This window comes from Notolepis coatsorum (genome assembly GCF_963971535.1).
Source record: "Notolepis coatsorum genome assembly, chromosome: 8".
Lineage (NCBI taxonomy): Eukaryota > Metazoa > Chordata > Actinopteri > Aulopiformes > Paralepididae > Notolepis > Notolepis coatsorum.
In genome coordinates, this window is record NC_140172.1 from 131,220,916 (window position 1) to 131,293,004 (window position 72,089).

At 43.0% G+C, this 72,089-nt stretch overlaps 2 protein-coding genes across 2 annotated transcripts; both read left to right on the plus strand.

The window, feature by feature from the left end:
• Nucleotides 1-22,857: 22,857 nt before the first annotated feature.
• Nucleotides 22,858-40,889, plus strand: LOC311233570 (olfactory receptor 52K1-like; the record flags this gene model as incomplete). The annotated part of the gene is made up of 3 exons (XM_084320536.1): nucleotides 22,858-23,448; nucleotides 32,027-32,376; nucleotides 40,793-40,889. 3 exons carry the CDS (start codon nucleotides 22,858-22,860, stop codon nucleotides 40,887-40,889), a joined length of 1,038 nt encoding a protein of 345 aa, XP_084176662.1.
• A 3,174-nt stretch (nucleotides 40,890-44,063) lies between these two features.
• LOC311233571 (olfactory receptor 2K2-like) lies at nucleotides 44,064-46,701 on the plus strand (the record flags this gene model as incomplete). Its single annotated transcript, XM_084320537.1, has 3 exons — nucleotides 44,064-44,440; nucleotides 45,594-45,820; nucleotides 46,352-46,701. 3 exons carry the CDS (start codon nucleotides 44,064-44,066, stop codon nucleotides 46,699-46,701), a joined length of 954 nt encoding a protein of 317 aa, XP_084176663.1.
• Nucleotides 46,702-72,089: the final 25,388 nt, after the last annotated feature.

Below are 72,089 nucleotides of genomic sequence, written 5' to 3' on the forward strand. Positions count from 1 at the left end.
ATGGGGAAAAGGGCTTCCAAGCAGGCCCAAAACTATGAAAAATATAGAAGTAGGAACCTCTTTTGAATGCAACAAAATATGTATTAGTTGTGCACGTGGCTTATGCTTAACTCATTGAGCCCCAAAACGTTTTTAAAAGCCAGCGCTTGAGTGCTTTTTGCTTATTGATTGATTATTATTATTCTAAACACTCAGCTTAGTGTGTGTTCTAGGGACCTCTGTGTTAGTTAGAATTAAAATGACGATCGAATCCCGACAGGTGGCAGTATCGCCTACCTTTTGAACTGGGCTAGTTTAGTGTGGGGGGCGTTTGATCCTTCACTGCTGGGCACACTAGTCACGAGGGACTTGTATAGTGAAGTGACTGTGGACGTTAAGCGGTACTGCAAGTAAACTCACTCCCCAGAGGCATCCAGACCCAGTACTTAGAAGTAAATTCACCTCTTGGTACAGTGGTCTGTGATGCCGCCCGCAGCGCGGGAGACCGGGGTTCAACTCCCACTCAGGGCGTAACAGGGGTCGAATCGAAACACAATGCAGAGCGAGATCACACCGGCTACACTGGCAAATGAAATTATAACAGCAGATACAGAGGAAAATGTGCCAGGCGATGAGTGGGGTTTCTGTAACCCAAACTCTATGTTCTTGAGAGCTGTGGAGGAACAGGAAGTTATGGAAACTGTTAGCAAATGCAAAAACAAGACATCTACTGACTGTAATGACCTACTGTAAGCATGTCACTTGATACAAAAACAATGGATACCATAGTAAAACCGTTTACCTTAACACTTTGAGCGCCACTCACGGCTAATCTCGTGTTTACGATAGTTACGTTGAAAGTCACGTCACGGCTTTTCTAGGATTTTTTTTTTTTTTTTTTAGCGATCTGAAATCATATTGCATCACGCGAGCCTACGCTAGCCTACCCAGGGGCCGCCGGCGATCAGATGTGAAAAAAGCGCCCCCTATCGTCTCCCAGATGGTAAATCACCCTTTTGGAATGGACTCAATGAAAATGGATGGGGGAAAAAAAATATTCCAGTCCACATTTTCCAGTCCACTGATGCAGCCGGAGTTACCAGAGTTCATTCTGGATCCTCTGAGCCCCGCGGATCATGAGTTCTACTGTATACACGTTAGATCAGGGGTGTCAAACTCATTTTCACAGAGGGCCACTTCAGCATTATGGTTGCCCTCAAAGGGCCAAAGACTGTATAAATGTTAATGTAATGTAAAATAAATGTAGCTACTCATTTACATATTGTTAAACATGTTGTTTCTGTATTTATTACTTATTCAAGTTATACATATTGCATATGCATTTGCATAGATGTAAAAATATATGTTAGCTTATGTTATTTTAACAAATAATTTTAGTTTATCAGAACCCCATATTACTCCATCAATCAATAATCAAACCATTCAAGTAAATAACAAAGAAGAATATCATCAAATACAAGCTATGACATTAAGTTTGTTCAAAACCTTTTTGTCACAGTCAAGAGGGGCAGAACTAACAACTGTGAGCTGCAAAGAACACGTGGGACAGATGTAGCAGATGTTACAAAAACAAATGGCTGCACACAACCTTGCAGAGGCCATACATCCAACTAATAGAAGATAGTTTAATTAACTTTAATTAACAGATTGCAGAATGGGTACAGTACAGTACAGCTCAATACACACAATTGTTAAGGGGATGCAGACCAGAGAAAGACTTTCGACTTGTTTACATCAGGGTCGCCCATTTTCAATTCGTAATGAAATTGCTATTATGTGTCTGCATGAACACACAACTGTAACTGTACACAAAATAAGGGTTGTCTCAGTTCACAACTATATTGGTAAAGTTTTGGGTGGGACTTGTTTGCGTCCCTACAGCTTCTTATTCAATTGAGCGAGATGCTCGGTTATGTCACACAGCCAGTTTGCATCTGACAGTTCAGACAATATTTCTTCAACCCTTTGTTACCTATTCCGCCTGAATCTTGTTTGTATTTTGGGCTGTAAAATTGTCAAAGAATGTCTGAGGAGTAAGTGCTTTTGGCTTTTTTCCTTTGTTACTTCATCAATACCTCAGATGTTCAACATACATGTATGTGTAAGAATGTGTAATAACTAAGGCTGTCAAAGATTAATGAAAGCAGCTATTATCAGCACGCGGCTCGAACGTGCGTGCGTGCACGTATACTATTGATCATCTAGCGTTTATTTGAAAACGATTCATAAATAGGCCGACAAATATCAACGTTCTGGAATATTCCAGTAAAAGGCGATTATCACAGAATGGGCTGTTTTTCACCTGAAAACGGGTGCTTTTAAAAATGCTCTCAAACGGAAATGAAGCGATAAAAAACCAATCTGCCTTGACAACACTGACTGGAAAATTGTTCTTTGATAAGCGACGGCCAGATTAGACACATAGCCATAATTTAAAACATAGATTAGGCGATATTAACGTTAACATTGGGAGTGGACCGTGGCATTCAAGGGGGTAAAAAGGAAAACACGGCGTGGCGCTCAAAGTGTTAATATGCAATTTGTCATTCAGGAATGGTCAGTGGTGCAGTCGTAATATGGGAAATGCCCAAAGCAGTGGCGGCCGGCCGATAGTGGGCGCTAGAGCGCCGCCCTCCCTGGTTAAAAGAAGAAGAAGAAAGAATTATTTGCGAGGAGGAAGCAGCCTATTCATCCCCCAGCCGGGCCGGCGCCTAGCCCCCTCCACTCCGTTTTCATGGGCGCTCATTTCTGCTCCGCCGTAATTGCGCATCTCACAGGGCAAAATGCAAATACGTATAAATAAATACGTACGTACAACATAGCGCTGTCAAATACGATACCAGAGGGCACTCGCTCGAGTGCCCGATGTAGTCACTATTGGCTGAGAGTGGCATGTGACATCCCCAGACGTTGGGCTCTGGCTCTGCAGATATTATGCTAGTCGAGGGGCTACTAGGAAATAGTAGCTGTCGGAAATTGATAATAATCACAAGATACTGTACATTCAGACAGTGTTGGATCTAACTAAATAGATTTATATGGACACTTTTATGGAAAGTTCAAGCCGAAGGGTAGGCTATACTCTGTCTTAGCTGGTTCGACAACAAACAACAACACGCTATAATGGCTAGCTGGATGCAGTCTGGACAGTGGACATATACATCAACAGTCTGGGACAGTGGATATATACATCAACAGTCTGGGACAGTGGATATACACTTTATCAAGCCCTCCTGGACCGCGTTTTTCAACTAAACAAAGTGAGTTGCGGTCTCTCTCTCTCTCTCTCTCTCTCTCTCGCTCTCTCTCTCTCTCGCTCTCTCTCTCTGTCTCTCTCTCTCTCGCTCTCTCTCTCTCGCTCTCTCTCTCTCTCAACAAAGCGATGCTGTGTTGTTGTTGAACTATAACTAATTAATTTTGCCGCGGGTGATGCATAATGGATGATTGAATGAATGGTAACTTGTTTAAAATGACAAGATATACATATGTGTTCATTATTGGATTGATCAGAGAGAGAGTGGAGTTTCTTTTGGATTTAAAAGAAGTGGATTATGGCTTGTTCAATATCTCGCCCAGTCTATGTTTGAATGAATGAATGAATGAATGAATGAATGAAAACTTTATTTAACAGATTGCAGAATGGGTACAATACAGTACAGCTCTATACATACAATTGTTAAGGGGATGCAGACCAGAGAAAGTCGTTTGTCTTGTTTACATCAGGGTCCCCCATTTTCAATTCATATCGATAGTTTAATAGCTAGCCTTGGCTCGTTTAACAATATGCAAAATATGTGTACAGCCCTGTACTCATACTGAAGTTATTCTTGGTATATACTACACATACTACTAGGTCTGATTGTGTAATGAATCGATTCCACGTCGCGCTGTGTGTGAGTGAGAGAGAGAGAGAGAAAGAGAGAGAAGGAGAGATAGAGGGGGATACTAATTAATTCCGCCCCCCCCGAGGAGGAATTCACCAGCCGCCACTGCCCAAACGCCACGTGCACGCGCACGCACATACATGTTCCCTCGGTTGCGCACAGAACAGATGATTATTATGCATAAATGTTTTAAATGTAATTGTAGTTACAATTTCTTTAATTGAATTAACGTTTTTTTTTTTATATTTTCTTTCTTTTTTTTAAACATACACATAAACATAACATAAAATTAGATATACAAGCATTAATTAACAGTACACATCCAATGAAATCACCATTTAAATAAATGTATTATACGAGATATACACCTAATACTTGCTATCTAATTTCTCATTTCTCATTCGCTCCTAACCAGGCACTACAATTCATATGCTAGCTTTTATTCTCTCCACCACTTCTAACCACATTGCAATTTTGGATTCACTGACACCTAAAATTCTTGCTGTAGATATTTCTAGATAAATCACATCGAGATATGTAAGAATCCAAACCTTCCGGCAAATTTTTTCCGGTTGAAACCATCGTGATGCTATCAGCTTTTTAGCCGCTGTGATACCAGATAAAACTAATCTCTTTAGCTGTATAGGGACTGCAAACTCAAAAACATCATTCAACAGCAATACAGAGGGGTGTACAGGTATATTCAGAATTAAGAAATTTGATAATTGCTGGGACACTTCTTTCCAGAATATTTTAACTGGTGGGCAATCCCAGTACATGTGCATAAATGTACCCTCATCCCCATTTGTACATAAGGAGCATCTGGAGTCTTGTTTAAGTCCCATTCTGTTCAATCTTATAGGAGTCAGGTATGTCCTATGAATATAGTTAAGATTGATTTGTTGATGGTCCGGGTTACGTGACACAAGTCGAACGTTTGCCCAGGCGTCTTGCCAATCAAAATTTATTTCCAGGTCTGGTATATCCCTCCTCCCGACTGAGTCTAGGTGGAGGATTCCATACGAGGACGTTAGTAATTGATGATAAAAATCTGATACAAAACCTCTCGATGTCTCTCTTTCATAGAAGAATTTGTGGTATCTGTGGTGTTCAATTGGTATCCTTAATGGGACTCCATGAGCCTTCAAACATAACAATAACTGTGCGTAAAAATAGTATGTGGAACTGGTGAGATTCAATTTTTTATGTATTTCTTCATATCTACAAAAACCCTGTTTGTTGAAAACATCTCTAATGTGTGTATGCCCTGCTTTTCCTATTTAGGGTATCTTATAGGTCGTTTTCCAATCAGGAGTGCATTGTTATTGAATAGGGGAGTATGATTATGCCATTTATGTGAGTTAGAATATTTTCTTTTGTGTTTCACGCCATATCCGGATCGCATGAGTAATAATGGGGCCAAATTTCAATTCGCATTTTGCTTAAAAATTGCTTAATTGATAATTTGGTGTATACTATGTCCTGCAGTGTTACGAACGGGTAAGTGACTTCCAAGTTGTCGAGGTAGAAGAACGAGACAGAGAATGTTTTACTATTCCAAAACAGTTGTACTGTTTATTAACAGGGAAAAGCATATACTATAACAGGGAGAAGACAATATGTCTGTGCTTGTCCAGCGGTAGGTACGTCCGTAGAATTAGGTGAAGCTCTAGCAAAGAACAAGGAATAGAGCAAATGTTAAATAGGTCACATTCTCAACATTCCACGCTGTCAATGAGGAGCAGCAGTCTGACAGCCAATGACAGCACCCAGGTGTGACAGACAATTAGTGATGACAGCAATCAGTGGTGACATACAAGGTGAACCATAACAACAGGAGTGACCCAGGTAGACAGTGGGAGACAATCCTAAGGATGATAGTCTCCCGAACGTTACAGTATCCCCCCCCGACGAACGGCACCTGACGTTCACCTAGGGGCCTCGGGATGCAGCCGCCGGAAATCATCGATCAGGCTGGGATCTAATATGTCCCGTTGAGGCACCCAAGAACGCTCTTCTACCCCGTACCCCTCCCAATCCACCAAGAACTGAAACCCCCTACCCCTCCGCCTACAACTCAGGATTCTCCGCACCGTATAGACAGGCTGACCGTCAATAATGCGGGGCGGAGGAACCGCAGGGAGTGGCGGGGACAAGGGCGATGAGAGGAATGGCTTCAACAGGGACACATGAAACGTCGGATGGACCCTCATAGAGGCCGGAAGGCGTAGCCTGTAAGCCATAGGATTCACCCGACGCACCACTTTAAAGGGCCCTATAAAGCGAGGAGCCAGCTTCCTGGACTCCACCCGGAGAGGGAGATCACGAGTGGAAAGCCAAACCCGCTGTCCCGGACGGAAAACCGGAGCCGGACGACGCTTGCGGTTAGCTTGCCGCTGAGCCTTAACCGAGGCTTTCTGCAGCGCCGTCCGCACTCTGCTCCACGTCCTGCGACAGCGAGCCACATGTGCCTGGGCCGACGGCACCTCCACCTCCTGCTCCTGTTCGGGAAACAGAGGAGGTTGAAAACCATATTGACACTGAAAGGGAGACATACCAGTAGAGGAGGAGAGGAGGGTATTATGCGCATACTCAGCCCAGGCCAACCTCCTACTCCACGTCGCCGGACACCCAGCAACGTAGCACCTCAGAACGCCCTCCAGGTCCTGGTTGACACGCTCCGTCTGCCCGTTCGTCTGCGGATGGAACCCAGACGACAGGCTGACGGAGGCGCCCAGACCGGCGGCGAACGCCTTCCAGAACCTGGAGGCGAACTGAGGACCCCGGTCGGACACAATATCCACTGGAAGCCCATGAACCCGAAAGACGTGCTGCACCACAAGGTCAGCCGTCTCCCGGGCCGAGGGGAGCTTGGGGAGGGGAATGAAGTGGGCCGCCTTGGAGAACCGGTCCACCACCACCAGGATGGCAGTGAACCCATCCGATAAGGGAAGACCGGAAAAAAAATCCAGGGATATGTGCGACCAGGGACGCTTGGGAATAGGAAGCGGTCGGAGGAGACCCGCCGGCGCACGGCGAGAGGTCTTACTGCGCGCGCACACCGGACAGGCCGCCACAAAGGAGCGTGTATCCCCCCCCTCTGTCGGCCACCAAAACCTCCTACGGATAAACTCCAGGGTTCTGGTGGCCCCAGGGTGGCCGGTGAGAGAGGATGTATGCAGCACAAGCCAGGGGTGGCCTAAAACAATGTCGGAATGAGGAGACATAACAACAAAAAAATTAAAATATTCCCCCTCGCTACCCGCCACCCGAACCCACAGTTTCCCGGTGCGCTGGGTAATAAATCCACAACCAAGCGGTCGGCCGTCCAGCGAACGGACAGGGATGGGCACCTCTAGTGTCTCTAAAGGAACCCCCCATTCTAGAGCCACCCCCACATGAATCAAGTTGCCCGCAGCCCCCGAATCCACTAAAGCCTTGGCCGTTTTAGAAGAATCCCCCCACCTGACAGTGACATCAAAAAAAGTATGTGAGTCGTGAACGTTTATGACCGGAGAGACATGCCCACCTGCTAGCACCTTCCCCAGGCCTAGCGGGCTCCTGCGTTTCCCGAGCCCCGACAGGCGGCGAAGCGATGCCCCGTGCGGCCACAATGAAAACAGCGCTTCTCGTTGACCCGCCTCTGCTTCTCCGCTTCAGAGAGGTTCAACGCTCCCAGCTGCATGGGCTCGTCATCGCCCCGGTGCTCTCTCATTGGCTGGTATGCTGGCCGATCGACACTAGGAGAGGGACGGAAGAGTACCTGTGACGAAGCCTCCCTCTCGCGTCCCCTCTCCCGGTGACGATTATCTAACCGAATGGCCATGTTAATCAATAGATCCAGGCGTTCGGGTAGCTCCCGCGTAGCCAGCTCATCCTGCATGCGAGTGGAGAGACCATGCAAAAAATGGACACAGCAGGGAGCCTCATGCCAGTCCGCCTCTCGAGCCACAATACGGAAATCAATGGCGTAGTCTGCTACGGCGCGAATGCCCTGCCGGCAGGACATAAGTCGACTGCCGGCCTCGTAAATGGAAATCACCCTGGAGGTATCGAATACACGACGTAACTCCAGGGCGAAGGCATCCGCGTCGCCGCAGACCACAGACCCACTCTCCCACTCCGCTGTGGCCCAAGAGAGAGCACGACCCGTGAGGAGAGTTATAATATAGGCTACCCGAGCCACATCACTGGGGAAAGTACGCGGCTGTAGTTGAAAAATGAGAGAGCACTGGGCGATAAACTCACGGCAGCCGGTAGGAGCCCCTCCATAGCGCTCCGGCGCCGGCAGACGTGGCTCTCGGTAGTCCTCCCGATCCACCGGATACCCCCGCTCGCCTTCCCCGCCGATCGATGATGCTCCGGCTGTGGATATCCTCGTTGATGTCGTCCCAGCGGCCGTAGAGCGGGCCTGGTTCACCGCCGCCAACGCTGTCTCCGCCGTCTCCTGAGAAGCCAGGGAAACATCTCCCAGTCGACCCAGCTCGACACCGACTGCCATCTGCCGCTCCATCATGATCCTGAGCTGGTCCCGTAGGCTCACCATCTCGTCCCGTATCTCCTCGTTGGAAGTCATGTTGGCTAGAGCTTCTGTTACGAACGGGTAAGTGACTTCCAAGTTGTCAAGGTAGAAGAACGAGACGGAGAATGTTTTACTATTCCAAAACAGTTGTACTGTTTATTAACAGGGAAAAGCATATACTATAACAGGGAGAAGACAATATGTCTGTGCTTGTCCAGCGGTAGGTACGTCCGTAGAATTAGGTGAAGCTCTAGCAAAGAACAAGGAATAGAGCAAATGTTAAATAGGTCACATTCTCAACATTCCACGCTGTCAATGAGGAGCAGCAGTCTGACAGCCAATGACAGCACCCAGGTGTGACAGACAATTAGTGATGACAGCAATCAGTGGTGACATACAAGGTGAACCATAACAACAGGAGTGACCCAGGTAGACAGTGGGAGACAATCCTAAGGATGATAGTCTCCCGAACGTTACACTGCAGTCTATGTGGTGCTACTATATTTACTTCAAAATTACTCCAGGATACTGATGCTTGGGGATCAAACCAGGTTGTCAGTGGTCTTAAAGTGTACGCCTTAAAATAGTGGTAAAAATCTGGAAATGCCATACCTCCGTCGGCTTTGTTTCTCTGTGCGGTGGATCTTTTTATACGTGGTGGTTTGTTATTCCAAATAAATTTGTATGCAGTAGAGTGTAATTTCTGGAGGGGGTAACGGTAGCATTGAGCTAATGAAGTTGATTCTAGGTAGGACATCCATCTTAACTATTGATACCCATGCCTGTACTGAGTTTTTAAGTTTTGACCACCTGTCAAAGTCGTATTTGATCTTATTTAGGATTCTTATGTAATTGTACTTCACCGTTTGGCTTATAGTAGGGAATACTTCAACTCCCAAACATCTAAAGTGTTTAACCATTGGTATTTCTTCTGGAAGGAGTATATTTTTTAGCAGGGGCATTAAGTGGAAGGAAAGCCGACTTTGGCCAATTTATCCTAAATCCCGATAGATCGCCAAAGTCATCAATCAACTTGAGAAGATGAGGCATTGCGGTGTTAGGGTTTTGCATGAACAGTATTATGTCGTCCGCATATAAACTAATTTTATGTTGTGTGCCCTTGATTGCGATTGGTTCTATGGATTGGGATTGTCTTATATATTGTGCTAAAGGCTCTAATGAACAATCGAATAGTCCGGGACTAAGAGGGCAACCCTGTCTAGAAGAGCGTGATACCGGAAAGATTTCGGAGGTGATTATACCTGTTGTAATCATGGCCGATGGGTCTTTGTATAATACTTTAATCATATTTTGTCATAATTGAATTAACTTAAACTAGAAAAGTAAATACAAACTAAATTAACAATGTAACTTAGAGTTAGTTTACAGAAGGACAGTTTCCTTCAGCGACTCCCCGCCGGAGCTGGGCGGCTGCTCCGAGGACTCATTGACACTGGTGGAGAGGCGGAGAGGAGTCCGTTGTTATGCTATCGCCTATCGGTATCCTATTATTATGCAAAGTTTAGGTGATAAGTGCCGGCCGGCGCGACGAGTCCACTGACAATTGTGAACGCATTTTTGTGTGCGCGCGCACTTCTGCCTCAGTGACCTATACCTAAACGGCGTTTAACCGTGTTTGTGCACGACTGCATGCCTGGGAATGGTGTATTCCCAAATAAAATGAAAAAGGCAAAGGTCATCCCAGTCTACAAAGCAGGCAATAAACAACACTTCACAAACTACAGACCAATTTCTTTGCTCTCACAGTTCTCAAAAGTACTGGAGAAATTATTTGTGGACAGGTTGGATCACTTTATAGAAGATAATAACTTACTAACTGAGAACCAATACGGGTTTAGAGCCAACAGATCGCCCTCAATGGCATTGATTGAATTAACTGAAGAAATAATAACAAACATAGATACAAAGTTGTACACAGTTGGAGTCTTTGTAGACTTAAAGAAGGCCTTTGACACAATAGATCACAAAATCCTTATAAGGAAAATGGTTAAATATGGCTTCAGAGGGGTTGTGTCAGATTGGCTTGAAAGCTACATAAAAAACAGATACATTTGGCGCGACCCGAGTCAGTCGCCATGGGTTTTGCTCAGCAACGAATGTGCAAATTTTTAATTATTATGTTTGTTTTTACTACTTTTTTTATCGAAGCATCACTGGCAGGGACGTCATACGACCGCCAGTCACTTATTGACCTAAACTCCGGACTCAAAGAGGAGTTTAGAGACACTTTATCATGCCAAGAATGGCCAACGGAGATCAGACGAGACAAAGACAACGCGGGAGACAAAGACGGCCGCAAGACAAAGAAGAAACACAGGGGGAAGAGGAGCGGGATCAGATTAAGATTAAGAAAATCTGCTTACCGTCCGGCTATTCCATCTATCTTCCTGGCGAATGCTCGTTCGCTAGAGAGTAAGATGGATGATTTACGAGCGCGGGTCCGATTCCAGCGAGAGATGAAGGAATGCAATATCCTGTGCTTCACGGAGACCTGGCTGAAAACAGTGACTCCCGATCACAGCATCTCTCCCTCCAACTCCTTCACCATCTTCAGAGCGGACCGTACAGAAGCCTCCGGGAAGAGCATCGGCGGGGGGCTATGCCTTATGACCAACAACGGCTGGACTAGCCCCGGGGAGGTGAAGATACTCTCCCGTCCATGCTCTCCCGATATGGAACACCTCACGATCCAATGTCGCCCGTTCCATCTTCCGCGCGAATTCACTGCAGTGATCATGACTGCAGTGTACATCCACCCCCAGGCGAACGTCGGCAGGGCGCTAGGGGAACTACACGAACATCTGAACACACAACAGTCTACACTCTGCGCAAGGCTGTCAAACTTGCTAAGAGGACGTATGCCGACAAGATGGAGGCACAAATGGCACAAAATGACACAAGAGGCTTATGGCAGGGACTGAGGGCTATAACTGACTACAAAGTCAGCGCCCCCTCAATGGGGAGCGACGACGCCTCCCTTGCGGACCAGCTCAACACCTTCTACGCGCGGTTTGGTGCAAACAGTGGCACTGCTAGTGACGTCACTGGTGCGCCGGCTGTTGTGGAGGGGGGGGGGGCATCCGCGGGGGGGCGGGGACGCTCTCTCATTGACGGTACACAGTGTGAGAAGAGCATTTATGCAGGTGAACACCAGGAAGGCTGCTGGCCCAGATGGTATAACAGGACGCAGACTTAAGTCCTGTGCCAACCAGCTTGCCCCGGTGTTCACCGCCATATTTAATCAATCCCTGGCGGAGTCAGTGGTCCCTGCCTGCTTCAAGATGTCTACCATCATCCCTGTACCAAAGAAACCCTCCACAACATGTCCAAATGACTACAGACCGGTGGCACTCACCTCTGTGGTCATGAAATGTTTTGAGAGGCTGGTCAAGGACCACATTTGTGCCTCCCTCCCCAGTGATATGGACCCTATGCAATTTGCATACAGGACAAACAGGTCCACTGATGACGCGGTCTCCCAGGTACTGCACAGCACCCTCTCCCACCTTGACCGTCAGAAGGGGGGCTATGTGAGACTGTTGTTCATTGACTACAGCTCAGCGTTCAACACCATAGTCCCCACCAGACTGGTGGACAAGCTGATCGAGCTGGGTCTGAGCTCCGCCCTGAGCGCCTGGGTACTGGACTTTCTGAGTGAAAGACCCCAGGCAGTCAGGGTGGGGGGTCAGACCTCCAACACCATCACCCTGAGCATCGGGTCCCCCCAGGGCTGTATTCTAAGCCCCCTGCTCCCCCTGCTCTCACTCTACACACACGACTGTGTGGCCAAGTTCAGCTCCAACTCCATAGTGAAGTTCGCAGACGATGGTGGGGCTGATCTCGGACAACGACGAGAAGGCCTACCGGGAGGAGGTTGAGGTACTGGAACGCTGGTGCCAGGACAACAGCCTGCTCCTGAACATTGGTAAAACCAAGGAGCTGATCGTGGATTATAGGAGAGGACAGCAGGAGACACACACACCACTGATGATTAACGGGGCTACCGTGGACAGGGTGAGCAGCTTTAAGTACCAGGGGGTCCACATCTCAGAGGATCTGACATGGTCAACACACATAGACACAGTAGTAAAGAAGGTGAAACAGCGCCTCTACCACCTGAGACAGTTAAGGAAGTTCAGAGTATCGGGGAAGATACTCTAGTCCTTCTACTCAGGAGCTGTAGAGAGCATCTTGACCGGAAACATCACTGCCTGGTATGGAAACAGCACGGCACAAGACAAGAAGGCCCTACAGAGAGTGGTGCGCTCAGCCGAGCGTACCACGGGTATTGCACTACCACCCCTGCAGGTTCTATACAACAAGAGGTGCAAATCCAGAGCCTGCAGGATAATGAAAGACCCTAACCACCCCAATAACAGCCTGTTCCAGCTGCTGAGGTCAGGCAGACGCCTGCGAACCCCAGCTACTAGGACAGAGCGGCTTAGGCTCAGCTTCTTCCCCCAGGCCATCAGAGCCCTGAACAATGAACATTGAGTGCCACAGAACACTGAACTATCCACACACAAGCACACATGAACACACACACGACACGCACGCTGTGCACGCTCACACACTAGCAGCCACTTAACACTTTAACATGAGCGGGCACACACTCATGCCGCACACTTGTGGCCAAAAGGAAAGGCCACTTTAAATTAGAATAACAGGAACAGTGTATTGCACTACCAAAGCTACCTAGCATGTCCTATATGCCCTGTAAATAACTATGTACAGATACCGAGATGTCACACCATGTTACCTGTTACCTGTTTATTGCACAATGTTGTTTTTTTATTGGATTCTATTATATGTTGTACCACTGTATTGCACATCGTTGCGGGCAAGACCACCCGCATTTCATTGTATACTTATATGCCGTGACAATTAAAACTCTTGACTTGACTTGACTTGAGACATTTTTTTACAACTTGGAGATTGCAAATCTAGATGTATGAAAATAATGTGTGGAGTCCCTCAAGGCTTGGTTCTGGGACCCAAACTGTTTAATTTATATATTAATGATTTGTGCTCGGTGTCAAATGTATGTGTGTACTATTTGCTGATGACACTAACACACTGTAAACCCGAATACGTTTCCAGAACTTAAAAAAATTTACGTAATCCCATGCCTCAAATTTTTTAAGTTGATCAACTCAAATGTTTTCAGTTGGCTTAGACTTACAATTCTCAGTTAAGGAAACTCAAATATGTTCAGTTACTGTGACTTACAGTTCTCAGCTAAGGCAATTCAAATATGTTCAGTTACTGTGACTTAAGGTTCTCTAGTGGAGTCACGTCAAATATGTTCAGTTACTGTGACTTACAGTTCTCAGTTAAGGCAATTCAAATATGTTCAGTTACTGTACTGTGACTTAAGGTTCTCAAGTGGTGTCAACTCAAATATGTTCAGTTACTGTGACTTACAGTTCTAAGTCAAGGCAGTTCAAATATGTTCAGTTACTGTGACTTAAGGTTCTCTAGTGGAGGCAACTCAAATATATTCAGTTACTGTGACTTACAGTTCTCAGTTAAGGCAGTTCAAATATGTTCAGTTACTGTGACTTAAGGTTCTCTAGTGGAGTCACCTCAAATATGTTCAGTTACTGTGACTTACAGTTCTCAGTTAAGGCAATTCAAATATATTCAGTTACTGTGACTTAAGGTTCTCAAGTGGTGTCAACTCAAATATGTTCAGTTACTGTGACTTACAGTTCTCAGTTAAGGCAGTTCAAATATGTTCAGTTACTGTGACTTAAGGTTCTCAAGTGGAGGCAACTCAAATATGTTCAGTTACTGTGACTTAAGGTTCAACCTTAAATCCATGTGATTAAGTTAACAGAACTCAAAGACATTGAGGCAATCTAATGCCTCATTTCTTTTAAGTTAATCAACTCAAATTTTTAAGTTAATCAACTCAAATATTTGCAGTTACTATAACTTAAGGTTCAGTTTTAAAATCCATGTGAATAAGTTAACAGAAAAATAACTACACAAGCACATTATATCAACTTCAAACTCTTTTATTTTTTTCTATTCAAAGAGTATACATATATAATATATAAACTGTATGTTAGCAATGTACAATAACACTGTAAACACCGTATACACTGTTTTTGGACTATATTACACGTATGTTAACAATACTGACCAGGTATTAGTGCCTCGCAAAGTGCAGATATGAAGTTTTCCCCTTTTTTTGTATGCATTTAGGCGGTTTTGTTCTTCATCGAAACTATTTATCTTACAAAAACATTGTGTTACAACTTCAAACTCTTTATATTTATTTCTATTCAAAGAGTATACATCTATTTATCTTACAAAAACATTGTGTTGCCCTCTCCAACATTATGGCAATGTTAAAATTGAAAATATATATATAGAAAATATATATAGAAAATAAATACATGCATGTTATAACATGTACATAAAATGTAATGTATATTACACATTTAATCCCACTGGTCACAATAGTGTAATAATGTTTGTTATAAGGCTCTGAAAATGTTACTGAATGATGTATCAATGTATTTCCAGCAAATATTGAAATAATAAAGGGTCTCAATATGTGCAGTGCACATGACCAGAGCTGTTTACATCCTGGCTGAATTACTAAAATGTGTATAGTGTGGTCATAGAATGAGCAAACATGTTGACGGCAACTATTGTGACCGTTGGGATAACACAGTGTATCTATGTACAGTACAGAATAAAATGTATAGATTATCTGAAAATATATAGAAAATAAATACATGCATGTTATAACATACAATGTAATGTATATTACACATTTAATCCCACTGGTCACAATAGTGTAATAATGTTTGTTATAAGGCTCTGAAAATTTTGCTGAATGATGTATCAATGTATTTCCAGCAAATATTGAAATAATAAAGGGTCTCAATATGTGCAGTGCACATGACCAGAGCTGTTTACATCCTGGCTGAATTACTCAAATTTGTATAGTGTGGTCATAGAATGAGCAAACATGTTGACGGCAACTATTGTGACCGTTGGGATAACACAGTGTATCTATGTACAGTACAGAATAAAATGTATAGATTATCTGAAAATATATATTGTGGGATCGCAAGAAAGGATGAAACGGGAGACGGTAGTCGAGTCTTTCCTTTACTTCCCAACATAAATTACATACATCAAAACAGAGTGCAGAGGCGTTTAACGTTACTACTTCAAAGTGACAGCAGCCAGCTGACAGCTGACAGGTGACCTAATATACGTCACCAAATACCCACACCGTTCCCAGAATCCCCAGGCTTAAAGGAGCATTCCTCTGCTCCTCAAGTCCAGTGAATGTCTGCACCAATTGTGCGTGATAAGTGTCACCACACAGGCCCCCCCAGAATTCACAATAACCCCCCAAAAGATCATCCACAGTCAACGAGGCGGGGGGCGGATCAGGCGCCCAAAACGAGTCCGTATCACCCGTGCAGGGGTAGAGGTGGGGATTGGGGCGTGTGGGGGGGATTCAGGAGATATGAGGTGACTAGAGGGAAAAGCAGTTGGCAGGGGCCGGGCAGGGGGTCGTCCACGCCGCGGGGGCCGGGCCAGTTCAACTGGCCTGTCTAGGTCCAAATGGGCAGGCTTGAGCCGGTTGACCGATACCCGCTCTGACCTTCCTCCAATGTCCACCATGAAGTTCTTAGGCCCCGCCTCCAGGACGCGAAAAGGGCCGTCGTAAGGGGGCTGCAGAGGAGTACGGTGGCTGTCATGGCGAATGAAAACATACCTGGCTGACTGCAGATCCCTAGGCATGTAGGACTGCGGGAGGCAGTGCTGGGAAGTTGGGACTGGGGTGAAAGCACCGGCGCCATCCCTGAGCACAGTCCGAGATGAGGTGACCGACCAGGGAGCCTCGGCATCCGGGAGGAACTCCCCAGGGACTCGCAGCGGCTGTCCGTACACCAGCTCAGCAGCCGAGGCCTGCAGGTCTTCTTTGGGGGCGGAGCGCAGGCCAAGCATGACCCAGGGAAGCCGGTCGACCCAGTTGCAGTCCGTAAGGCTGGCCCGCAGAGCAGCCTTCATAGAGCGGTGAAACCGTTCACACAAGCCATTGCCCTGTGGGTTGTAGGCTGTGGTGCGGTGGAGCTTCACTCCCAGGCCCTCGGCGACTGCAGTCCAGAGCCCGGACGTAAACTGTGGGCCCCGGTCGGATGTGAGATCAGATGGTGTGCCAAAACGGGCTACCCAGGACCCAATGAACGCCCGGGCCACCTCGGCGGATGTGGTCGATGCCAGCGGGACCACCTCCGGCCACCTAGTGGTTCTGTCCACCATGGTGAGGAGGTGAGTGAACCCGTGGGAGGGGGGCAGGGGACCCACCAGGTCCACATTGACATGGTCAAAGCGCCTCTCCGGCACGAGAAACGGTGCCAAGGGGGCTTTGGTGTGACGGTGTATCTTTGCACGCTGGCACGCCACGCAGGAGCCGGCCCAGGCTGCGATGTCCTTCCTGAGGCCATGCCAGACGAATTTAGCACTGACCAGCTTAGTTGACGCCTTCACCCCCGGGTGCGACAGGCCATGGATGGCTTCGAATACCTGCCGCCGCCAGCCAGCGGGAACCATCGGACGGGGCTGACCGGTGGAGACGTCGCAGAGGAGCGTGGTGTTGGCAATACCAACCTGCACATCCTCTAACCTTAGCCCAGTGTCGGCTGTTCGGTAGGCCTGCATGTCCTTGTCAGTGGCCTGGTCGGCAGCCATGGCAGCGTAGTCCAGTCCCAAGTGGACGGCCCCCACCACCGTCCGGGAGAGGCAGTCAGCGACGTAGTTGTCTTTACCTGCGACATGCCGTAAGTCCGTGGTAAACTCGGAGATGGCGGAGAGTTGGCGCTGCTGGCGCCCTGACCACGGCTCGGTGGCCTTGGCCATGGCGAAGGTGAGTGGCTTGTGATCCACAAAGGCAGTAAACCGTCGGCCCTCCAGCAGGAATCTGAAGTGCCTGATGGCCAGGAAGAGGCCTAGGAGCTCCCGGTCAAAGGTGCTGTACTTTCTTTCATTGTCCCGCAGCTGGCGACTGAAGAAAGCAAGCGGTTGCCAGCCCCCCCCCACCCACTGTTCGTACACTGCCCCCACTGCGTAGTCTGAGGCGTCAGTTGTGAGGGCGATAGGGGCGGTAGGAAATGGGTGTGCCAGTAATGCGGCATTGGCCAGTGCAGTTTTAGCGCCCAAAAAAGCGTCGTCGGTACACGGGGACCAGTCCACCTCGGCCTTGGGGTCCTTACCACGCAGGGCCTCATACAAGGGGCGCATGAGGTGAGCAGCACGGGGAATGAACCTGTTGTAGAAGTTCACCATGCCTAGGAACTCCTGCAGGGACTTCACGGTGCGGGGGCGTGGAAAGCTGGCAACGGCGTCCACCCTGGCAGGGAGCGGAACGGCTCCCTCTGCTGAGACCCTGTGCCCGAGGAAATCTATAGACGACCGGCCGAACTGGCACTTGGCGGGGTTAACAATGAGCCCATGTGCACTGAGCCGCTCAAACAACTGCCTGAGATGTGTCAGGTGCTCCTCTGCAGACGTGCTGGCTACGAGAATGTCGTCCAAGTATACGAACATGAATGCCATATCCCGCAGCACCGAGTCCATCAGTCGCTGGAAAGTCTGTGCCGCCCCCTTGAGGCCAAAGGGCATCCGCAGAAACTCGAACAGGCCAAAAGGAGTGATGACCGCCGTCTTGGGAACGTCCCGTGGGTGAACTGGTACCTGGTGGTATCCCCGCACCAAGTCCACCTTGGAAAAGATGGTGGTCCCCGCCAGGTGGGCGGAGAAGTCCTGTATATGCGGGACGGGGTACCGGTCCGGGGTCGTGGCGTTGTTTAGGCAATGGAGAGCTTAGCTGGGTCAAGGCGCCGAGCACGTGCATAGACCGGGGGACCGACAGTGGCTATATAGTGCTCCACGCCATGCTTAGCGACTGCTGAGGAAAATGTAGGCGTGGTGAGGATAGGGAACTCCGCTAGGAGGCGCTGATATACATCCCCAGCAGCAAGCATGTTGGACAGACCTAGTGTCCCTGGCCCTCCCAGCGTGCACGGGTAGGTAGCGAAGGAGACAGCATCGATTAGGCGACAGTTTGTAATGTCCACTAGCAGCCTGAACGCACACAGGAAGTCCGCGCCGAGGAGAGGAACTGACACAGCGGCCATGACAAACTCCCACCCGAAACGGCGCCCGCCAAAACACACCTCTACATACCTGGTTCCGTAGGTACGTATAGGCGTGCCATTAGCAGCGTCCATGGGGGGACCGTGGCCCCCAGCCATAGTGTCCACAGCTGTAGCAGGCAGGATGCTTCGTTGCGCGCCCGAGTCGACTAGTAGTCGCCGGCCAAATAAGGTGTCCTTAATAAATAGCAGCCTGCTGCCTCCGCCAACGCTCATGGCTGTTAATGAGCATTGGCCCTGGCGTTTCCCTGGTCACTGTAATTGCACGGTGGGCGACACTGTTTGGCCCTGGCGCCAAACCGGTTATGGAAATAACACCATCCACTGTTACCCTGGCGACGGGCAGTCACTGCTGCAGCGGCGTCCGCAGCGTCCACTAGGTGGGTAGGTGGGTGGTAGGCTGGAAGCAGCGCATGCACAAACTGCTGTCGGTTGGCGAGATAAATCCTGTCCGCTTCGGCAGCCAGCGCGCGGTAGTCCTTGGTGAAGGAGACGGGAGAGCTGGCCAGGGCGGTGCGCACAGGCGCTGGGAGCTGACGCATGAAAACATGTTTAAATAAAAAAGAGGGATCTGCCGAGCCCAAAACGGACAGCATCCTGTCCATCAGTTCGGACGGCTTGCCGTCGCCGAGGCCGTTAAGTGACAATAGACGATCCGCCTTTTCAATCTCCGACAGTTCAAATAATTGCAAAAGGAATGCCTTGATAGCGTCATATTTGCCGGCAGCTGGCGGGGCTTCCAGCAGCCCCATAGCGCGGGCCGTCGTCTGGGCATCCAATGCTGCTACCACATGATAATATTTCGTAACATCCTGTGTTATTCCTCTCAACTCGAACTGAGCTTCAATGTGTTGAAACCAGGGTCGAGGGCTGTGATGCCAGAAGTCGGGTAACTTGATTGCAGCGGCGTAGATAATGTTCACTTCTCCGTCCGTCATGATGTAATATTCCTCACGTACTTCGGGTCACCAATGTGGGATCGCAAGAAAGGATGAAACGGGAGACGGTAGTCGAGTCTTTCCTTTACTTCCCAACATAAATTACATACATCAAAACAGAGTGCAGAGGCGTTTAACGTTACTACTTCAAAGTGACAGCAGCCAGCTGACAGCTGACAGGTGACCTAATATACGTCACCAAATACCCACACCGTTCCCAGAATCCCCAGGCTTAAAGGAGCATTCCTCTGCTCCTCAAGTCCAGTGAATGTCTGCACCAATTGTGCGTGATAAGTGTCACCACAATATAGAAAATAAATACATGCATGTTATAACATGTACATAAAATGTAATGTATATTACACATTTAATCCCACTGGTCACAATAGTGTAATAATGTTTGTTATAAGGCTCTGAAAATGTTACTGAATGATGTATCAATGTATTTCCAGCAAATATTGAAATAATAAAGGGTCTCAATATGTGCAGTGCACATGACCAGAGCTGTTTACATCCTGGCTGAATTACTCAAATTTGTATAATGTGGTCATAGAATGTGACCGTTGGGATAACACAGTGTATCTATGTACAGTACAGAATAAAATGTATAGATTATCTGAAAATTGTCAATCCGCTTGGCACATGTAAAATTCACAAACGTTGTGCTGTATATTGGGTCCTGCCAATGTGGAACCAAAATACCGATCCACATTACACGCTATACAGCTGGCAATACTGTTAATACTGCACATACCTACATATGGAAATGCAGCTGTATTTGCTCCATGATGTATCATGGAACAAGATGGTGTTTTCATTGAAAGAGTTAGTCAGAATGTCAGAGGCACCATCCGTCATTTAGAGCAGGCTATGTTTGCAGAATGATAACTATAGAACACTACAGTACTCTGTACTGAGAACACTATACAGTACACTAACTATACTGCCCTGTCAAGGCAGACCGCAGTAACTTCCAAACAGTGAAACTGAGAAAAATGGCTTTAACGTTTTTTGACTTGCCATCCAAAATGTGTTATAGGTAGATAGATGATAGTACCCAGATTTAACATGTATTAATGAAGTAATCTTTAGGCATACAAAAATATGACGTAGTTATTTTAATTAACCCCAAAAAAGCAGATACTGCACTCTGCTGCACGATTTCCTTAAATAATTATACAGGTAATGTACAGGCAAAGTGCAGTAACTTCAAATACAATGTTGTTTTCCCTCCAGCTTTCATAACTTCACCTAGCCATTTTATTTGGATCATCATCATTATATTCAGGTATTAAATTTCATTTTCAAAATGGCTAGGTTAAGTTATGAAAGCTGGAGGGAAAACAACATTGTATTTGAAGTTACTGCACTTTGCCTGTACATTACCTGTATAATTATTTAAGGAAATCGTGCAGCAGAGTGTAGTATCTGCTTTTTTGGGGTTAATTAAAATAATTATGTCATATTTTTGTATGCCTAAAGATTACTTCATTAATACATGTTAAATCTGGATACTATCATCTATCTACCTATAACACATTTTGGATGGCAAGTCAAAACACTTTAAAGCCATTTTTCACTGTTTGGAAGTTACTGCGGTCTGCCTGGGTTGAGTGTGATTTTGTAGTTACTGCAGTTTTTAAAACCCCATATCTCCAAAACTGAGCGACATTAACATCTGAAACTTGGTCACAAGATAAAACATGTACCCACCAGTTAAGATATTTTGGAAAGAAGTGACCCAGCAATTATCAAATCTCTTAACTCTGGATATACCTGTACACCCCTCTGTATTACTGTTGAATGATGTCTTTGAACATGCAGTACCTCCACAGCTAAAGAGATTGGTTTTATCCGGTATCACAGTGGCTAAAAAGCTGATAGCATCACGATGGTTTCAACCGGAAAAAATGTGTCGGAAGGTCTGGACTCTTACATATCTCGATGTGATTTATCAAGAAATATCTACAGCAAGAATTTTGGGTCTCAATGAATCCAAAATGACAATGTGGTTAGAAGTGGTGGAGAGAATAAAAGCTAGCATATAATGGTAGTGTCTGGTTAGGAACAAGTTATAATGGTTGGATTATCCAAGGAGGGGCAGGGCTGTAGCTCCTGATTCTGGGCCCCATGAAAGAATGTATTTGTAGGCCTCCAGTGAATGCGAGCGCGCACAAGCGCGCAAGCGGATTTTTTTTGTGCCATTTTTTTATTGATGAAAACGCATAATATGGTTTTTACCTATACATTCGGATCAGCAGTTCAGCACCTGCACTGTTGGTGGGTGAGCCTAGTAAAGGATGTCGCATTGCGTTCATCTTCAATGAATGGACCAATGCAATAGTCTACCAAAGCCCCCCCTCTCTCTCTATATATCTCACACACACACACACACACACACACACACACACACACACACACACACACACACACACACACACACACACACACACACACACACACACACACACACACACACACACACACACACACACACACACACACACACACACACACACACACACACACACACACACACACACACACACACACTTCAGAAACAAACATAGTATCAATGAGAGCATCAATAATACACCTGAGTGATGTCTAGTAAAAAAAAGATAAAAAAAAAAAAATGGGCCCCACCCCCCCCAGTGCTGGGCCCTTGGAATCATCCTAAGCTACCCCCCCCCCCCCCCCCCCCCAGCTACGCCCCTGCTCGTACCAGTACCGGACCACTCAGGCTTAAGAGGTTAAAGGGTTTGGAATCCCTCCACCATAGTTTCACAAAATAGGGGCCCCCAAACAACATTTCACAGAGGGCCCCCAAAAAGCTAGAAATGGCCCTGCTTGGAAGGTAGGTTGGCTTCCTGTTGCATCAGATGTTTTCTGACACAAAGATGAATGCATCCCCAGATAATAATTTATATTCATCGAGTCAGAGGAAGCAATCAAACAGTTGGCAATTGGTAGAGCACTGCACAGACAGCAACGCAAATACTGAGTATAGAGGAATCTCCATTAAGGTAATAACCACAAACTTTCTTTCTTGGAGTTTCTTTTAATAATTTTTAGTTTTACTCAATATGCCGTTACGGTTCATACTGTATTCCAAATGCTGCAGTGGATAATTGCGGGGTAAAGAAACCGTTATTTACTCCAGGCAATAAACTTCTCTCGAAAGGAATAGTTAAATAATTTACAATGTTTAAATGGCTGATGTGTCATAGTGCATATAATGTATCAAGGTTATTTAGACTTAGATGTGTAACATCTAACATCTCATATTCCCCTCTTCCAGATAGATGGAAAACTACACCTACAACAGCTTCACACTCCAGCTTGAGGGACTAAAGATCACAGAGACATCCATGTACCCAGTCTTCTTTTTCTTCATGTTCTCCTATATATTCATCTTGATCACTAATGTGGGCATTGTAGTTCTGGTTTGGTTTGAAAGGAGCCTGCACGAGCCAATGTATTTACTTTTCTGTAACCTGCCAATCAATGACATCGTTGGCAACTCAATCATGATTCCCCAGCTGCTTAGAGACATATTGGTGCCTCCCTCTGAACGCCTCATCAGCTACTATGAGTGTGTGGTTCAGGCCTTTACGTCACACATGTTCGGCACTACCTCACATACAGTACTCATGATCATGGCCTTTGACAGGTATGTCGCCATCTGCAATCCTTTGCACTATGCTACCATCATGAGTAAGAAAATGGTGATCAAGTTGACTGTGTCCGCTTGGGGAGTAGCCTTTAGTCTTGTGGCCATTCTGCTTGGGTTAACTGTAAGACTAAACAGATGCAGAACTTTGATATCAAACCCGTTCTGTGACAATGCCTCATTGTTCAAGCTGTCCTGTGATAGTGTGTTCATCAATAATGTTGTAACTGCCCCCCGGCTTGGTCTTGAAATAAAGATGCGGTTATGTTTCGTACAGATGCTTTTATTTATTTTCTCTTTTTTCTCTTGCATTTCAGCTTAGCAGTACTGTAGCTTTTCTTTGGTACTTTGTACAGGTAGTGACGGTTGCCTCATTTGGTCCGTTTGCACCTCGTTTGCACCGTGAAAACTGCATAGGACAGTCAAACACAAACATACAATTAGTTACATATTTCACATTTCAATATTGTTCACATGTCGTTCATTATTATACCAAAGTGTTCAAACAAACAATTGTATTAAAGATATTTAAAGGGTGAACTCGTCTTCCATAGCAAAGGCACTCAGGGAAAAACAATGATATATAATAACGTTACTTGTCCGGCAGCAGGTGCCTTTGATTAGAATCTGCTTCGTGAGTGCACCACTTTATATGTTTATAAATGTTTGGCGGTTACACACATAAATATACAACAACATATCTTCAACAACAGTAATAATAATAATACATTTGAGTGTTCGACATACCTTATTCCGCTTTACCAAGGGTAGTTAAGTTAACTGGAGTAAGGTCCTTCCATCATACAATTCGCTGCCTGCTCCGTCGTTATCTGAGTTACTTCCGCCTTGGTCACACAGAAAGCTGTGACCTTTATACTAAAGAAAGACGAGCTCTGCCCCCATGTGGACACTAAATGAAAGTGCACAAGTGGCTCCGAAATATTATTTTCTTAGATAGATAAATAGAGGGCTCAGTATTCTGAGCCTATACAGAGAAATTGATCATCTAGACCAACGCAAATCAAAGCTTACTGACAGTAAAGATGATAGGCATCTTTACCCTTGGCGGTCAGTTACACTCCCACCAAATCCTGCTATGACGGATAAGCACAAAAACAATTAATTTAGTCATACAGGATTTCCTTTTAGATTTCACATAGCATCAAAATAATATTTTTCAAGCATTTCTATACTAATTACTCTCGAGGAGGAGTACCAATTTCTGGATCGGTCGCTCGAGGACTGAAGGTCTGGTAGAGTGATCTTTTCGCTCCCCAGTCTGTATTTTTACTCGACGTACTAGACCGTCGCTCTCTGGAGTGGCTTCGACGACCCGACATAGTTGCCACTGGCTTCTTGGCAGGTTACTGTCCTTGAGGATGACTATGTCGTTCACCTTGAGGTTACGCCGTGGTACGTGCCACTTCTGGCGTGTAGAAATGTTCAGGAGGTATTCCTTCTTCCAGCGGCTCCAGAATTGTTCGATTAGGTACTGGACTCTGCGCCATCTCTTGGTTGCATACATGTCCTCTTTAACAAATCTCCCAGGGGGTGGAAGAGCGATTTTAGACTTCATCATGACGAGATGGTTTGGTGTTAAGGGTTCTAGCGCCATAGGATCGTTGATACCATCTACTGTCAGTGGTCGGCTGTTTACAATAGCTGTAGCTTCATAGAAGAGTGTTCTAAGAGAGGCGTCATCAAGTCTGCCTGGACACAGAGCGATAGTGGCGTTCAGCACATTTCTTACTGTCCTGATTTGACGTTCCCAGACACCACCTGCATGGCTGGCGGATGGAGCGTTGAAGACAAATTCACACTGTTTCTCTGCTAGAAAGATCTCCAGTAAACTGGCGTCACATTGTTTGAGTGCTTCTTTAAACTGGTTTCTAGCTCCCACGAAGTTAGTACCGTGGTCGCAATGAAGTTGCCGAACAGCTCCTCTGAGGCTGATGAAGCATCTCAAGGCGTTAATGAATGAGTCTGTTGATAAGTCTTCAAGCATCTCGATGTGGACAGCTCGTGAAGCTAGGCAAGTTAGTATCAGGCCATACCTTTTGTACTCCTTTCGAGCCTTTTTAATCAGAAAGGGGCCGAAGCAGTCCATGCCACTGTATGAGAAAGGCGGTGAGTCTTCCACGCGCTCTTTAGGGAGTTCAGCCATTTGCTGCTCTTGAGTAGGTCGTCGGAGTTTCCTGCATCGTACACAGTTGTGAATCAGCTTGGCTACTAATTTGCTCCCACCAATGACCCAGAAACCATTTGCCCTCAGTTCCATTTGGGTTTGACTTCGGCCTTGGTGACAAACTTGAGCGTGGTGATGAGCCGTAATTAGCTTGGTGATAGGGCTGTCTTTTGGCAAAATGATGGGATGTTTCATTTCTTGACTGAGGGATGAGCGTCTCAATCTTCCACCCACACAGAGAAGTTCTTGATGCAGAATTGGATCAAGGGAATGGAGAGCACTTGAACTTGGGAGAGCATCTCCTTCCTGGCATCTCTTAATTTCCTGAGAGAAGGCTTGCTGCTGGACAAGCTTGATCACTATTTTGGCAGCTCTTTCTCGTTCTTCGACTGTCACCAGTTTGGTGTTGTGTACTTTTCCCGATCCCAGCCTCTTGATTCTTGCGACTACTTTCAGGATCTTTGACCATGAAGAGATCTGATTTAGGCGACTTAGAATGTCTGTACAACTGTTAACTTTGGTTGTGAAAGCTTGGACAGCCTTAACCTCAGGATCGCCTACGAGTAAGTCTGCGAAGGGATTCAGTTTGGGATGTACTTCTTGCTCCCAGAGAAATGTAGGACCTGACATCCAGTTTGTTGAAGGAATGTGAGATGCCTGAAGGCCTCTGGAGGCATGATCTGCCGGGTTCTCTGCTGTTTCGATATAGTGCCATTTACTTGGGTCAGTGTTTTCTCTTATCAGTTGGACTCTGTTCGCGACGAACACATGGAACCTTCTTGCCTCATTATTGATGTAGCCCAGAACTACTTGTGAATCTGTCCAGAAGAATTCTTCATCGATCTTCATCTGCAGTTCTCTTTTCAGCAACACACTTAATTTGGTTGCGACCACTGCCGCTGAGAGCTCTAGTCGTGGGATGCTTGAGACCTTGGTGGGTGCTACTCTTGCTTTGGCCATCACAAGACTGGAGTGTACTGTATTTTTGTCATTTTTGTACCTGAGGTAGGAACAAGCGCCATACCCCATGCTGCTGGCATCGGCAAAGTGATGCAGTTCCGTCTTGATGATGTTGCCGAAGTCATGTGGGTGATAGCATCTAGGGATTGTGAATTCCTTTAAGTTATGTAGCCCGATCTTCCATTCCTCCCACCGTGGCTTTAAGTCATCTGGCAGTGGATCGTCCCATCTTATGCCTCTGCGGCATAGTTCTTGGAGTATGCGTTTCCCGCTTAGGGTGAATGGGGCAACAAACCCGAGTGGGTCATAAAGAGAGGCGACGATGGAGAGGATTCCTCGACGGGTTGAAGGCTGGTCTTTCATGTTGACATTGAAGCTGAAGGTGTCGTTGTCTATAGACCACTGAAGGCCAAGTGCATGCTCAGTTGGGGTCGCTTCCAGCTTAAGTTCGAGAGGGTCAGTGATTGTTGCTCTTTCTGAGGGTTTCACACAGTTGAGGACGTCTTTGTGGTTAGAGTTGAATTTGTGGAGGCGCAGGCCTCCTCGTTTGCACAATTTTTGTGCCTCGATGATCAGTTTCTTGGCCTCTTCGACTGATGAAACGCTGGCTAACCCATCATCAACGTAGAAGTTCTTCTCAATGAAGGCTGAGGCTGCTGGGTAGTCTTCTCTATGTTGGTGTGCCATGTACCTTAGGCCAAAATTGGCACATCCAGGAGACGAAGCAGCTCCAAAGAGGTGAACTGCCATCCTGTATTCCTGTGGTTCCGTTTCCAAATCACCTTCCCTCCACCACAGGAACTTGAGGTATTTTCGAGAGTCAGGGTGGACGAAGAACTGGTGGAACATTCTTTCCACGTCGCAGATTATGGCCACGTCTTCCTTTCTGAAGCGGCATAGAACTCCTATTAGGGAGTTGATTAAGTCGGGACCGGTCAATAGACAGTCATTTAGGGAAACTGCACAGAATTTAGCTGAGCAGTCAAACACGACCCGTAGCCTGCCAGGCTTTTGAGGGTGGTAAATGCCATGATGAGGAAGGTACCAAGCGGTCTCTCCATATGAAGTGGTATGGTCAAGTTCTGCGTCACCTTTCTCGATGATGTCTTTCATGAAAGCCTTATAGCGTTCGTGATACTCTTTATCCGTCTTTAGCTTCTTCTTTAGAGACTGGAGGCGGACTGTAGCTAGTCTCTTGTTGTTTGGTAGGGATGGTGGGCTGCTACCCTTGAAAGGTAGAGGCATCTCGTAGTGTCCATCTTCTTTCTGTCTGATGTTCTCGCTGAGGAATTGTATGAAGTGAACATCTTCTTGAGACACGTACTTGTCCTCGTAGTTCCTTTCAGAGAAGTCCGACTCAAGTACTTTAAGGACATCTGTTGTAGACGGGGCTGGTATTTCTTTTACTGACACTCTATGTACAAAGCTCTGGCTCCCTTGTCGGTCCAGATGAGGGTTAGATGAGCCTATTATGCTCCAGCCAAGCTCTGTCCTCTGTGCGAAAGGTTCGTTTTCACAGCCTGTGATGACTTCGAGTGGAGCTAGCGCTGAGGGACAATCACATCCTATTAACATACCCACTTCACAGTCTAGAAGTGTTGGCAACTTGTTTACGAGATGCTTGAGGTGAGGCCACTGTAGCGCTGTTTTACCAGTAGGAATGTAGGATTTGTCTACTGCGATGAAGCTACGAGTGTAGGCTTGTGGCACTCTGATGTTGTTTGCAGAATGGAGTCCTCTGATTTGTAGGCCGCTGACACTCTTGCTGGTTATAACTGTATTTACAGCAGTCATTGTACTGAGTCTCAGCTTCACAGGTTGACTTTCCACACTTAACTCCTTAAGCAGGTCCTCTAAGATAAACGTTGTATCACTCTGTGTGTCGAGTAGTGCGTAAGTGAGCACCGTTATCTGTGGCTCTTGAACTGAAGACACAAGGACTGGGACAATGCTTGAGGTCGCAGAAGCACATCGGGTTGTAGTGTGAGACACGACTCTGCGGACTTCTTGGCCCCGGTAGTTTGCAGTAGATGTGCCACTCTGGGTTGTCTCTGGTGCTTGTGACCTCTCTTCGTGCAGACACGTTGGATGACGACGGTTGCAGGTGTTGCAGGTATGTCGCCGTTTACAGTCCTTGCTGGAGTGTCCCTTCTTTAGACATCCAAAGCAGAGGTGATTTTGGTAGATGTACGTTCTCTTATCCTCTATAGACCTTGATGCGAAGTTAGTGCATGTAGCAATGCCATGATTCTCATTCTTGCAGATTGGGCAAGGTGGTCTGGCTCTATAGGGTGAATACTGTGTCTCCACGATGTTGCTCTTTATGTGAGTGCTTGTATTCAACGCTCTGGCTCTCTTGGAAAACCTCTCGTCTGAGGCTCTGGAGTTCAACAGTAGTGGGGTAGCGATGGGGTTACAAGCTATTCGTGCCTCTTTGTTCAGAAACTTTGAAAAGTGTGCAAGACTTGGATAGCTTCCAGATTTATCTAGCTCTTCTACGATGATCCTGCTCCATCTTCGCACAATCCACTCAGGTAGTTTCTTGAGCAGTTTGTGGTTCTCTTCACAGTCGTTCAAGATGTCCAGCCCTCGGACATGTGGAATTGCCTCTGTGCATCCCTGTAGGAAGTCTGCAAACTCTCGGAGCGCCAGAGGATCGTTTGTGTTTATCTTAGGCCATCTCATTAGCTTGTCTCTGAACGCCCTTTGTATAATGAAGGGGTTTCCATACCTCTCTTCCAACACTCTCCAGGCACCTTTATATGCTTCCTCGGAGTCTCTGTAAAAGAATCCTTCCACAGACTTACGAGCTTCTCCAGTAAGGTACATTTTCAGATAAAACATCTTATCACTTGTTGGGAGAGGCTTTCGATGTATCAGGGTCATGAAGGTCATCTTCCAATCAACAAATTTCATAGGGTCACCGTTGAATATTGTTGGTTCTGGTGTAGGTAGGCGATTCATGCTTAATGCACTTGTGATTGCTTCGGCTAGACTGAAGGCCTCTTGGTTTGCCGTCGCGCTGGGAGATGCTTGACGTTGGAATGCTGTAGGATGTAGCGGAGCACTATATTCAGGATTTTGGTAAGCAGTATTTATTTCATGGTCAGTGACTTCTTCTTCTTCGTTGTCTAGATCACTTCCCGAACTGTATGCCCTCACTCGGGCTGCTGCTACCTGGACTTCCTTCTCTGCTTGTAGCTGCTGTAACTTCATCCTCTCCTCCTCCAGCTTACGTCGACTCTGTACCTTCAACTTCTCCATTTCCATCAGCATGGCTGCCTCTTCCCCCTCTAGTTGGAGGAGACTGGTTTGCTGAGCCTGGATCACTTGCATGGCCTTTACCTCTTCCACTTTAGCCGCGAGTTCAGCTTCCCTCCGCCTGTTTGATGCCTTGGAACGTTGAGAGTGAATTGTTTCAGTATTTGTGTGACCATATACAGATCTGTACTCTTCTTTGTTCAGAGCTATTCTCACCCTCTCCTTCTCAAGTCTTTCATTAAAATCTTCCTCTTTTGTTTCCAGCTGCTTACACACAAGCTCTTGGGTGTCTGTCGTCAGCTGAATACAGGCGTCCATTTTATTTGCGATCTCAGGAGTCGTGGCATGGTTACGTAAAATGGACTCATATAAACTTCTTACTAAGTCACAACTTGCTTGAATGTCTTGTTTTAGTCTTTCAAGTTCTTCTGCTGGACAGAAGGTTCTTAGCTTCCCTCTTGCTTCCTTGGCTATCTTCTTCCACTTCTGATAAGCTTTGTTAAAAGCTTTCTCATTCCTCTTATCCTCCACTTCACGGTTTTCTTTTCCTTTCTCGGTTAGAGTTCTTTGGCGAGCACCCGTTCTGTTCTGTTCCAACTCCAAGAGGTTGCCAGCTTCGTCTTCTTGGGCCGACATTGTGCTTGATCACATACACTCAAAATATCAAATAACTAGATGGTATTTAAGAGTTCCACTTGCTGGGATGGATATCAGACAGCATAATATTCATTAAATATACAGGAGTTGCCACACGTCCGTGGTATTGCTGGGATGGATACCAGACAGCATGAGGGTAATTAAATATACAGAAGTTGCCACACATCCGTGGTATTGCTGGGATGGATACCAGACAGCATAGGGTTAATTAGATATACAGGAGTTGCCACACGTCCGTGGTATTGCTGGGATGGATACCATACAGCATGAGGGTAATTAGATATACAGGAGTTGCCACACGTCCGTGGGTTTGCTGGGATGGATACCAGACAGCATGAGGGTAATTAGTAGGTTCATTCTTCCTTCTCTTCATGCATGTATTTTCTTTAGTGTAGGGTCCTCAACATACATGTGTTCTCTTCAGAGTATGGTCTTCATTGTACATGTATTTTCTTCAGAGTGAGGTCTTCATTGTACATGCATTTTCTTCAGAGGATGGTCTTCATTGTACATGCATTTTCTTCAGAGTGAGGTCTTCAACATACATGAATTTTCTTTGGAGTATGGTCTTCATTGTACATTTATCCACTTCAGAATAAAGTCTTCATAATACATCCATCCTCTTCAGAGTAAGGTCTATTTCACATTTATCCACTTCAGAATGAGGTTTCATAATACCTTTATCCTCTTCAGAGTATGGGTTTTTACTCACTGTTTATCATCTTCAGAGTATGGGTTTTACTCACTGTTGCTCATCTTCAGAGTATGGGTTTTACTCACTGTTTATCATCTTCAGAGTATGGGTAAGTCTTCGCTCACCACTGGTCGGTAAGTTTTCACTCACCACTGGTCGGTAAGTTTTCACTGTAACTGCCCCCCGGCTTGGTCTTGAAATAAAGATGCGGTTATGTTTCGTACAGATGCTTTTATTTATTTTCTCTTTTTTCTCTTGCATTTCAGCTTAGCAGTACTGTAGCTTTTCTTTGGTACTTTGTACAGGTAGTGACGGTTGCCTCATTTGGTCCGTTTGCACCTCGTTTGCACCTCGTTTGCACCGTGAAAACTGCATAGGACAGTCAAACACAAACATACAATTAGTTACATATTTCACATTTCAATATTGTTCACATGTCGTTCATTATTATACCAAAGTGTTCAAACAAACAATTGTATTAAAGATATTTAAAGGGTGAACTCGTCTTCCATAGCAAAGGCACTCAGGGAAAAACAATGATATATAATAACGTTACTTGTCCGGCAGCAGGTGCCTTTGATTAGAATCTGCTTCGTGAGTGCACCACTTTATATGTTTATAAATGTTTGGCGGTTACACACATAAATATACAACAACATATCTTCAACAACAGTAATAATAATAATACATTTGAGTGTTCGACATACCTTATTCCGCTTTACCAAGGGTAGTTAAGTTAACTGGAGTAAGGTCCTTCCATCATACAATTCGCTGCCTGCTCCGTCGTTATCTGAGTTACTTCCGCCTTGGTCACACAGAAAGCTGTGACCTTTATACTAAAGAAAGACGAGCTCTGCCCCCATGTGGACACTAAATGAAAGTGCACAAGTGGCTCCGAAATATTATTTTCTTAGATAGATAAATAGAGGGCTCAGTATTCTGAGCCTATACAGAGAAATTGATCATCTAGACCAACGCAAATCAAAGCTTACTGACAGTAAAGATGATAGGCATCTTTACCCTTGGCGGTCAGTTACAAATGTTTATGGTCTCACATTCACTGTGGTTCTGTTCACTGCCTCTATAGGCAGCGTGACTCTCACTTACACTAAGATCACAGCTGTCTGCCTGATTAGTAACAGCAATTCTTTGAACAGTAAAGCCCTGAAGACCTGCAGCACCCATCTGTTTGTTTACCTGATAATGCTTTTCAGTGGAATGCTCAACATCGCTCTCCATCGATTCCCCCAGTATTCAGATTATAGAAAACTCTGTGCCATACTCTTTCACATAGTTCCAAGTAGTCTCAACCCCATTATCTATGGGGTGCAGTCCAAAGAAATGCGCAAATTCTTGTCAAATGTATTCCAGTCCAAAAAGGTTTTGTCATCATGGTAATGTGGATCCCACCAACACAACAAATGCTGTATGTTTCTTATATGGTCAACACGTGTCAATGGGAGGTGCTACCATTGAATAGGGGAAAAAATCCTTTTACCGTAGGAGAAAATATTGCACAATGAATTTTTTTTAAATTTTGTATGACTTTTATCTATTTTGTTATTGAATGAGGAAAAACATCCACACTCAGTTCTGTGTAATACTTTTTTTGTTTTATCGTTTCTCTATTTATTTTGTTACTCAAATTTGTTAATAATATATATATTTCTTTAACACTTAGAGTGCCAGCGACGTGTATTGTCGTCTTATCATGCCCCCCTGTTGAGTGCCGACGACGCGAATTGTATTTTTTTTTTTTATTAGCAATCTGAATTCATATTTCATCAACCGAGTCTCCCATTGGTACAGCAGACCCTCTAGGAGCTCAGATGGGAAAATAGCGCTCCCTATCGTCTATCCCTGTGTAACTGCAGGCCATTCGATTATACTGCTGGATCCCTGTCGGGGGAGCCAACTGGCTCCATTATGCTGGCGAGGGATCTGATGATGAGGGAAGTGATCGCGAGTTGGAAAGCAGCATGGAATATATATTTACAGCAGCCATTAATCAATCAATAAACGCGATCGATATTTGGAATGGCGATCAGGAATTGGAATAATCTTTTTGGAGAACATCTGATCTAAGGTAAGGAGTCTATGTTACCAGTTTTAGGATAATCAGAGGTGTATTCACTCAGATAACAGCATGTCCCGTGTGTGTGTGTGTGTGTGTGTGTGTGTGTGTGTGTGTGTGTGTGTGTGTGTGTGTGTGTGTGTGTGTGTGTGTGTGTGTGTGTGTGTGTGTGTGTGATGTTGAGGAAATGAGAGAATGGATTTCTCAGCTCGCTTCTATAGCGTGTAATAAGTACACATATACTATCGATAATCTAGCGTTTATTTGAAAACGATTCATAAATAGGCAGACAAATGACAACATGTCTAGTGTATTCGAGAATATTCCAATAAATGCCGTTTTTGGGGGAATCTTTCAATTTTCCGGAAATTGTAGAGAGAACGATAGCTTTTCGAAATGCTATAAAAAGGAGATTAACCGATTAAAAAACTATCCGTTTCGACAATGTTGACTGCAAACAAGTCATTGATAAGCGACGGGCAGATTAGACACATAGCCATAATTTTAAACATAGATTATGCGTTTTTAACGCTAACATTGAATGGCGGCATTCAAGGGGGTAAAAAGGAAAACATGGCCGGCATCGAAAGTGTTAAGAATAAGAGAAAAATAAATGTGCAAAATGTGCATGTTAGTGAGAACAGATTGAGTGGATTAAGTCAGTTAATTTGTTCCGTTTTAGCTTGATAGTTTAATGGTTTAATAAATAGTTTTCCTTCTAAATGTTATTTTAAAAAAATAAATAAAAATAGTATGTATAGGGACACAAATGTTGCTTTTGGGCCCACGTCCACATAGCGCCTAGAGGAAAAGCGAATTAACGACACAGACCACATTGATATAATCCCCAATTGCTAGGATACAATGCTAAACACTGGAAAAGGCCATTTATAATGCATGGGACCTTTAAAGGGGACATGTCTTGCTATTCCTTTCACTATTTGGGCAACTTTACACAATTCCTGTGAGTCTATGGAACACATCTGTAAAGTTTTTTTCAAAGAAATGTATTGTTTTGTATTTCTAATCAAGTACTCTAAAGCAGTATTTTTCCACTTCAAGATTTCAAGCTGTTTTGGGCTGGGCTCCGCCCATAAGCGATTTGAGTGACAGTCACCCAAGTTTCAAGTTTCTTTAATAGTTGTCATACAGAAGTACAGAATACTTTTATACAAAATGCTTCTTACTGTTGCGCTCCAGAGACTGTGCAAGACAAGATAAGTATGAAATAAAATAACATAGTAAAATTAGAAGTAAAAAAAAATGAGGTCACAGTGTTCAGTTTAGACATATGTACAATGTTCGATGCAGAATAGACGTAGTTACCATACAATATACAATACTGTGCAGTGTACTAATATACAATACTATATAGTGCAAGGCAGAAATGGAGAAATGGGACGAGGTGCAATTTAGGTACAATTCACAGTAGGTGTACGAGTTGTAGTGCAAATCCTTTATCAATAAATATAAAGTGTAAGTGTGTTTGTGTGATCTAAAGTGTGGAGAGTGGGTGCTGCAGTGTGTTGTTTGTTTGAGTGAGTGTGTGCGTGTGTGTACTGTGTGCATTTGATGGTTGTTGCATAGTGATTATTGTTCGTTTAGCAGCCTGATGGCCTGGGGATAGAAGCTTCTTCTGAGTCTTTCTGTGCTCGCCTTAAGACTCCGGTATCGCTTGCCTGACCGCAGCAGTTCAAAGAGGCAGTTGTTCGGGTGGCTCGAGTCCTTAATAATTCTCTTAGCCTTCCCCTTGCACCGCTTGTTGTAAATGTTCTGGAGGGTGGGAAGCCCCCCTCCAATTGTGCGTTCGGCTGAACGTGTCACTCTTTGTAGTCTGCTACGGTCTTGTGCAGTGCTATTCCCAAACCAGGAGGTGATGTTGCCGGTCAGGATGTTCTCTATTGTACATGAGTAGAAGTTCCTAAGGATCTTCTGACTGACTTGGAACTTCCTTAGGCGCCTGAGGAAGTAGAGGCGTTGTCGTGCCTTCTTCACAACACTGTCAATGTGTGTGGTCCATGTCAAGTCCTCGGATATGTGGGCTCCGAGGTACTTGAAACTGTTCACTCTCTCAACCGGTGCCCCGTCGATGCTGAGGGGGCTGTAGTCCTTGACCCCCGACCTCCTGAAGTCCACAATCATCTCTTTTGTTTTGCTGACGTTCAGGGAGAGGCAGTTCTCCTGACACCACTGTGACAGGTTCTCTACCTCTTCCAGGTAGGCCCTTTCGTCGTTGGCAGAGATCAGGCCCACCACTACTGTGTCATCAGCAAATTTGATGATGGTGTTGTTGTTCCGCTGTGCTACGCAGTCATGTGTGTACAGGGAGTAAAGGAGGGGGCTCAGAACACAGCCCTGGGGGGCCCCTATGTTGAGCGTGATGGATGAGGAGGTGCAGTTGCCGGCTCTTACCACCTGGGGTCTGCCCGTCAGGAAGTCCAAGACCCACTGGCAGAGGTCATAGTTCAAGCCCAGGTCCCTGAGCTTGGCTATGAGTTTGGAGGGGACTATGGTATTGAATGCTGAGCTGTAGTCGATGAACAGCATTCTCACATAGTTCCCCTGCCTCTTGTCCAGGTGTGATGCTGCTGTGTGCAGCACATGGGCTATGGCGTCCTCCGTGGACCTGTTGGGGCGATATGCAAATTGCAGAGGGTCCAGGTTGATGGGGAGGGAGGAACAGATGTAGCCCTTCACTAGCTTCTCAAAGCACTTCATGGCTATGGAGGTGAGGGCTACAGGGCGGTAGTCGTTGAGGCAAGCGGGCGTAGATTTTTTGGGTACAGGGATGATGGTGGACTTCTTCAGACAGGTGGGGATGACAGCCTGTTCCAAGGACAGGTTGAAGATGTCTGCACTGGCAGACAGAGATAGAGATATAGAGAGATTGAGGGGGATATTAATAAATTTAGCCGCAGGGGGCATAATCCCACGGGACAATGCATTGATAACTTGTTTCAAATGACAATATATACCCCTGTGAATATTATTGCACAGATCGGAATATGGGCGCACGCGTGGGAGCGTGCGCAATGATATTTTGACAGTGATATGCGTGTGGAGAAGCTCCTGCCCCACGCGGTCGGGAGGTTGTGTGTAAATCCTGTGTCCGTGTCCCTCTCTCTCCCTCCCTCTATATCTCTCTTCCTCTCTATCTCTCTCTCCCTCTCGCTCGCTCACTCGTTCTCTGCTGTCTCTGTCGGCACCCGCGCACGTCAACCCGTTTGAGGAAGTGTCAGTAATTCCACTCGCTCTGTTGTTGATTGTGGGCGGTGACTACAACCAGTGCCTTACTCACGTCAGCAAAACAGTCAAATCAGAATGGCTTAGTTGAGTGAGGGAGGATCTTGTGAACTCGAAACTGATGAGCCAAAATGAGAATTAGAGACAGACCCCATTGATACAAACCCCCATTGCTAGAAAACAATGATAAACACTGGAAAAGGCAATTCATAAGACAGGGGACCTTTAAATAATTTGACATTTTCATTTTCTAAGCAGATATATACTCTGAACTATTGTTTGCCAAACCACTGCTGGCTGGGTGCAGTGATTTCATCACCTCAAAAGCCCAGTTTTTCAAAAATCAACAGGGCTTTTGAGGTGATGAAATCACCCAAAGTAATTTGCGATTTATTATACTTAACCTCTTAACTCAATCAGCGCCAGACCCAAGGAAAGTCAGGTTAACTCGCCAACCGTTCAGCGCCAGACCCGAGTATAGTCGGGTTTTCATCGTTATTTCTTTTATTCGATATTTCTATTCATTTCTCTCACGCGGACCTCTGGGTTACCATAGGGAACCACTCTGAGATCGCTAGACTGCAATACCGGCCGCATCCAGGTAGGTGGCAGTATCGCCCACCCTTCGAAACCTAGCGGTTCACTCGATGGCATTGGAACACATCCAATGCCCCCGATGCATGTGTTGTGGTGGATTATGTTGGCGACACGATGGACACCAATACTGGAAATCGCGATCAGACAATTGGAATATTCTTTTTGGGGTACCTCCTAGTGAAGGTAAGGACTATATGACATCAATCCTGCTTTGATCCAACCATGATTTCACATTGATCGTTGCGACCATGTGTAACGTACTCCAGAACGTATGCCGTTGGTGACGACCAAAGCATCAAACCCCCCCCCCCCCCCCGCCCCTTTCATGCATTCATGATGAAACATAATACCTATTATATACATTTGATTTGGAAATAGTAGCGTTTCCAGGCGAGCAACGCCAACGCTTTTAGTAAAATTAACGTATTCCTCCATAGCGCCGTTTTATGGAATTAACCAGGATCAGTTGGTTTGTCTCCCTTCTGTGAACATTTAGCAACCATCCGTGTTGAAATCTGTTTCAAAATGGCAGAGCTGTCTCAAAAATAAAAAGCTGACTGTAAATACAGTAGATTTCATTCTCGGTTATTCATGCAATATCCTGCAGGGATATTTTTAATGAATGAAACCTATCGGGCGTTTGGCTCTGATTCGTTTCATATTCTCCGCTGTGGATGTATTTGCTTAACCGGAGAGCCCGGATTGTGTTTCATTCAAGCATAAATTCAAGGATCAAGGATGGATATAACTCTGACTTCTTTGACCTTAGTTTGTCATTTATTTTAGTTGACAAATGGTTGTCACAATAGCAGTCACAATAGCAGTCACAATAGCAGGTTATAAACCTGAAAGGGTATGAAAGGAAATGTTTCAACATACTGTCAATACCAGATTTTCCTTTGTCAAGTCAAGAATGACATGAGGTGTGGATGTTTAAGACATCACCTGTGTCGGACATAATTGTAACGTGCGAGATAATACTTGATATGTGATAACTATCATCAGATTACTGATAGAAGAGCAGTATATGAGAGAATACTGGTATGATACCCTGAGTTGATTTAGAAAGAAGAACCTTTGTGGATGTTGTGGAAGTGCGCAAACGGATTCAGCATACACTCGTCAAGACGGTTGCTAGTTAGCATCAGAGAAATCCTTGGTGAGTCTCAAACAAGAGAAATATGAATATTAGAAAGTTGTGTACCGGCCTGCCGCCTCTGGTTTAAGGCGAGACACCCCAGGTGAATAGGCAAATATACTTTTTTTTGTTGATTTTGAAATGTTGTTATATTTTGCTTCCTAAACATGTCTTCTATATGAAACTAGTGACAATAAAACGTCAATAACACACATTTAGTTGTTTATTTTACTTCATTTTGCCTTATTGCATCCATAAATGTGCTCATATTTAATGTGAAGTGCCTCATTTGCATATATAAACATAAAATTCAGAAAACTTGCAATATATTTTTTCTTAGTTTATATGTACATAACAAACTGGGAAAGTTTCATAGTAATATCTATTCAAATATGTTTAGCCTATTAGGGGGGAACTACACTGTACTACACTGTTTGTAGCCTGTGTGTAGTTCTGTTCAGTTCAATAACATCATTATTATTATTATTATTCAGTTATCAGGCATGTGTTTAGGTTGTCTATTACTAATGGTTTGATTAGGTATTGTGTTTGTAAATATCGGTTTAAAAAAAAAGTATGGCATTTTACAATACAGAACTTTGAAGGCGTTTTCCCAAAAATGAGTTTTAATGAGTTTTTCCTCATACTCTGAGCCAGAAATCTCCACTTCAGTAGCACTCACATACACCAAACATTCCAGTTCTATTCATATCTATGTTCTGAAGGTATTTACAGAAGGGTTTGTTAATATCGCATTCATACCCTGATTAATATCACATTTTATTCCTAAAAACATGGCAAAATATGGAATTTTACCATAAAAATTGACTGAATGGAGTATTTTCTGATTTATGGAGTGATAAAAAGAGATATCCAAAATCCCCTCTGTAATAACTTTTGGCTCTAATATGTCAACAAAATGAAACTATAATTTTGAAAATGGCTTTATCCAATGTTCAGATTTCTGTCCTGGAATTATATGCAAATTGGTGCATATTTAAGTAGATCATGCCTCATTTGCATATTTAAACATACAATTTCAGAAAACTTGTAATACAAAAAAGTCTTGTCTTAATATAAGTAATCAATTGGGGAAGTTTCATTGTGATATCTATTAGTAATTTCTTTTACCCTATTCACCTGTAGTGTCTCGCCTTAACTAATTTAGATCAACACTCAACAGGCTGTATCATCATGAATAAAATGGCATCGAATGAGGCTGGGTTTTTGTGATGGAGTTGATTTGGATCCTGGATTTGTCTGTTCGTCTGCTCGTTCCTTTGGACTGCATCGGTGGCGGACACTGGCTGGCGAGCCTCCCACGAGAACGACCTGTGAAGTGAACGACAAGGACAGAGTTAAAGCGTGCCTTGTACAGAGTGGTAGGATAAGTGCACTCAACGACATGTTTCCCAAGATGGATTCGTATCACTGAACTGAGTTAAAGCGCCACGGACACCAAGTTCCCTGAAACACATGGACAGAGTTTAACCACCATTCATGGAATGAGTGAAATCGTTGTTTGTAAATTGCTAGAGATAACTGAATTGTAATAGGATTCAGATTCAGGTTCCTTGTTGTTAAGTACACTGCTCAGGGAAACCATTTCTTTTGTTTCATTCATTGTACAGTGTATTATCCTGACCTGTGGAAAGAAAATAAACCAAAAAAGGTAAGGAAGAACTAAAAAAAGAAACACATTCCCTTACGTTCAAAACATAGACATTTTGTCTGTGTGCTTCATTCTTGTGCACACCATCGCTCTTCCGAGGCGAACTTGGTTTCTTCTGATCTGGCCCAAACACACCGGATACCTTGTCTAGTTACTAAGCTAGTGTTACACAAAACTAATTTTTTTGTCTGCCGAGGTGTCAATGGTGTTGAAAGGTGCACTGAAATAATGGTCCCTCATCCTGATGAAAACGCCTATTGATAGTATAAAAACTCTTTTCTTCTTTGGATTGATATGATGAGCCAGCCGGACAGAGATTCAGGAGATGAAGGTGAAGTCAATCGATGGTATTTATTGACAGGAACACACAGAGAACGAGGAACAGTCCTGGAGACCACAGCCCTCCATGGGGGCTGCAAGGCTCCAGAATGACAAACACATCATGGCTTAAATACTATGTGGGTTCCAAATTTTGCGAGCCACTGGTTAATAAATAGATAATCAGGCTTGGTCATATATGGTCATAAAAGGTTCAGGTAGATCATACGTCGAACCAACCAGCCTTGGCTGCCTTGCATTCGCCTGCAGACCTTCCCCCAATAGAGGTGCATGCAGGTCTCCCTTCCCAGGGTATAAGGTTCTCCTTTATGAACGAGAGGTCCCCATTCCAGAGTGCGGTTCTTAGGCAAGATGTCTCTTCTGGTGGTCTGCCTCAGTGTCTTAGGGCTGTCTTCTCCGCCTCTCCCCAGCTGATACCCCGTTTCTTCAGCTCTGCCTCAGTGTCTCTCCTACTGCTGGTCTTTCCTTCTCGTCGTAGATTATCTGTACCAGGCTGTGGTGTTTGGCCTCGCTGGGTGGAGGAGATATGGAGCTTAGCTGGCCCCTGTGGCTTTAGCTGCCTCCTCCTCCAGTCTGTAGGTTGGTCTCCACAGAGGACGGCGAGGGCCGTCTGCTGGTGGTCTGGGTCTCGGACGTTTGAGAGGCTGCTGCTGGCATCCCTCCCCTGAGAGAGCCCTTCCTGACCAGCACAGACTGCCTGCCGAACTCCCTCTTTGCCACAGCTCGTTCTCCATGTCTTCTTTTCAGGAGTTCTCGTTCTGTCACTGAAGAAAAAGCACCAGCGGTCCTTCTTGTGGTGTTCTGTCAGCTGGCCCAAATCAATCTCAGCAGCGCCTCCATTTGATAGTATAAAAACTGAGTTCATTGGATTGATATGATGAGCCAGCCGGACAGAGATTCAGGAGACGAAGGTGAAGTCAATCAATGGTATTTATTGACAGGAACACACGGAGAACGAGGAACAGTCCTGGAGACCACAGCCCTCCATGGGGGCTGCAAGGCTCCAGAATGACAAACACATCATGGCTTAAATACTATGTGGGTTCCAAATTTAGCAAGCCACTGGTTAATAAATAGATGATCAGGCTTGGTCGTATATGGTCATATGTGGGGTTATATGTGAGCTGTTATTGAATGTTACTGAATCTGATATTACGTCCATCTTTGCTCCTCCTCAGTGGCCTGTGGCCGCATACAGCCATGCGTTAGGTCACACAGGTCAATGTATTTCTAGGTGCCTGCCTGGCACATTCCAGGGACCTATGTACTCATGGTGACCAGAGGAGCTGGCTGTAAAATATTAGACAGTAATGAACTGAAAATACCTATCACTATGGTACAGGCATAAGCGCATACCAACATACAGTTGGTTTCAGAGAGACTTGTCTGAGAGACTTCAGTGTATGAAAACTGGGAAAGCCCAATCAGAGTTCTTACTCATTACAAAATGTGAACTGATGAAAATGAAACTGGACTTAAGTCTTTCTTTGTACCACATTGCTGCATTGTCATGCAGCGTACACACACATGCAAGATGGGCGACACATAGGACACACACATGCATTTTTTTGGGTCACCGTTGAAATGTCCTCTCTGTGCTTGACCCATCACGTCACCCCAAGGGCAGCTGGGAGCAGACATAGGTTGCGGCGTGGGGCCGCACCTGGGGACCAATCCAAGTGCTCCTGTACGTCTTCGTCAGGGACGTGACCTGTTCTGCATGTTTTCCCATTGGGTTTGTCACTTTTTCTGGAGGGGAAACCCTTGCGAGCACGGGGAAAACATGCAAACTCCACACAAAAAAGGCCCGGGAGACGGGGGCGGACCTTCCTACAGGCGATATAGGCGGTCGCCTAGAGCGCCACCCAGAGGGGGGCGCCAAAAAAAAAGATTTTTTTTTTTTTTTTCCTCTGTGCAGTTTTGGCACCCCCCTCTATATCTGCAACCATTATTTTTACATAAAAAAAATTCTAACATAAGGGAAAATGAGCCAAAAATCTAAAACGGTCGGTCTGAGCCTCAGCTTTAGGTGTTCACAGTCAGAACATGCTAGAGCGCTGTGCATTGATGGGTATCGGTCAAGTGTTTATAGAATTGAGCGTTGACGAAAGAAGGACTAACGTTAGAGAACTATGAAGAGGCAAAAGCCATCCGGCCATCCAGTTTAAAAAGAGAAGAAAAGAAGAAGACGAGAAACGTGCCAAGGTGAAAGGTATGCAATTTTGTACAACTTCCAAGACCTGCCACACCAAGAGCTGATGAAGCAAGCAGAGGCACTTGTACACACCTTAAACCATGGAGGGCAATCTGATTTGGATGGGAAGGAGCTGGCTCAGGAGTTGGACAATTTGATGTGATTGATGACTTTGCAGCGAGGAAGGCCAGAAGGATTGCATCGTAAATGGAAACCAGTAGGAGCTACAGGCTAACCTTGAAGTGTGATGATAGGGAGTGGAATGTAAATAGTTCTTTAGACAAAGTGAAGTTGTAATTTTTATTTATTTGTTTGTTTATTTAGAATATTATATTTTGATTATATATGTGTAACATATTTTACAATACATAATTTTCTTTTAAAGCAAATTTGCACGTTATTTTATTGTTTGTTATTATTATTATTATTATTATTATTATTATTATTATTATTATTATTATTATTATTATTATTATTATTATTATTATTATTATTATTATTATTATTATTATTATTATTATTATTATTATTATTATTATTATTATTATTATTATTATTATTATTATTATTATTATTATTATTATTATTATTATTATTGTGTGTTAGCTAAGTTGTTTATTTGTTTTAATTCTTTAGTGTGCATTTTACATTTATTATTATTATTATTCTTGCTTGTAAAAATTATAGGTGCAGTACTTTACTGTATAACTGTTAACCCTTTCACTGCCACACGACGGAGGGTTAACCCTTTACTATCACACAACCGACGGTCGTGAAAGGGTTAACCTTCGGTGTATTGTCGCAGTGAAAAGGGTTAACCGGTTGGTAGTGCGGCGATGTTTTGATTTTTTGGGGGGGGGAGGCTCAGACCGACCGACCGTTTTAGATTTTTGGCTCATTTTCCCTTATGTTAGGGGCGGCGCAGTGGTGAATCTCGCCTAGGGCGCCAAATGTGCTAGGTCCGCCCCTGGGGAGACCCCACCTGTGTTTTCTGCCACAGTTCACTTGAATTGTGTCATCTATTGTATTGTTGACTTTGTACAACAACCCTGGCTTTGCCTGGTATTTAAAATTACCTTTATGTGACCTTTTTGAACATGGGTTCCTGAGGGCGACATCGTCAACAAAGGGAGTATGAGGCTAATAGGAAGGAAGGAGGAGGGAGGGAATCAACTATTACATTTCTTTCTAAGGTGCCTCGAGGTGTGCATGTAAGATAATGACACATGCATGGGCAATATGACAACAATGTTCAGTATCATAGGGGTGGGGTTTTGGTAACATCACTTATAAAATGAAGAGACATTTGTTTTCTGCCAGGAGATCATCACCACTCACAGAGGTAAACACCCCACCTTAGCATATTTTCAACGTATCTTCATATCTTCATATGAAAATAGGAATGTTACCAGTTATTTTAGTTAAAAGGTACTATGTCAACTTGGGTGGTCTATAACTACAAGTTATGTTGCGTAGACTGAATTTCACCTATGGTGACTCACACTTAAAAAAAAAGATAGATTACACATGTTGGGATATCAATAATGAGCTGGTGAATAAGGACCATTTAAGTGACCACTTACTTATAGTGCTTTTTTTATTAAAAAAAAGTATGTACAGTGTTGCTGACTTTTATCCGAGACTTATAGTTAAATAACTGTATCTTATTTTAGGTAATCATTCAACACATAATATGACACATTGAAGTTATATTTGCATCACTAAAAAGTGTTTAGGGGCCATGTTTCCATTTCTCTCCCTAGGATGAGTAGCCTGGGGTACCTCTTCATGTACTGTGTGTTTTTTAGAGCTCTGCTGATTCGGATGGAGAACGTGACAATTGCAGCTCCGCTGAAACAACCTATTGTTTTTGAGCTGGAAGGGTTTCATGTGCCACAAGGCCAGGGGCCTCTACTGTTCTTCCTGACTCTGCTCAACTACATAGTGGTTCTGACCGGGAATGGAGTGGTCGTGAGCATCATTGTGGCTGACAAGTCCCTACACAGACCCATGTATGTGATGATCTGTAACCTAGCAGTTTGTGACCTGCTGGGAGGAACAGCTGTTCTGATACGCCTCATGATCCACTTCTCCACGGGGCAGAAGACCATCTACTATGTCACCGCCATCGCCCAGGCCTTCTCTGTGCACACCTACGGTGCTGCAGTGCAGACTATTCTTGCTGCTATGTCATATGACAGGTATTTATTGTTACAAAGATAATTCAATTTATAATTACTACTGAGCTAAGTTCACTTATATTGTATGCAACTGCCTTGAATATAATGAATGTTGAGCTCTACACTTTGATATGTACTTTTTGGATATGACCCCTTGGATACAACTACACTCCATTTTAATCTTAATATATTTTTTCTGGTATCAAAATGTGTAGATATTATTTTATATGGTTTATTGTGGATAGTATGCTTACTGTATTTAGATAAGATTATCCTTTACTTAATCCCCTTGGGGAAATTCGGGTGTCAAAGCAGCATGGGGGTGGATACAGGGTGGGGGATACATAGCTTCACAGTCCTATACAGTCCAGTATCTACTGTATATACACTATAGATACACTATAATAGATACAAATACAATATAATATAAAAAAAAGTACAAACACAAGATAGTCCAGTGATTTAATATCAAAGTATGGGTGCAATGAATCACAAAACTCACGGTTCGGATCGTATCATGGTTTTAAGTCACGGATAATTCTTTGGATCAGCAAAAAGAAAAAAATATTTTCAAAGTATTGAAAACGCTGAAAGCATAAGGAAAACACATTTGGTCTATTAACAATTCGGCCTATTTGTTAATTCTAGGTGTCTTCTCACTCCGGTGTGATGAAAGAGTTGTGGGCAGTCTGGTAACTTTGCTCTGGAGGTCCATCCCTCTGTGTAGACCTAGTAGTGTAGCCTATAGTGAACATGTTGGCTTTTGCGTTCCCAGATCTGCTAGTAACGGGCCGTTATCCAGATTTAACATTAAATAATTGACTTTTGCATATGCCTCGCTGTGTGCAATTCTCACAGTCGCTGTTTAACCCATCTCTATGATAGACAAAACAAAATCTGTTATACACCCAAACAGCAGACTTAAACGATGCTGGAGAATATCATGTGATATAACTCACTATGCGTGCTGAACCGTGGGGGGTGACCTGTATGGATCATGGATCAACTACAATCCATTACGCCCCTATATTAAATAGAGAATGGAGAATTGTACTGAATATATGAGACAATGCATGATACATACATAGACTCATAAGAAGGATCTAGCTCAAATACTGTTACTGTATGACAAAGTACTAAGAACTGAAAGGCTGATAATACTCTTCCTCTGCAGGTACATCGCTGTGTGTGAACCACTGAGGTATAACGTGATTATGACATCATACCGGCTGATCTTCTCCTGTGTCCTGGCCTGGGTGGTTGCCCTCCTCTGTATCGGTGTGCTCTTTGCCCTGAATGTGGGCACACCCCTGTGTGGCAACACTATCAAGCATGTCTATTGCAGTAACCGATCCATCCTGAACTTGGCGTGTGGACCCACTCCAATAAACAATATTTATGGTTAGATTTAAGAATACAATCAGGGCAAAGAGAATACAGGGAGAGATGATGACAGCATTTCTACTGTATATATTGGATTTTAAATGGAACAATGACTATGTGGTTAAAGTGCAGATGTTCAGCTTTCACTTGAGGGTGTTAATATAATCTGGTGAAATGTGTAGAAATTGTAGCCTTTTTATACATAGTACAGTACATATAAAAAGGAAGTCCTGCACCTTTTACCTGATTTAAAATGTGTAATTAAAGCTGAACATCTGATGTGTACATGTACAATGTACATTGATATTTTATATAAAATATAGTTTAAATATAATCTATCAAGTGTCTTATTAAAAAACAAACTATGTAAAGGTGTTTGAGATGTATACATGTATATATGTAGTTTTGCTCGCTCTCTCTCTCTGTCAACATTTTATACTGTAAACGTACATAACCAGCCTTTCCTGACTTGACTTTTGTGTTGTTTCATATAAGTTATAGATGGCAGCTTACTTAACAAAAAGTCTCATTCTTTTCATCTTCTTCTAGGTTTGTGCATGGCCTGGTCTCTGAGCACAGGCACCTTCCTCATCATCGCCTTCTCCTATGTCAAGATCCTGTACGCCTGTATAAAGCGAGGCAGGAGTGAGAGTGGCCTTCGCAGCAAAGCATTTCAGACCTGTGCGTCACACCTGGTTGTGTATGTGGTGTACGAGGTTGCTGCTGTGAGCATACTTTTGAGCCTGAGGTTCCCCTCTCTCTCTCCAAACATCAAGAAGTTCTTTGCCATTCTGTGTGTCATCGTTCCACCGGCCGTCAACCCCATTATATACGGCCTGGTCACCAAAGAGTTACGGACAAGCATCGTCAAGCAGTTCACTGCAAGAATCAGACCCTAACAGAAATCTATCAACTAAATATTTATAGTCAATCAATAGGATATATGTACAAGTTAAAATAGTTTTAAATCATTTGATGCAATGAGCATTTTTGGCAATGCCATTATCTGCATTTTCATTTGGCTTTCTTTTATTCACAGGATAGTTGTTTAAGAGAGGGATAGGTATCAAGCCTTGGTTTATACAGTACAGCAGCATGTTGTCTTCCAACAACAGGAAGCTTCATTTCATCATTAGAAATAATGATAGTGAGAGTGATCACATAACCCACCAAATGTTGTAACAAGAGGACCCACCAAGCCCCCTGGAATGTCAGTGTATAGACCATGTCTTTCTCTTTAGAATTAATTAGCACCACATCTTGCAATTGCTGTCAGTTATTCCAAAAATAAAAGCAAAATAGTGTCTGCTCCCTTGTCTGTCCATTTGATGTGTTCATGAGTTGGTACTCTGTTCCATAGAAAGACCTCTTCAAACTTTCTAGGCACAGGGAACGAGTAAGGACAGGAAGGTAGCACCACAAGCTAGCTAGCTAACTAGACCTACATCTGAGAAAATAAGCCGAAAATCACATTATTAATTGTTAAGGCCTTGCACAGAATGTTGGAATGTCAAGTTGTCCTCCATGATGGAAGAGACATTGGTTGCTATGTGCAAAACAACAATTGCTATGGGTTGATATATGAGACATATAACAACAAAAATGTAATACAGTGGTGTTTCATTACTGGATCTTGTAAACAAGTCGCAGTGGAACAGTAATAGCATGCTCTTCTTATGTTTTACCTATTTCATTGCATGTAAATTAGGCCTTTTCTTTTTAATTGTATTATATACTAATTTCAGGAGCCGAGGAAGACTACACTATGACATGCGCCCCTTTGTTTCCTCATACCCGGGTCTGCCCCTTATTACCACGGTTATCTATCCAGCCCAACCAAACCAATCCAGCGACTTCGGGTTCTTGAGAAGCGCTATACAAATTAAATTAATAATTATTATTATACACGATTCTGCTCCACTGACGCGGTTCTGGAACGGCTTGCCGTTCACCCAATTTCCCCACAATATCCCCATTAAAATTTAAATCTCTTTGAAATACTGTGCATGACTATGTCCACAGCTAATCTTTCAAACTACAAGGCGGATTTGGATCAAACGTTGCACATAGGCAGACAGCAGCCAAAGGACCGTTCAACAACAAGTATTTTAATATAATACATTTTCATAATTATCCATTGAAATACTTATTCATTATGAAGTTACACCTTTTAAATGCAGGAGGGTGATACTACAGAAATAGATGGCTGCCACCTGGTGGAGATTTATTGAGCACACCTTTCTAGTTTTTAAAATCCCTTGCCTTGTTTTAATGCTGTTTTAATATTGTCATATTATTTAGCACTCCAATGCAATACATAAAGAATAACTCTTTATTACTCTAAGAACTATTTGAAATAAAGGTCAACTAAATTGTTGATTTATATTAGAAGGGTTTGCAATTATGTGTGCTAAATGTAAAATATGGTCAAATGTGTATGTTTCTATATGCATAAATATGTAACTACAGCCTGTGCAAATAAAAAATGATGCATTCTAAATAACCAATAAGTGTCCACCTTTGAATACCTTTTGCAACCCTAGTAGGGTAGATATCAGGGCACATTTAATGCTAATCTGAACTAAATCCATGCAATAGGTGAACAATTACATGAGGTACTGCCCTCCCTCCAAATGGGCTTTATTCTGGGAGGAGACATGATCACTGGAAGTTTTGAATGGAGACATCCATTACACTAAAGATGGTGGCAACAATGACACTGCTTGCTACAAAACTAATGTGAGCCTAGATCCATTTATTCATGTCCCTATATACATTTATCCATGTCCTTTCATTATCATGTCTTTCACTAAATCTCAACCTGTGTCTGAAGCAGGGGCGTATCTAGACCAAGCACTCTACTGGGGCACAGGGGGGCACTCAGGGATGCGTACATGCTGATACATGTCATACAAGTAATATTCATACTTGTGTGGTGTACGCGTTTTGGTTACTCACCCAATATGTGTGTGTCTGGTGAACCCACAACATTATTGCGATTTTAAAACAATAAAGCCATAACCATTTATGTAAAAATACTTAATACTTAACATTCACATGCACAGTCTCTGGAGCGCAACAGTAAGAAGCATTTTGTATAAAAGTATTCTGTACTTCTGTATGACAACTATTAAAGAAACTTGAAACTTGAAACTAATGTTAACTGTTATCTCAATTACAACCAATATAGACATTATGGTTAATATTAGTGTTGTGAAGGGCCAGATTAAACCGAATATATATATTTATATATATATATATATTTAATTGTATTTGTATATTCTCTAATATTCCCTGATATCCCTTGTATATTCCTTGTACAATATGCATTGAATATCCATTCTAGCCTACTGAACATCCCATAATAGTCTCCATTCTACTATTGGTCGAGACCTTGGTGCCAGGCTGCCATACCCCCCCAGACCCAGTTCAAACGTACCGCTCAACATGTACGAACAAGTCCTAGTTCCGCGTAGGAATCTGGCTACCGCACCACTAACGGTACTATTTGTTCATAGTGCGTATATATACTGCGCTACTAAAGTAGGACTTCCTTTTCAGTCCAGTTTCTTACCCTCCAATAGAGTGACAGACGTAAAGCCTCCCCGCGACGCCACGTGTGGGAGTAAGGCCAAGTTCGGCCTACCATCGGTATTGAGACATCGTGTATATTAATATTTGAATGGTCATATTTGGCACTATATCGTCGAGTTGGACGTAGTCTATTAAGCTAATAATAGTCTGTTAATGTATAGTGCTTCGTACGGTGAGAATACTACCGTAGTCAGCACCCCATCGTTTCGGGCAGAGAACTGGCTGCTTATCCAGGATGATCGACCCCATGTGAGATTGCACCCGAGGAGCCCCAGAGCCGACGAGCGAGTGGACCTGCATACCGGATTATTCTACCGACGACAGCCCGCCTTCCCAGGCACGGATTATGCTTTGTGTACAGTGATTATTCCATGGATAAAGACCCCCGACACTGCCGTGTGTTGGAACCCCCCCCCCCTGGAGAGGACGCAAGGTGAGGAGACGCTCTGCAAGACGAGGTCGCTTCACGTCTCTCCCCCGTGGACCGGAGAGAGCCGGCTCACAGAGAGTCCAACTGCTTTCATCCGTGGTCCAAGGATCGCTGGCGCACCGAGCTGCACAACTGTGGGTTCACCCAGGATACCCTTGGCCGGACGAGGCAGCCAGACTCTACCCCCCCCCTCCTACTCCTGTTGTCTTACAAGCGACCGGATTAACCCCCCTAGTGTATCCAGTCTTATAATCATTAAAGTATCATTGCTGTTATTCCTTAACTATTCCAGGTCGTATATTTACCGCCTGCGCCATCAGAGATTGGACATTCTCTATTGATATACCGACGAATACTCTTTGCCATAAAAGTGCATACTATTTCAATTCATAAATGTAATTAAGTGATTAAGTGCTTGCTCTACACACCATTGCTGTGTAGTAATAAATACATACTTCGACTTCGTAGATTTGTGTTGGATCCGTTTCATCTACGTGAGAGTGTTTATCATAATATATTTATGCCGAGTACTGGGTGGCCGAATATAAAGTACAAAGGTAGTGGTAGTAAGTATCATATCTAGTAATACAGTCAGGGAATTGTACCCCTCAGTTACAATTAGCCATTTATCTCAGCTAGATCACATTTATAAATACAAGTGCTATTTGTTTTGTGTGATAAAAAATGTAAAACAGTATGAATGAAACAAGGTGGGGCAGACAGTGAAGGTACACAGTGAACCTTTTTGCTTCATATTTATCATGTTTACTTGAAACTAACTGTATTATACTATTGAGCTTTTATGCATGCTGTTTACAGTTGTGGTTCTCTTAGCTATGCATATTTGTATCGAGTTTTTTTCAACTTTTTTTGAGCTACCAAGTCGGACTCCATTGAACTGGTGGTTGTCTGTACCTACCTTTTATTGCATTTTCCATTATTCAGACAATCTTTTTACATGTTTTCCACATCACATCATTGTGATACAACACTATACGGATTATTCAGACAGTCTTTTTATATGTTTTCCACATCACATCATTGTGATACAAAACTAAAAGGATAGGAAAATCAACCAGATTTTTTTTTTAAATATATAATAATAATAATAATAATAATAATAATAATAATAATAATAATAATAATAATAATAATAATAATAATAATAATAATAATAATAATAATAATAATAATAATAATAATAATAATAATAATAATAATAATAATAATAATAATAATAATAATAATAATAATAATAATAATAATAATAATAATAATAATAATAATAATAATAATAATAATAATAATAATAATAATAATAATAATAATAATAATAATAATAATAATAATAAAATAATTCAAAACCCAAAATACAATAAACAAAAAAAATATATAAATAAATAAAAAAGAAAGATCCAGCACATCCCTCACCTTGATATAGTCAGTTGTTACATGTTACGGTTACATAATGGCATATCTACTATATAATTATAAAATGTACAGAGAGTATAAATCGGACCATAAGATATCCTGACTTTTATTTACCTAGCTTTCTCAAATATGGATCCCAAGTCTTTTTGAACACATGTACGCTATCATTAACTTTGTGTATAAGTTGGTCAAAAGAGGTTAATCTAGCAAGCTCGTCATTCCACTCTCTAAAGCTGATTTTCTCTGTTAATTTCCAATGTCTCAATACTATCCTACATCCTGTTATGAGGGCCAGCCTTATCCAATAGCATAAATACGAGGATCGTTCAGTCTCCACCGGCAATATGCCCAATATACATAATGCAGGCCCTTTAATGAACCTCGTTTCCAATATGTAATTGATATATTTAATAATAGCTGACCAGAAGTCCTGAACCATCTCACATTCATATACCAATGTACCTCTATTTTTATTACACCTCCAACATATATCATCTCCCCTGGGACCCAGTCTTGACATCTTCGATGGAGTCCAGTAACTCCTATTCATTACCTTGAATCTAATCAACTGCATGTCTCGGGCTATAGAGTACCGTGACTGTACTGTTGTTTTCCAGATCTCCCTAGGTATGGGCGTTCCACAATCGTTTTCCCATGTTATCCTGGCACCAGGGCCGGCTCTGACCAATTGGCTGCCCTAGGCAGGATTTTATCTGTTGCCCCCTTGCATCACAGTTTATTCACTACCAATAATATGCACTCACCCTTTTGTTTTCACATTTTCATTTATTGAAAATAACCCACACCCACACAATCAAACAGTTAACATCAAAACAGTGAACAAGTGACATTATTATAATACATATTTACAATATATTATCTTAATATTAACCAGTAGCCTACTGCCATAAATAAAGTAAGGTCAAATATAATTACAATGAACTTAAATAAAGTAAAATAAATAAATAAATAATTTCACACAAGTACTGCACACAAACACAAAAGGCACACAAGCACAAGGCTTCGACTTGTAACATACTTAGAAGCCCCCTCATCAAGCTCACTTTACTCACTTATAGTCTTACTTTCATAACCTTTCTTGCAGCAAAGTCATCTATGATGTCATCATAAGACAACTGTTTTGAGACCACATGATTTATGCTTATGATGGAAAGTCCACAGAGACATTCTTGCACCATAGGAGATCTCAGGGAGGTTTTGGTGAGCTTATAGAAGCTTCTTTCAGCAGCAGCCACTGTAACAGGAAGAGCCACAGAGATTCTCAGAGCAACACACATGTTTGGGGTACATTTCTGTCAGCTTCTTCTCATGCAGAAAGGTCAAGAGTTCCATTAATGGACATTTTATTAAACATTGTCATTACAATGAAATGTAGAGTTACATATACAGAATCCAATAAAGCAGTAAACTGCAGTGCAATACTAATATAGCATAATGGGAAGTTTATTTGGCATTAACATTAATGATATGCACTTTAAAACACTGATGTAACTATATATATATAAACTCACTTTAGAGACTATGAACGGTAACACAACAAACAAAAGCCTTACTAGAAATAGAAATACTTTTATTATCCCATGGGAAATTTGAATTATAAAGGAGATGAAAAGGAATAGCATTTTTTTTATTACAGGGTAAACTGATGTCAATAAAAATGTAGCCTACAGTATGACACAGGACTGAAACACCTGCTGAATATACCTAATTTCCCTGATGATGACTGGTACTAGTTTTCTTATTTTTATTAGTTGTTATGTAGCCTACTTTTTTATGTAGGCTACTGTTATGCATGCAGTAGCCACTAGTCTGTATTTTAGCTAACGTTACTGTCATCCAAAAGTATAGAAAGTTAACATTATACTCTGTTCCACTGTTCCACTAGTCAACAATACATTTCATCACATTAACATTACTGTACCTCTGCCCTTTTCGCGTTGTTCCTCAGCTTCTTTTTCTTCCCTGAGCACCGGACTGTTTTAGTCTTTTCGACATGTTGACATTACTGTAGAATATCCTGTTAACGTTCGAAAGCCCTTATATGGTCCGTCCATCACTTCGTCCTCGTCTGTCGGCCTAACGCTGTATTTTTGACACATCGTTGGAAAGCTAAAATGGCCGCAGTTTGATTGACACCCTACTCAACCTATTACGTGCTTCCAGTCTCGGGTTACAAGGGCGAACAGCGAACAACCAATGAGCGTCGGTTTCGGACAAGTGACCACAAGTGATTGACCGTTTTTGTAACCAATGAAATTCTGGAGCTAATGGTATATTACGTGAGGGCTGTTCTGTTCCATACGGTAAAGGGAGAGAAGAAGACGAAAAAGTTGTTTGTTTAGAGAATTTCTCACTCACCGTCCAAATTAATGAGCCATTGTAAGACACTCATTTTCCATGGGATTGTTATAAATGTTGGACCTGTACTATAGATAAGACTTCAGTATTTCGAAATAACTAGTAGTATTAGTAATACAAATGTAAAAAAGCATTTGCCTATACTGCCTATGCCTAGAACCGGCCCTGCCTGGCACCCTCATAATTTGGGAGTTGGTGCTTTCTAAGCATGTCATAGAACCTAGACGTTCCCCCTGGATGCTTCCCATTAAATCTCCATAATTCCTGAATATCAGTGATAGGGGCAATATTTTTTATTCCTATTTGCTTTCGTAATACAGCTCCTTATTTGTAAACATTTCCAGAAATCTTTCCTGGGTAATTTATATACATTATGTCACGATCAGGGCTCATGCCTTCCTCTGCCCTCATCCTGCCGTGCCCATATATGGGCAGTTTCCTGCTGAAGCGTTCCCATGCTGCCAGAGGGACTTCAATCAGCGCGGCTGTGAGCGATTACATCATCAGGCGGTCCCTATATCATCTGGCAGATCCTGTCGTTCCTTGTCGCAGTGTTAAACTGCCTACCTAGGTACGACGACTCTACCTGAAGACTGCTAAACCTGCTCTGTGATTATTCCTCTCCTAATCTTGTCTCTCTTGTGCCCAGGACTCCCGCTCCAGCGCCCTCCCTGCCGGGACGTCTCGTGCCGCACAAGGAGTACCCCTGCTCTCAGTCTCTCTCGACACAAGACCGGTGTCCTCTGCCTACGGCTGCACTGGGAGTGCACCTGTTCCCATTCTCTCTCTCGACACAAGACCGGTGTTCTCTGCCTACAGCTGCACTGGGAGTGCACCTGTCCCCATTCTCCCCCAAGAACAATTCTAACCCATGTCTGTTGCACATTCCTGATGTTACTCTGTCTGTTTGGGGAAGATACAATTAAAGAAACCTAAACCGCTCCATTCTCTCTCCTCCTGTTGTTTGCGATTGGGCTCCGCTACCCCCCTACCCTCACACATTACCCCTGCCCCCACCCAGTCTTCCCATATTACAGACTCTTTACCCATTTTAAATGATTTATTATACCAAATTGAAGATCCTTTTGTATAGTAGGGGTCCATGCTACATATCTGGTGAGCCCTTTTCCAACTCTCTCTAGCAAATGTCAGTACTGGGTCTCTATAAGGAACTTCCCCTCTCATCCGGGATAGGAAGGCTTGCACTGATAATGGTTCTACTAGCTCTTTCTCTATCGCTATCCAAGCAGGAGCCCGGATCTCAGATAGGTTAACCTTGGACAGTTGGCTTAGTGAAGAGGCATAATGCTACCAGTCTATTTGTGGGCATCCCAATCCACCTTCCTCGACTGATGCATATACTTTTGTTTTGTTGAAAGAGGGTTTCTTACCCGCCCACAAGAAGCAGCTCAAGGCCCTATTAAACCTGGTTAGAAGAGGAGGAGGGAATTCCAAAGGCAACATGTATGTTATATAATTAATCTGGGGTACTACCATCATTTTTAGAGTATTTATCTTTCCCATCTATGACAGATTAAGTTTTGACCAGTTCAATAGATTATTTTCAATTTGTTGGATACATGGTAATAAATTCACCTGCATTATATCCTTCAATCCTGGAGTAATTGTGACACCCAAATAGACCAAACCAGATGGGAGCCATTTAAATCTCCAATTATTGCGGATATCTGGGGGGGCACAATCTAGACAATGGCATTGCCTCCGACTTATTCCAATTAATCTTGTAACCTGATATACGTGAAAAGGAGTCAATCACAGATAGAATCTCTGGTACCGCAGCCTCTGGATTGCTTGATAGCAATATAATATCATCCGCATATAATAGCATCTTGTGTTCTTCTTGACCTGCAACGATGCCTTTTATGTTCACGTTTCCCCTGATGGCCGAAGCTAAAGGCTCTAAGGCCAGTGCTAATATAAGAGGGGAAAGGGGACAACCCTGTCTGTTCCCGCATAGAAGCTTGAAAGGAGCGGATATGTTCCCATTGGTAAGGACTGATGCCCTTGGGCATTCGTACAGTAGCTTTACCTACCAATCCCATACCGCTCAAGAGTTGCAAATAAATACTCCCATTCAATTCTATTGAATGCTTTCTCTGCGTCAAGAGAGAAAGCTACTACCGGTTTTGTGCTGTTCCTCGTTTGCCAAGCCAAATGTAAAAGCCTATGTAGATTATCTGCAGAAGTCCATCCCTTGATGAATCCTACTTGATCTGGGTGGACTAATATAGGAAGGCATCCTTCTAATCTTGTCGCTAATATCTTAGCCAGGACCTGTGCATCCACATTAATTAAGGACACAGGCCTATAGCTTCCACAGAGCTGTGGGTCTTTGCCCTTCTTATGAATCAATGTAATAATTGCATCCTTCATACTTCCCGGTAGGCTTCCCCTCCTGAACGCATCTTCAAAGACCATGAGGAGCTTTGGGGCTAACAGATCTGAGAATGCTTTATAGAAGTCTGTAGGGAATCCATCCCCTCCCGGAGATTTACCAGCATTCATGCCTCTAATCACACTCTAAATTTCCTCTAAGGTAATACCCCCTTCTAGTTGCCCCTTTTCTGAATCTGATAACACTGGTAATCTAGCCTTGCAAAGAAAACTTTGAAATTCCCCCTTGTTCCACGTATCATGTGATGTATATAAATTCTGATAAAATTATTTAAAAGAGTCATTGATTTCCTTGTTGTCTGTCACAATCCCTCCTCCATCATTCTATATTCCTGTGATCAAAGTCTGGGCCTGTTGCTGCGTCACCCTCTGTGCCAGTAATTTCCCTGCCCTCTCTCCTTGCTCATAATATTTCTGTCTGCATCCAAACAATGCAAATTCTGCCTTTTCTGCTATAGAGTTCAGTTCAAACTTCATCTTGCTTAGGTCAGCCAGTACACTTGGGTCCCCACTGTCCACATGCTTATTTTCAAGTTCTTTAATGTCAGTTTCCAACTTTAAGAGTTGGCTAGCTGCTTGCTTTTTCTTTAGGGAAGAGTTGTATCAATCTACCCCTTATATATGCCTTAAAGCAGTGGTTCTCAAACTACGGGTTGTGACCCAAATTGGGGTCGTGGGTAGGTCACAGTGGGGCGCATTGGAAAGTAAAAAAAAAAGTATATAAATCTTTTTTTTAATGTTCTGTCAACATATTTTGGCTAAATATGCCTCGTTTTATAAATGTGTATTGATAACATAGTCCTGTAATTACATTTTCTAATAAATATGCATGATCAAGTTCAACAACGTCTGCTTTTATTTTGATATTCCTTAATTCCACATTGAAATTACGCGATACATTTTTTTGTGGGGTCCCCAAAAGAAATCCTAAATAAAATGGGGTCACGGTATGAAACAGTTTGAGAACCCCTGCCTTAAAGCAATCCCATACCACACCTGGATTGTCGACTGTACCTTCATTTATTTCCCAGTATTCCAATATATGTTGTCTAATAAATTCACATGAATGATTATCTTGAAGCTGTGATGTATTAAATCTCCAGCGAGTAGAATGTTTTCTCCCCCCAGGCTTAAATTGCAATACCAAGTCCACTGGTCCATGGTCACTGATAACAATATTGCCTATATATGTTCTGTTCCACTGTGGACATAAGCTGCTTTGATATTAACAAATAATCAATTCTAGAGTATGTTGCATGGGGACTGGAAAAAAAAGAGTGTACTCCCTTTTTTGAGGATGCAATAGTCTCCATACATCCACCAAGCCTATAGGTCCTCCGAAATAGAGTCCATGGCTATCTGGGACTTCTGGATTGATCTCGATCTACCTGCATTACCTGATCTATCCAGTGCATTATCTCTCACTTGGTTAAAGTCACCTCCAATTATTAGGGGGAGTCTACTTCTGTTTTCTTCTGTTTGAGATACATTAATATTTTCTTTCTCTTTGTGGCAAGATTAGCCCCCTTCACATTCCAGCTAACTATTTTAAGTCTCTCCGCCATAATATCCTCTCAACTGCTTGCAAAATTCTCCTTGCTATTTTAACTGTTACCATGTTCAGGCGGTTGGAGCCACCTTATTCGCTCAGGAACACCAACCAGAAATGTATAAAAGTCTATGTGATGGGCCGAGCGACACACACTCCTGCTGAGCCCCGAGCTAAGTAGAACTTGTGTCCACTCACAGCTTGACTATTCACTCTGTAATACATCTTTGATTGCTAAACCCCCTCCTATCGTCCGTCAATTGAATGAACGTGACACTAAAATATTCAGAATTTTATATATATTTGATAGTCAAATTATAATTTATCTTGAGGTGAAATGTGAGTTTTAAATATGTTTTAAGTTAATCACAATCTCTGCCAAAAGGCAAAAGGTGGTTGCCATTGTCGGGTTCAGTTAATTTGACCATGACTGAATGGGTCTCATTCTCCAACGGATTTACGACAAGAAATTTGCTCTCAGGCTCATTTGAGACATAGGGCCGGTAGAGAGATTCCCCAAACGTCCCTAAGATTGGATTCGGCCGTGGCTGAGAGGATTTACGAGTGCTGAGGAGCACACTTAACTTGACAGACTGTGTGCTCCATGTTCTTAATGGCTTTATTTGGGAGAAATCATAGTGACCCTACAGGCCTCCTTGGAATTAATTACTTAATCATAATTAAAATAAATATGACAATATTTGTACGATAAGAATTTACGCATTTGATGTTGGAAAGATAAATATAAGCACTACACAGACACTGCAAATGACTTTCAATAAATAAATAAAACAGATAAATAATGTTATTATTTATTGTTGTTCTTATTTATGGTATAGGACATTTGCTTATTGTATACATTATAAGAGCCAGTGGATAAACATTCCACTGCTCATCTTACCGGTATGATGTTGCGTGTGACGAATAAAACCTTGACCTTGCAGGTGCACTTGAACAGCAATCATGTACATTGAACCCTCGCATCCAATTAACAGTGATTAATCGTGCTATACTTAAATTGTCAACTCTGCACCCTAGGCTTACACAGACAATATGGGAAACGTCCAGAATCACACTATCTATGAACGCACGCTGAGGAGGGAGCACCAGTTCCAGGATCACGCTCATCTCTTCGCCGAGAGTGACACGTACTTGGGACGCTTCAGGCTGCCGTCTTAATGGAGCTGTGAGAGGCGCTGGAGCCAGCACTGAGGAGCCGGACCAGACGCTCCAACCCTGTGCCACCACACCAGTGGCGTCGCGTGGGTAAAATAACAGGGGAAGCCAAAAAAAATTATTAAAAAAAAATTATTAAATATTTTTATTAATATATATATATTTTTTTTAAGTCAAGCAGTCACCATGTACACTACAGTATGGCTCGGCGGCCAGTCAAACTTTCTTAACAGATTGCAGAATGGGTACAATACAGTACGGCTCAATACACACAATTGTATAAGGGGATGCAGACCAGAGAAAGACGTTTGTCTTGTTTACATCAGGGTCCCCCATTTTCAATTCATAGTGACATTTATGACATACAAGACATCATGACATCAAATATACAGTACTGTTACCCATAGATCCTGACAGAGTATATACATATGATGGGGAGGGGACTGTACATTAGGAGGGGGTGGGTGGGTGGGAGAGAAATATACATATGGCCGGGAGAGAATATGACTGTCTATTAGACAAACGTGACAAGACAAACGTATTTCTCTGGTCTGCATCCCCTTAACAATTGTGTGTATTGAGCCGTACTGTATTGTACCCATTCTGCAATCTGTTAAATAAAGTTCTCATTCATTCATTCATTCATTCATTCATTCACGTGTCTGTTGCGCGGCGCGCCCAGCCATCAGAGCGCTCCTACTGTAAAATGCGGAAGCAGCCATTTCAGCCTCAGCTCGTTTATAAAAATGATTTAAAATGTTTATTAGCAACGCCAAGCTTTCAAACCCCGCCGCATCTGTGTGTGAAACCCTAATGGAACGCTGGGTACCTTTGACATTTATATCCGATATATTTTGGACCCACCGCTAGCTTTTAAGCAGTGCTTGATGGTGCACATTAACCTGGCTACTACGGAGGAATAAGTGACTGCGTATTCCAGCCCCTGGCTTGCATTGCAGTCATGAAAGGGTATACAAGCTTGCCTGATAACGTTAGTTAGTCAGTCAGGCTGCTCAGTGCTTACCTGGTCAATAATGTGGTCCTCCTCTTGCCAGATAGATTTGTTAAATCATAATATCCACAGTGGTGTGCTCTGCTGGTCCTCAGTAAATGTCCCGCCGGCGAAAATAAGTTGCTATTAAAGTGCTAAATGTTAGATACACTAATAGAGGATTCGAACGTGCCCGCTCTGTTAATAACATTTTCAATCAATTCCGCGAGGGGATGATGTTCAGACATGTTTGTAGTAGACTACTAGACTGAGTGACAGTTTTATACTACTAATGGGATGTCACGTTAGGTAGTCAGGTGGAAACGTGAACTTCTGAGTGCCCCGCCTCCAGGGGGGAAAATATGCTGAGTGTTTTCCTCCCAGCTCCGTTTTAAACGTTTAGGGTGTGGCAGTCAGCTCGAATCTGATTGGCTAGGATCGGATTTGGACTCTATAATGCTGGAAGCCTGGAGAAAGAGACCTACCCACTGCCTCTCTCCTATACTAGCTGCAGTGAGCACAGTGAGTCTGACAGTGTGTTAGAGCAGGGGTTCCCAAACTTTTCAGGCCAGGGCCCAGAAAATAAGGCGTCAGAGAGCCGCGGCCCAATGCACATCGTCTGGCTTTTTTTTATTTTTTTTTTTGCCAGGCGACCGATTTTTTAAGCCAAATATCACTTCAATCCTATTAAGTTAGTTCAAGTTAGTTATTCATTTATATGTGCTATTTATGAAAGGGCTAACTTGTTGCAAAATAATAATGATAATAATAGCCTCATTAAAATACTATTGTTGCTTTGGTTGTTTTCAGCGTTTTATGTGCATAATCTGTATTTAGTTTGAAATGTTTGTTGAAATAAGTAGATTTTTCGTTTTTGTTTATTTATTAAGTTAATATAAAACCATATAGTCACATTTTAGAATACAATATAATAGAATTTTAGAATACAACTAGAAACACTGTCCTGGCCTGCTTCTAAGTTCAGTGGCCTGACAAAAAAAAATAAAAAATAAAAAAATAAAAAATAAAAAAAATGTTTATTTTTATTTTATTTTTTTATTTTTTTTTAAATCGTCTCACGGCCCACCAGTGGCTGCTCGCGGCCCACCTTTGGGTCGCGACCCCGACTTTGGGAACCACTGTGTTAGAGGGAGTGAGAAGGAGAAGAGGGAGACATTATATTAATTTTTTTTTTTTTTTTTCATATTTCATATTTCATATTTGATATGAATTTTTAGGGAGGCATGGCTTCCGTTGGCTTCCATAAGGATTCGCCACTGCACCACACGTGCAGGTACTGTCCACCCTGGGCTTCCTAGCCACCGGAACATTCCAGAGGGAGCTAGGAGACAGGGTGGGCATATCTCAGACCTCAATCACACGCCTTCCTGACAGCCAGCAAGCGAGCGAACTGGAGACGAAATTGCGCACGAAACTGTCCTGATATGACGCATCGCGGCGAGACTAGCCCGAACCAATCAAATTAACTAGGCTGTAAACAACTCCTTGGGTGGTAAACAACGCAATTTTTTGACCTTTTCCCTTTGCACTGCATGATGAGTGAGTAACGTTAGCTAATCCTTCTCATTTTCAATAAAATGGTAGCTAGCAACTACATGTATACGTAACAAATAACATCCTATGTCTACAGCATTGACTCTTTCATCAATCAGGTTGAGGAGTTGAGTGGTTAGCTATGTCTCAAAACCACTATGCAAGACTACATGAATGTTATGCACAATGCCTATCAATCAGTGATCAAGCCCATTCATAGCATGATTGCTAACTAGTCAGTTTGTTTAGGGAGAAGACCAAATACTCATGCTATAATAGTCTCAGTTGGTTTGTGGACATTGATTTGACTTTCTTGTGACAGCTGAACCCAGGTGTACAAATCACAGACAAAATAATATCACAAACGGCCACCAGGCAGCGCCAAACCAAATCTCAGGCCAACTCTACTATTAAAATTGGACACTACTGGCTCTAAAAAGCAGGGCTGCATAGTCTGGTAGGCCGGTACATGTATGTTGGTGCTAATGCACTGTAATGCTGACAGGATGTTCCTATTGGTTTGATATGATTTAGATGTACAGTATTTTGCTATGTGATGCCCATTTAGTTTGCTCCTCTTTTTGTGTATTACAACACTTTGAATTTAACACTGTTCCAGTACTCTCATTCTTTATTGCTGACAGGTTTGTTTATTATTTCAAGCTTGTTACAACGTCTGCTCACGCCGCAATCTTGTTTACAAGATTTAGTTACTGTCTATAGGTCAACACAACCTGTATATAGTGTTACATCCTCAACACAACCAGGCTGTACAGGCAAAGCATGTCCTCCAGCTCCATCTAAGAAGGAACAGTGTATTTTGTTGAATCTAAGCAACCGCTCTGGTTAAACTTTACCTAGCTGCTGGGTTTTACTGCCTAGTTAATAGCTCTCTCTCTCTCTCTCTCTCTCTCTCTCTCTCTCTCTCTCTCTCTCTCTCTCTCTCTCTCTCTCTCTCTCTCTCTCTCTCTCTCTCTCTCTCTCTCTCTCACTCTCTCTCTCCCCCCCTCCCCTCTCTCTCTCTCTCTCTCTCTCTCTCTCTCTCTCTCTCTCTCTCTCTCTCTCTCTCCCCCCTCTCTCTCTTCCCCCTCTCTCTCCCTCTCTGCCCCCCCCCCTCTCTCTCAAACAAAGGCACACAGCCACATGTTCATTCCTTGTTTGGACTGTCCATTGACTTACAATCATTCCCTATCACCTTACCCTAATATTACCTTAACATAACCTTACCCTAACCTTACCTTACCCTAACCTTACCTTAACATAACCTTATCCTAACCTTACCTTACCTTACCTTAACATAACCTTACCCTAACCTTACCTTACCTTAACATAACCTAACCTTACCTTACCCTAATATTACCTTAACATAACCTTACCCTAACCGTACCTTACCTTAACATACCATTACCCTAACCTTACCTTAACATAACCTTACCCTAACCTTACATTACCTTACCTTAACCTTACCCTAACCTTACCTTAACATAACCTTACTTTAACATAACCTTACCCTAACATTACCTTAACATAACATTACCTTAACCTTACCCTAACCTTACCTTAACATAACCTTACCTTAACATTACCTTACCCTAACCTTACCTTAACATAACCTTACCTTAAAATAACCTTAACATAATAATAATAATAATAATAATAATAATGCAGGACCTGTCGCAGAGGTCTTTAATTGGCATGCAATTATCCTCAATGTTAGCGGTTAGCACACACACACACCGGAACACACACGCATGCATTGTTTTTGTAGGATCGCCGATGTGATACTCCTCTGCGCTTAACCCATCCCGTCGTCCTTCCCCCCCAAGGGCAGCCGGGAGCAGAGGCGTGAGCCACGCCCGGGGACCATCCAACTGCTCCTGCCCGTCTTCGTCACGGACGCGACAGCGTTAGCGATCTGTTGTTTTGCATGCTTTTCCATTGGGTTTCTCTTATCGGGGGGGGGGGACCCTTGCGAGCACGGGGAGAACATGCAAACTCCACACAGAAACCTGGTCCCCAAGTGGGAATTGAACCCTGGACCTTCTTGCTGTGAGGCGACAGTGTTAACCACTACACCACCGTGCCGCCAGTGTTAATTTTGGCAGCTATTTTAATTTTAGTTTTAGTCTTAGTCATGTGTCAAATGCTCCTTTTCGTTTTCATCATATTTAGTCACCTTCATTTATTTTTCGTATAGTCAGTTTTAGTCAACTATAGGTCTGAGCATTTTAGTCTTAGTCAGTTTTAGTCTTGATTTTGTCTTTTTTGTTTTAGTCTAGATTTAGTCACAGAAAACGAATTACATTTTTGTCTAGTTTTCGTTAATGAAAAAAATTGCATTTTATTATCTTTTAAAATGAAATTCTATGTACCGCTACAGTCAGTCAAATTCACATACATTTCTATTGGGATCATAGATTCATGTAGACGCCCGATGGTCCGATGGTCACAAATGGATAAACTCACCGACCTAGTTGGCTTCAATATAGTGTCTGTTATCCTTCAACCATGAACTATTGTAATTTAAATTTAGTTGGCTTATAGCCAGTGTTAATTTTGTCAGCTATTTTAATTTTAGTTTTAGTCAAATGCTCCTTTTTCGTTGTCATCATATTTAGTCACCTTCATTTATTTTTAATTTTAGTCTTAGTCAGTTTTAGTCAACTACAGGTCTGAGCATTTTAGTCTTAGTCAGTTTTAGTCTCGATTTTGTCTTTTTTGTTTTAGTCTAGATTTAGTCAGGGGGAAAAGCTTAGTTGACGACCATATTTAGTCATCTTTTTCGTTGACAAAATTAACACTGCGTGCCGCATAACATAACCTTAACATAACATAACCTTACCTTAACATAACCTTACCTTAACCTAACCTTAACTCTTTCTCTGCCACGCTGGGAACGGGATATGGCTATGTGCTGCCACACATTAAACCAATGGAGTCGGTCACCTTGTTTGCAGGGCTATAACTATATTCTATATTATAGCTATGGATCCAATACTATGGCCCATTTGACATCGAGTATCTATCGTTCAAGTCATAGTGAAAAATGTATTATTTTTCCATCCATACATTCCCGTTTTATACCGTGGTGAATATAAGTATGGTTTTAGGGTAATTCCTGAGAGGCTAGTAATAGCCCGCTACGTGTATTATACTTGCATTTCGTCCCTACACACGCTACACTTAAAAATTAAAATGCATATAATCTGTATTAATCGGTTCCTGATTAATTGATTGCCAATAACAGCATTCGTTAGTACAACAACATACGCTGATCAGGGCGATGGCTATGAAAACAAGGCACAATCAAGCTGAAATGTATGTTAAATTGCTCTTACCTGTGGCCGGTGGGATTCCAAAAAGAATATTCCAATTAGTTGATTGCCATCTGGTAGATCGTATGTCCATTTGGCCCACGACATAACCCACCACAGCATAATGAATCGGGGATCCCGAAAATGATTCAATGTGATCGGGTGAAGCCCTAGGTTCACGTTACTAGAAAAGTCCACCCGGACCAATATAATCGTTGCACAGCCTAATACAGAGAGTTTCAAAGGAAGTGCAATACCGGCCGCATAACACCAGGCTGCGGTATTGGACTTTTGCGATCTCAGACTTGTTCCCTATGGTAACACCAGGCTCCATGGATGGATAATGAATGGAAATAGCAAATAAAAGAAATAACGATCAAATAACGTATATATACGTGGTTGGCAGGGAAAGAGTTAACATAACCTTAACATAACCTTAACATAACCTTGCCTTAACATAACCTTACCCTAACATTATCTTAACATAACCTTACCTTAACATAACCTTAACATAACCTACCTTAACATAACCTACCTTAACATAACCTTAACATAACCTTACCCTAACCTAACCTAACCTTACCTTAACATAACCTTACCCTAACTTAACCTTACCTTAACATAACCTTACCCTAACCTTACCCTAACATAACCTTACCCTAATCATAACCCCTAAAATAGCATCTTGTCCATGTGGGGTCAGATCGATCAATGATGGAGAAAACAACTTGTTTTCATTTGTTGTGGGGACATGTGGGTCCTGCAAGGAGAACAAGGTCGGTCTCACACACACACACACACACACACACACACACACACACACACACACACACACACACACACACACACACACACACACACACACACACACACACACACACACACACACACACACACACACACACACACACACACACACAGTTCAGTGCACATCAATGTGCACCCAAACACACACAGCAATGCACACACAGCCCCCTGCCAGACGCAGCCTGGACACAGAGCAGTGGACATGACTCACTCACACAGATCTGGGGTTTTACTGCTGATTTTCATGGGGACTTTGTTGTTGCTGACACACTCTAAAGGTACGGTGAGACTATTCCTCTTCTCTTCTCTTCTCTTCTCTTCTCTTCTCTTCTCTTCTCTTCTCTTCTCTTCTCTTCTCTTCTCTTCTCTTCTCTTCTCTTCTCTTCTCTTCTCTTCTCTTCTCTTCTCTTCTCTTCTCTTCTCTTCTCTTCTCTTCTCTTCTCTACTCTTCCTCTTCTATTCTTTCTCTACTCTTCCTCTTCTATTCTCTTCTCTTTTTCTCTTCCTCTTCCCTTCTTCCTCTTCTCTTCCTTTTCTCTTCCTCTTCTATTCTCTTCTATTCCTTTTATCTTCCTCTTCTCTTCTTCCTCTTCTCTTCCTCTTCTAATCTATTCTTTATCTTCTCTTCCTCTTCTCTTCCTCTTCTAGTCTTTCTCTTCCTCTTCTCTTCCCCTTCTATTCTCCTCTTCCTCTTCCTTTTCGCTTCATCTTCTATTCTTTTCTCTTCCTCGTCTATTCTCTTCTCTTCCTCGTATCTTCCTCTTCTCTTCCTCTTCTATTCTCTTCCTTTTCTCTTCATCTTCTATTCCGTGTCTTCTCTTTCTCTTCTCTTCCTCTTCTCTTCTTCCTCTTCTTCTCCTCTTCCCTTCTTCCTCTTCTCTTCCTCTTCTCTTCTTCCTCTTCTTCTCATTTTCCCTTCTTCCTCTTCTCTTCCTCTTCTCTTCTTCCTCTTTTCTTCTTCTCTTCTTCCTCTTCTCTTCCTCTTCTCTTCTTCCTCTTCTCTTCTTTCTCTTCTTCCTCTTCTCTTCTTCCTCTTCTCTTCTTCCTCTTCTCTTCTTCCTTTTCTCTTCTTCCTCTTCACTTCATCTCCTCTTCTTCCTATTCTCTTCTTCCTCTCCTTCCCCTTCTCTTGTCCCTTTCCTCTCCTCTTCCTCTTGTATCCCTCTCCTCCTCTTCTCCCTTTCCTCTTCCTCTTCTCTTCCTCTCCTCTTCCTCTTTTATCCCTCTCCTCCTTTTCTCCCTTTCCTCTTCCTCTTCTCTTCCTCTCCTCTTCCTCTTTTATCCCTCTCCTCCTCTTCTCCCTTTCCTCTTCCTCTTCTCTTCCTCTCCTATTCTTCCTCCTATATTCTTCTCCTCCTCTTCTTCCTGCTGCTAACAGGGATGTTTGGTCAAATAAAATGAGGGCAAACTGATCAACAGAAGAGAATATAAAGACTTCACTTCCCTCCAGAATAGTATTGATGTATCCTTTATTTTCTCAAATAGAAATAACTTTGTGACCTATTTGAGGGCAATGCACCATACTATTGTGTAAACTCTGGATAAAGAATAATATGACGAGGGTTAGGGTTAGGGTTAACTAACCCTTCCTCCATTTGAGGGCAATGCACCATCCATTGTGTAAACTGTGTATAGTGAGTTTAGTTTGGTTTAACCCTTACATCCCTGGCTGCAGAGCTATCTGTTTAAGACTCAACAGATTTCACAGTTTTACATTCAAATCTTGTTTTCTTTGGTGTGTGTGTGTGTGGGGGGGGGGGGTACTTATATTTACTTTTCAACTGATACAGAGAAGAGTATAATGTTTATTACCACACCAGTCCTACAAACTACATCCCTCCTAAAAACTACACCAGTCCTAAAATCTACATCCCTCCTAAAAACTATACCAGTCTTAAAAACTACACCACTCCTAAAAATGACCCCCTCCTAAAAACTACCCCAGTCCTAAAAACTAAACCACTCCTAAAAACTACACCTGACCTAAAAACGACACCACTCGTAAAAACGACCCCAGTCCTAAACACCAAACCACTCCTAAAAACTACACCAGTCCTAAAAACTACACCACTCATAAAAGCTACAACCATCCTAAAAACTACACCCTTCCTAAAAACTACACCACTCCTAAAAACTACACAACTCATAGAAATGACACCCCTCCTAAAACTATACCAGTCCTAAAAACTACACCACTTCTAAAACCTACACCAGTCCTAAAAACTAAAAACGAAACCAGTAAAGAAAACGACACCCCTGCTAAAAACTACACCACTCCTAAATACTACACCCCTCCTAAAAACCACACCAGTCCTAAAAACTGCACCCCTCCTAAAAACCACACCAGTCCTAAAATCGACATCACTCCTAAAAACTACACTAGTCTTAATAAATACACCACTCCTAAAAACTACAGTCATCCTAAAACCTACACCCTTCCTAAAAAAATAAACCAGTCCTAAATACTACACCACTCCTAAAAACTACACCAGTCCTAAAAACTACACCACTTCTAAAACTTACACTAGTCCTAAAAACGACACCACTCTAAAAAAATACAACCATCCTAAAAACGACACCACTCCTAAAAACTACACCACTCCTAAAAACTACACCTGTCCTAAAAACTACACTACACTAGTCGGCCCTATACGTCTTGGTGTTATCATAGACCTACAGTAAGCTTTAAGTCCCACATCAACAAGGTGACAAAAACACCATTCATCCCCCTTAAGGCCTCTACATGCTACAGCAAATTCAAAGCAACTTCAACACAACATCGACAAAGCAACGGTGTTGCAGACACATTACCTTTATGCTTCTGCAAAATCAACGCGCAGCCTATGATGCAACAAAATGTACCCCGGATGTGCGGCTCGAGCGCGCCCAGCCCGCCTGAATACTTTGGGCAGCCGAAGGTGCGCACTCTAGCAATTACAAACGGATTTCCCTTCTCAACCATACATCGTTAGTATAATAATAGCCCTGTTTATGTTTGTTTTCGCTTGTGTTCTTGTATATAGTGTAATATAGTTATATCGCCACATCAACCCAGTCCATCCCCATTGTTTCCCCAATCTCCTTCCACGGATTCATCGTCATAATGCTATCCTTGTAGTCTTTAGACCCGCTATTATATAAATGTTTGTACTTTCGGACCTCCTCTGCAATACGTTCCTGCATTTGATTCATTTTAAACAAACAATTAAACAAGTGTAATGAAACAATACACTAGCTATCGAGCTCCTGTCAGAAAGTTTTCTTTTGGTCTCGAGCTCCTGTCAGAAAGTTTTCTTTTGGTCTCGAGCCAGGAAAACACTAGAAGTGACAGACAGCCCCGCCCCCATTCACTACCAACCAATCACTGCTACGCAATACCAACGCAACGGGTCTTTAGATTAGATTTTGGAGACAGGTACGCAACGTCCTCGCAACACAGTCTACAAGACTGTCTGCAACAAGCGCGCTGAAATTGCGCCGATGTTGTGTTGAAGTTGCTTTGAATTTGCTGTAGCATGTAGAGGCCTTTAGACACAGAGCTAAAGCACACATAGTTTCCATTGGGCACCAGTGAAACGTGGCTTTAATCAATGCGTCTGTCCGTCCATCTGTAACCACCGCTTCCAGAGGACAACGTGACCTGCGTCTACCACGAGGACTGCGTCCTGCCCTGCGGCTTCCGGCCCGTGGGCACCGTGGTCATCCACTGGTACAAGCAGCAGGTCCCTGTGCACAGCTACTACTACAGCAAGGAGCAGTTCGGCCTGCAGAACAAGCACTTCAGCGGCAGGACCGGTCTGTTCAACTCCCAGATCGCCCATGGGAACGCATCGCTCCTGCTGAGGAGGGTCAAAGTTCAAGACCGGGGGAGGTACAAGTGTTACACCAGCACCAGGAAGGGCAACCAGGAGACGTTCGTCAACCTCGAGGTGAAATGTCAGTGAACGCTTTATTACTGCGCGGATAATCATTTACTGGAGAAGGAAATAATCAAATCTGTTTTATGAAAACAAACCGATCCAGATTTACTTGATTTATGTTGATAAAACTTATGAATTCTTGGATATACATAATTGGTTAACCTATTAACCTCGGGCAAAAATGGGGCTCCTTTTTTTCTTTTTTTGTATGATTGCATACCCAAAGTAATTTGCAATTTATTATACTTTATACTTATAGCACATGCATGAGTCTGGTCTCTTTTGAAAGGTAACATTCAAGTTTCCTACACAATAAGAAAAATAACGTTGAGTGCTAATGAAATAGAGTAACAGAGGTTTAAACACACTGAAGTAAACTTTTTGTGTACTCACATTTCTTTTTACTGGTTGCCAGATGCCTGTTTAACCTCTTAGCATGCAACAGCCCACATACAATACATATATCGAATTAAAGCCCAATTTGTTGCCTGTCAATAGCCCTTTCAGGTGACAAAATCCGTTCAGCGGTTCTCGAGTTACATGCCGATATGTGAGGCTTACGGGAAGTACACGGTATTGCGCAAATACTACTCCCAACTCTTGGGGCTCTAGATCCGTCAATCATTTGGCGGTCTCGAAAATGATTGGACAGGGTTGTAGCCAATGAGTGTGGCTTTCCAATGATACCCCACCTGGGGATGTACGAATCAGGGATCTAGGTGAAAAGTCACGAGCAAAAACAGGAAGAGAAAAAAACGCTGAATGAATTGAAGTCTATGAGAAAACTGAGCTTTTCTTTTGTACACAGTTTACCAAAATCACTCCTAATCACTCATTTCTGAACGGATCTTTATGAAATTCGGACATGTACTACATAAGACTTCAGGCTATGGATCTCGGGTTTTCCAGCCTCCAGCCATTCTGGGGAAATACTACTTCTGGACTACTAACTACTACAGAAAAACATGAGTACGTTTTTCTACAACTCAAGTTCAGACCTATGTTACTCTATTTTCATTATTTAGCACTAAAGGTGAGTTTTGCTCATGCATGTGGTATAAGTATAAAGTATAGTATTTTGGTTTGCAAAAAAAGTATGCAGTCCCCAAAAATGAAAACTAAAATGGCCAATTTTGGGGGTGCCTGTTAGTTCCAGCTGAGAGGTAGGATCTGGAAAACATAATGGTTCCATAGCCTGAGGTTCAAAGTTTATAAAAATCCCACGGAAAATGAATGTTTTACAAAGGTTTTTGTAAAGTGTTGTTGACCAGCAAAGATTCTGTATGATTATCCAAAATGACCATCCGCTGCCATTCATTTCGATGCTCTAGTCCAGGGGTGGCCAACCAGTCAGAGACTAAGAGCCACACAAATTACTGTGGTACCACAAAGAGCCACACCATATACCAGCGTTTCTCAACCTTTTTTTTCAGTCACGGCACCCTTCATGTGTTTATAGGTCTCACCCTCTGGCCTCTGAAGTTGCTAATGTCTTTTTTATTTGGGCCTCACAGGGTTAAAAGTACCCTGTGAGACCCACGGTTGCAAAATTACAAAATCACTTTTAGCCATTTAAAAAAATAATGTTTATTTAAAAAATGTTAAAGGGGAACTATTTTACTATTTCTTTCACTATTTGGGCACTTTTACACAATTCCTGTGAGTCTATGGAACACCTAGGTTTTTTTCAAAAAAAAATGCATTGTTTTGTATTTCTAATCAAGTACTAAAAACCGCATTTTTCTACCTCAAGATCTTAAGCCGTTTTGAGGCTGGGCTCCAACCACTGTGTGGCCTGGTGCCAACTGCCACATCAACTGCCACATTATTATGCAGCTGAGAAATCTCTGACATCACAGATATGCACATTTTCAGATGACTCAGTTCAGTGAGGGTGAATATTGTGAGAGGAGAATTGGAAGAATTCGCCAATATGAGAATTAGAGACATATATCCTATTAATATAAGTCCACATAGCTAAGAAACAATGGTAAACACTGAAAAAAGCCATTTATAAGATAGTTCCCCTTTAAGCACATGTATAGTCAATTGGTCCTGTTGTTCAGCCTCACAATGCTATTTGATAGTAAATGTGTTTATATGTCCCACCCTCTGGCCTCTGAAGTTGCTAATTTCTTTTTAATTTGGGCCTCACAGGGTTAACCTCTTAAGCCCGAGATATACAGTAAAAGTGTATATTTTCAGCATTACGTTTGTTTACCAATTATTTTAACTGTTATTAGTGAAATATAAGATTATAGAAATCTCAGGGCATTGAGTCGGAAACCGGCGCATATTGACAGGAGGAAGTGGCACAGCCAAAAGTGAGTGTAGTCTTTTGAAGGAAGAGACTCAGGGCTTTCAAATTTCGAAAAACTACCCTACCCAGCTCACACCAGCCCCTGTCAATCATCTGACTTCTGGATTTACTTTTTAATTTCTCTTATTTTTTGGGATTATCTCCCACAAACCTGAACGTTATTGCCATAAAACAGAATGCAGTTAGTTTCTATACCTTTCTGTGAACGTCTTGCAAAAAACGGTGTTGCAATATGATGAAAAATGGTGGAGAAATTTACATTATAAAAAAGATGGCAGAATTCAGTACTGTATCTACAAAACCTTCTGTTTAATCATCTTCCCTTTATTCATTTGCTTAGATTTTTCAGGTCTGGTCAATTTTAGCATGGTGTTATTTACAGTCAAAGATAAAAATTTTTTTAAATA